The sequence below is a fragment of the Loxodonta africana genome, chromosome 3, assembly GCF_030014295.1.
Source record: "Loxodonta africana isolate mLoxAfr1 chromosome 3, mLoxAfr1.hap2, whole genome shotgun sequence".
Taxonomy (NCBI): Eukaryota; Metazoa; Chordata; class Mammalia; order Proboscidea; family Elephantidae; genus Loxodonta; species Loxodonta africana.
The window spans coordinates 112,357,835-112,424,904 of record NC_087344.1 but is presented as its reverse complement, the minus strand read 5'-3'; the positions used below and the strand labels follow the sequence as shown (position 1 = coordinate 112,424,904).

The 67,070-nt window shown below is 38.4% G+C and overlaps 1 protein-coding gene across 1 annotated transcript; it reads left to right on the top strand.

Moving 5' to 3' along the window:
• Positions 1-8,784: 8,784 nt before the first annotated feature.
• On the top strand, positions 8,785-43,166 carry PTGER3 (prostaglandin E receptor 3). The gene is made up of 3 exons (XM_010591193.3): positions 8,785-9,045; positions 9,218-10,327; positions 42,897-43,166. Exons 1-3 carry the CDS (start codon positions 8,785-8,787, stop codon positions 43,164-43,166), a joined length of 1,641 nt encoding a protein of 546 aa, XP_010589495.2.
• Positions 43,167-67,070: the final 23,904 nt, after the last annotated feature.

Genomic DNA, 67,070 nt, shown 5'->3' with positions numbered 1-67,070 from the left:
GTGATTACCACACATATTCCATTACACAACTTGCAATTATGACAACACTTAACATAGAACAACAGATGATATATGACAGTAATATATTAAATCTGTTCCTGAATTGCTTCTCCCTCCCCCATTTTTATTGATGTGTTTCCATTAACTTCATTGTATATCCTATATCCAATAGGTTTACTTTGTACTTATTTCTTGCTAACTTGATGTTGTGTTGCCTGCAGGATTAAATTATTGAGTTTATTCCCTGACACATTTTGTGGGTTTTTTTAATGATATACTTTGTCCTTATGATTGCCTGTGTTGTTGCATTTTTTTTTTGTTTTTGTTTTGTCTTTTTTTTTTTTTTTTGAGATCTTTCTTCTTATTTTCACCCTGTGTGGATTGAGTATTTGTTAAATGTTCTTGTGTTTCCATTTGGAGAACTCCCTTGAGTAATACTTGCAGAGCTGGTCTGGTAGTGGCAAATTCCCAGAGCTTCTGTTTATTTGAGAATGTCTTGATTTCCCCCTTGTTTTCGAATGTCAGTGTTGTTGGGTAAAGGGTTCTTGGCTGGCAATTGTTTTCATTCAATATTTTATATATGTCACTCTGTTGTCTTCTGGCCTCTAGAGTTTCTGAGAAGAAATCTGCACTGGTTCTTATGAAGGACCCTTGGTATGTTATATTGTGTTTTTCTCGTGCTGCTTTCAAAATTCTCTCCTTGTCTTTGGTTTTGAGGAATTTTATTAGGATGTGACACAGGGTTCATTTTTTTTGTGTTTATTGTAATTGAGGTTCATGTAGCTTCCTGTATTTGCAAACTTGGTTTGCTAGCAGCTTACCTGTGGTCTTGTCTGTCGATCTTGGGATTCACCAATCTTCACACACTGTGAGCAAGAGCCCTGCTCTATGACCTGCTGATCTTGGGTTTGCCTGCCCCAGCAGCTACATGAATCAGGAGAAGCCTCTATTCTGACCCATGGACTTGGGATATTCAAGCCTCTACAACTGCATGAGCCATTTCCTTGATATAAATCTCTTTCTATGTATTCTATATATATTTATGCGCTTTACTGGTTTTGCTTCTGTAGAGAACCCAGACAGTGATTAAGTCTCTGTGTGTTCATTCTAACTGGTTCTCATTGAGGAGGCTGACTTTGCTAGTGTGATAGTTTTATGTCTTTTGAGGTTTTGGCTGTGGCCCTGAGCATACCCACGGATTTGGTTCCCTTTTCCAACCTGAGTCTGGATGTTTATGGCTCTACAGTTCAATGCACATGTGGGGGGGGGGGGTTTCTGCTGGCTTCGAATGCTGACATAAGCAGTAGAGCTCAACTTTCCCCAGACGAAGGTGGGGAGCATTTTATATCTTTCCCTCAAGCATCTCTGTACGAGTTCTCCCATGTTGTCTCAGAAGGAAGTTAGTTGTTTGCCTCTGTGTTGTCTGTCAGATGTATTTATCTCACCTTGGATGAAGGCTGAATTGTGCATACTTCCAGTATTCTAGGTTCTAGAACCTGTCTGCCTCATGACTTGGTGAGATTCAACAGCACTTACTCACAGTTTTTGTCTCCCTTTGTTCATATCAAAGTGGATGGGCTGTGAATTTCCACAGCTTATCTGCATTGCCTTAAAAGTTGGGTACAACTTACTTAGTTTAACTCCCATCCTATGTTCTTTGTTCAGGGAGTTGCTCATCCCCATCCTAAAATGGCTGAGACGAGCTGAGTCTTCTAAGTGCTGGTGGCAGGTATCTCATAGCTTCTGTGCTGCTCCGCCTCTCATCTCCCCTGTTTCTGGACTCATGTTGACTCTCCAACACCCCAGCTGCTGTCTGGAGTTCTGAGATCTCAATCTGTGCTTGTTTTTATTTGTTGTTCTGTGAGTTAGTTGCTGGGAGATAAATGGGAGTGGCCACTTACACTGTCATCTTGCAATGCCCTCTATTCACTTAAAATTGCTAAATTGTATTTTATGTGAATTATTCCTCGATAAGATTTAAGGAGTATATTTTGAATGAATGATAATGAAAATATGATTTATCAAAACTGGTGTGTAAGAATGACAGCAGACTTTTTGTCAAAAACAATGTAAGCCAGATGACTGGTGTAACATAATGGAAAAAAAAAAAACCATAAGCCTATAATTCTACACTCAGTTAAAATATATTTCTAAAAATAGGTGAAATACAGACCTTTTCATCTATGCCAAATCTGAAAGAATCCATTACCTGGCAGAATAAAAGTAATACCAGATGGAAATCTGGATCTATACAAGTAATGAAGCGCATAAGAAATGCTAATAACCACATAGATAAATATACTTTATTACTATTTAAATCTCTTTAAAATTAACTGTTTAAAGCAAATATAATACTGTGCAACATCTGTAGAAGTAAAACAGACAGGAACAATAGAATACAGGCCAGCAGGGGAGAAATGGAAGTATACTGTTGTACAATTCTTATATATAGTTTCGCTGATATCTTCTGAATATAGACAGATAATTTAAGACATATACTATAAATCCTACAGCAACAACTAAACATAACCAATCATGTATAAAGGGTTATACATGATAAGCCTACAAACCAAAAAGAAAGAAACCAAACCCATTGCCGTAGAGTCCATCCCAACTCATAGTGACCCTATAGGACAGACTAGAACTGCCCTATAGAGTTTCCAAGGAGCGCCTACAAGGGAGGGGAAAAATGAAATCATAAATATTCAATCCCAAAGAAGGTGGACTATATAGATTGGTGAATAACTGAGTGACTGAGTTAGAGAAAGTTCAAATAGAACCAAGACTGGGGAGGAAAATTTGAAGCTCCATTTTGAACATACAGATGTATACATGAGCTATTCAAATCGGATGACATATAGTTGGATATATGAAGCTGGATTTCAAGTCATCAGTGTATAGTAGTCCACTTTTAATTATTTATAATGTAAAATTAGTTCCATAAATATACTCACCAATAGGTACCTGGGTGTTATTGCACAACAGTTTCTTATAGAAAAAAAATTAGAAATAACCCAAACATTCAGAAAGGATTGGTTGGATTTTTCATATTTTTAAGAAGTGAAGAATTTCTGTGCTTACTAAGAAAGATAATCACATGTTATTAAATATTAAAAAAAGTAAGCTGCAAGTGTACTTCCAGTAATGGTGAAGGGGTGGAGAGATTGAATAGATTTGTCTGCTGTTTTTATCTAGAAGATTTGTAGTTTTAACATTTATATTTAAGTTTATGATCCATTGAGTTGATTTTTGTGTATTGTGTGAGGTAAGGTATATGTTCATTTTTATACAGATATCCAGTTGTTCCAGCACCATTTGTTGAAAAGATTTTTCTTTCTATTGAATAACTATTATCTTTGTTGAAAATCAATAAAACAAATGTATATATATGTGTGCTGTGTGTGTGTATATATTCTGTTCCATTGATTTATATGTCTGTGTCAACACCACATCTCCTCTTCCTCACAGATAAACCAAAAAAAAAAAAAAAAAAAACTGAAACCCATTGCCATTGAGTTCATTTTGGCTTATAGGTACCCTATAGGACAGAGTAGAATTGCCTGGTGGATTTGAACTGCTGATCTTTTTGTTAGCAGCTGTAGCTTTTAACCACTATGCCACCAGGGTTTGCAACCTGTGGATTCCAACTCACAGTGACCCTATAAGACAGAGTAGAATGGACCCATAGGGTTTTCAAGGAGTGGTTGCTGGATTTGATCTGCTGAACCTTTGGTTAGCAGCCATAGCTCACTGTATTTCTTAACCACTGTGCCACCAGGGCTCCTTATACTTAATTAAAAATTTTAAAACAGTGATTATTCACTGGAAAGCATCTAAAAACACAGATATTGGAGAAGAGATTAATCTAAAAAAAAAAAACTGCATCTGAAAGGGGTAAGAATTAAGAATTAGTGGTCTGTGAATTGAAAGTGCTGCCCAATGCTTCATGACTGTGGCTGTTGTGAACAGTGGTGGAAAAATTGCAATCTTACTGGCTAAAAGTGCTAGAGATTGAAGTTCAAGAGTGGAAAAGCCAGTACAGATTTAAAAAGGAAACCCTGGCAGTGAGAGAAGGACAGATGTAAAGAGATAGAACATCTGACCAAATCCACAAGTGACAGACAAACTATGTATGAGTGAGGGAAATCCTGCAAAGCCTGGCAAAAAAGTAGGTAGAGACCAGAGAGGAATCTAGTCTTGAAAGGTAGAATTATGTAATAGTATATTCATGGCTTTAACGCTTTTTTTCACTGAGTGCATTCTCCAACCTTGTGCACCTAGGGTGGTGAAAGCTGAAACTTTACAAACTTGAAATGTCAGTGCATGGCCCAGAGCTGACAGAGCAGTTGGAAATTAAAGGATAATTCCTAGAATCAAGGAAACCACAGAAAGGATGAGGCCCATGCCTGACTGACCACCAAACTACACAGGGGGATATATCCACAGAGAAGCAGGCTAACAAAGCAGCAGTGGAAAACTGAAACGAGAACTAAGTACTAGAAGCTGCGTATCACAGGAAAGGCAATGTTGGCAGTTTGAATTCAGGCAAGTTAACTGCCTAACAACAGAAAATTAATAATGCGCAGAAGAATACAACGGAATTCAGAGTCACTACGATGTATTAACTACAATATGCATTTCTGAATTAAAAATTCTAGACATGTAAAGAAACATGTAGAAACGGGAGAAGAAAATGCAGTAAATAGAAAGAAACTTTAAATGTACCCAGATGTTTCATTTAACAAAGATTTAGAAACAACTCTTATTTGATTGGTAATTACATTGTTTGAATGTTAAATGTATCTTGCATTCCTGAGATAAACCCCATTTGATCCTGAAAAAACTATAATTTTTTCCAGTTTTTCATGAAAACTGCACATAATTTTTTTTAAATGTGTGTCTATGTAAGATTCTACCTACATTGCAAATCATTCGAAGACAAGAATGGGTACAAACTGTTCTTTGTTTCTTACGCCATTGAGATCAGTGTTATTTCTTCTATTACTTGAGGTAAAACATCAAGGGCTTTGCACTGAAATATAAACTCTATTAATGCAGAGGCTTGTGTGTGTTGGTTTTATATCTCTAATGACTGGAAAAGTGTCCGATATAGAGTAGGTGCTCAATAAATATTGAGTGAATGAAAAAATATACAGAAAGTAGCAGTTGGCTTCATGGAGAAAGAACTGCTGACATATTCCATCCAGAATGAAGTAATCAAGAACCTGATTATATGAAACTAGTTATTAATCTTATTTTTATATCCATGTCTATTTTAAGATCTCTTAATAGAAATTCAAAGTCCTCGGGCAGCACAATGACTAAGCACTCAACTACTAGTTGAAAGGTTGGCTGTTCAAACCCCACCCAGAGGTGCTTCAGGAGACAGGCCTGACATTCTGCCTCTGAAAGGTCATGGCCTTGAAAACCCTATGGAGCAGTTCTACTCTGCACACATGTAGTCACCATGAGTCAGAATTGAGTCCATGGGAACTAACAACAACAACAACAAATTCAACAGAAGTAAATAACAAAGTACATTCATCAGCACTAACTATTGATACATGTTGTGAGTTTTAAAATATGATACAGGAGGAGTGCAGTTAAATAATTTGTGGAGTGAAGTCATTTCTAAGTCAAAATTTCAGTTAAAATATAGAATGGGTGAATATGTACTTTTATATTTTGGAGAGTATTTGAACATGTTTACGTGTAATCTTTCAATGATCTGACTCTAAAACTACATTAAAGAGCATTTCTAAATGCATTGATTAGGAAACCTCTGATTTCTTTCTTAGATATCTGCTCATCAATACATAACATGGTCATTTTGTTTTCCATTGAGTGCATAAACTGTCATCTCTGCTTTAACTCGCAGTGGAGAGTTAAAGTTTTAGAGTCAGATCATTGAAAGATTACACATGAACCTGTTCAAATATACTCTCTAAAATATAGAAGTACATATTAACCATGGTGGTGTGGTGGTTAAGAGTTATGGCTGCTAACCAAAAGGTTGGCAGTTCCAATTCACCAGTCCGCTCTTTGGAAACTCTATGAGGCAGTTCTACTCTGTCCTATAGGGTCGCTGTGAGTCAGAATTGACTGACTCGAAGGCAGTGGGTTCGGGTTTTTTGTTTTCTTTAATGAAGAATACAGCCTGCTATTAGCCTTTAGGCCACTGGAGGGTGCTGTTGTTTCAGATTAACACAGTTCAGACACTTGTAGGAATTCCCTCACTAAAAAGTGCCTACCAGAATTCAGCTGCCAGCTTCCTTCACAGTGTGTGACTCCTTAGATCTCCAAAGTCACTTGTTCGCAAGGCGAGTAGCCATGAAACAGGATAGAATGAAGCAAAATGCTGAAAGGAGAGAAGTGTTTCACAAAAGATCTGAAATAGAGGTGAAAAAAAGAGGCTAACATTAATTCTTTGCTAATACATGTCCTGATGCTCGTCGCCCTTATGAAGTCACATTGACTATGGCATGAACTGCAATCAGAGAAGTAAAAGTTTCAAAAAAGTCAAATATTTGTAAATAAAAATAACTTTTGATGTAACTGGAGGGAGATCAGCTTTGCTTTTTTTGCTATATGAGTCATGAAACTGTCTTAAATTTTTAAACTAAAAGATACCATTGCACTAATAAAACAAAACACAACCAGTTGCTACTGAGCTGATTGTGACTCATGGCAACCCCATATGTTGCCGATTAGAACGGCTCTTCATAGGGTTTTCATGACTGGGGACTTTTGGGAACAGATTGCCAGGCCTTTCTTTCAAGATGCCTCTGATTTCAAACCACCAACCGTTAGTAGTCATGGACTTAACCCTTTACACCACCCAGGGACTCCTATTATTGCACTAGAATTCAGTTGCTGAGTAATTAAATTGGTATGTACTTTAATCCAAATGCTTTGGATAAAGCTATATCTGAGAATAACACTAAATATTATTTTACTTGTCAAATCACTCTATTACAGAAAAGAAATTTCCCAAATATGGAATTGAAATTAATTCCAACTAATAAGACATTAAGTTTAGGAGTAAATTTAAAAAGCAGTCCACTTCATTATTCCTTCCTAGCTGCTGTTCTTATTATAAACATAACATTTTAATAAAGACATAAAATTCAAAAGTGCAAAGATTTTATCTAATGACAACAAAAACAAAATGAAATTAGTGTTGCGATTTATGCATGTTGTTAAAATTGAGTTTATATTTTTTGCTTTTTCTCCTTAAAAACTATATAACCACTCCTTGCTGTAGGGTCAATGCTGACTCATGACAATCTCGTGGGTCAGAGCAGAACTGACCATAGGATTTTTAATGGTTGATTTTTCAGAAGTATATCACCAGGCCTTTCTTCCTAGGTGCCTCTGGGTGGACTCCAACTGCCAACCTTTTACTTAGCAGCTGAATGCCTTAATCATTTGCACCACCCAGAGACATCAAAAACTATATAGCCCTATAATATCATGATATTTTTGAAGCTCAGATAACATAAAACAATGGCATAGAAACAAAGAATGCAGGGAGACATATTCTGTTATGCCCCACCACTCATTTACACACAAGTAGGGTATCAACTAAGCTAGGAAAGGAAAACAAACTGACTGGGCTTGCTCTGACAGTCAATCTGAGGTCTGGATAATGTAATAGAGCTATGTGATTAGGTCTAATTTCTTAAATATGAGGAAAAATGAAGTTTGTATTTTAAAAGTATTTTCATTTCCTGGGCAAAACAAAGAGACTATGAATAAGCCTTCCCTAGACGGCACTGGGTTTAGTGGGTAGATTTGGGAACAACTGACCTCATCATTAGTTTTCACCTGCTGAGAGTAGTTATGGTATTCACGGAATGAACACTGCACTTCAGGTAAGAGGATGGGGACTGGAGAATTGCTGGGCACATCCCTTAACTTCATGGAACCTCAGTTTAAAGGAATAATAACAATTATAGTATAGTGAAACTTGTAAGAGAATGAATTTGAAGGGACTGCCTTATTTTCCAGGTCTCAAAAGCTTTCTGCCTTTGACAGGGTGCATCTTACCACTTTTCTGTCACTATTAGTGGAAAATACTTGAGTTTTCCTTCTCTGACAGGTTTCTGGCTGACACAGGTTCTGGCTTTTGCAGCTTTTAATGTAGTAACAGTACCTTGCAATAACAGCAGTACCTTGCAGAGTCTCTGTGATAAAAGAAAATGTTTGTGAAAACACTTATAAAATATTGACTTAATAAAGATGTCATAGGCAGTTATGCTCATTTTTACTGTTGTTGTGTGCCATCCAATTTCAAGGACAAAGTTTCCACATGGTTTAAGGCATTCAGAACACCTAAAATGCAAATAGTTGCTAGTCCTAACTTATGAGAATGAGCCAAGGGGGAGAAGGACAGTTGGAGGCTTTGTAAGAGAATACCTCCCTCTTCCTCTAGTTCCGGTGGGCTGGCAGGAGTCGACTTCACTACCTCAGATTTGCAAGTGGCTGCCACCTGCCTTGAGCCAATTTTGCTCTAGGTGACTTTTTTCCCCCCCCCTTGGGACGTGGTAGATTAGGTGGGGGGTGGTAGTTAGGATTTCCTTGTCTTTGAATTTGACGATCCTGGTTTTATTGCTTTGTGCCTGTTTTCCTCTGCCTATTTTCTTACGTTGTGAGGCATTGTCTTACAGGTATAGAAACTATATGGAAAGGAATATCTTATAGTTTCTGTGCGCCTTCGGGGGCAGGGCACCTTGCTGGTGGTTCTTCCAGAGTTCCTCCCAAAGTGGTAAGGAAGAAAAGTTCATGCAGTCTGCGCAAGGACAGGTGATTTACACTTTCCAGAGTAACAAAGACTTTAGGAGGATAATTCGATCCCTGCATAAGCGTCTGTGGATGGAGGAGGAAGGCGAGCAATCAAGTCCTCCTTGGCAGCTCGCCTGGGGTGAGAAGACCAGTGAGACATCTCAGCCTCCCGCTGCCCACGGACGCTCCTCTGCGGGAGAAGAGGAGCGAATCCCAGGGCCTGGGAGGCGCCAAGCAGGGCATGGAGAGAGCTCGCGTCCCGTCGGCCAGGAACAGGGGCGATAGGAGAGAAGTCTTCCTGGGGGTTTCTCCAGCCAAGGTGGCCGGGGTAGAGGGCACGCAGCAGCCAAGTGGCGCATTCCGTTGCTTCTCCGCCCTCCTCCCACGGCACTTTCCACACTCACGGGCGCCCCGCCCCCCCTCGGCCATATAGAGGGCGGGGGCACCTCGGCGCGGCTCCGCGCGACAGGCTCCCAGGAGTGAACTGGCGCTGCTTGCGCTGCCTGACAGCCCTGGCTCCGCCGCGGCCAAAGTAGCGGAGCGAAGCGGCGGCTGCGCCCCGCACCATGGAGGGCAGGCCAGCCCGAGCCCGAGCCCGAACCCGAGCCCGAGGCCGAGTCGTCGCCGACCTCTGCCAACTCCCGCTGCTGCTCTCTGGGAGTCGTCTTCCCCTCACCTCGAAGCCAACATGAAGGAGACAAGGGTCTGCACCGGTCTCAATCCTTCCTATCCCAGCATGTGGGCGCCGGGCAACCTCACGAGTTCCACGGAGCTCCGAGAAGGGTGCGGCTCCGTGTCGGTGGCCTTCCCGATCACCATGTTGATCACTGGCTTCGTGGGCAACGCACTGGCCATGCTGCTCGTGTCTCGGAGCTACCCGCGCCGCGAGAGCAAGCGCAAAAAGTCCTTCCTGCTGTGCATCGGCTGGTTGGCGCTCACCGACCTGGTCGGACAGCTGCTCACCACCCCAGTGGTGATCGTCGTGTACCTGTCCAAGCAGCGCTGGGAGCAGCTCGACCCGTCGGGGCGGCTGTGCACTTTCTTCGGTCTGACCATGACTGTCTTCGGGCTCTCTTCGCTTTTCATCGCCAGCGCCATGGCCGTCGAAAGGGCGCTGGCCATCCGGGCGCCGCACTGGTACGCGAGCCACATGAAGACGCGCGCCACCCGCGCGGTGCTGCTCGGTGTGTGGCTGGCGGTGCTCACCTTCGCCCTGCTGCCTGTGCTGGGCGTGGGCCAGTACACCGTCCAGTGGCCCGGGACGTGGTGCTTCATCAGCACCGGGGGAGGGGGCAACGGGACTAGCTCCCGGGACAACTGGGGCAACCTTTTCTTTGCCTCTACCTTTGCCTTCCTGGGGCTCGCAGCGCTGGCCATCACCTTCGCCTGCAACCTGGCCACTATTAAGGCCCTGGTGTCTCGCTGCCGCGCCAAGGCCATGGCGTCGCAATCCAGCGCCCAGTGGGGCCGGATCACGACCGAAACGGCCATCCAGCTCATGGGGATCATGTGCGTGTTGTCAGTCTGCTGGTCACCGCTGCTGGTAGGTACTTCAAGGGGACTGGGAGGTTGGCGTAGGCGAGCGCGCAGATAGGAAATGGAGACTTTTCCAAGTGGCGGCACCTGCAGGGGTGTATTTACAACCGTGGAGCGTTGGAGAGTTATGTTGGGACCTAACAGCCCAGTTGCTTCAAAGGTGAACTCCTCACTTTCCGAGTACTTTCTATGTGCTAGATATCGCATTAGGCACGTGTTATGCAAACACGGAAACCACAGGGCTGTTGTCCACCGGGCGCTCACATTCTGAGGATACCCAGGTGTTATTTAAGGGCAAGTGCAGAGATAAAGATGTGCCTTGGGTGGTCTGGGAACAGAATAGCGATGACAACTGATGCTTGATACTATGGGTTTTCTCCTTATTTCGAACCCCTCTGGCACATCGGAGTGATTTTCCAACTGTAGAAGTAAAAGCACCCTACCTGCGACCTCAGACAGACACAGCCCTCGCGCAGCTTCTGAGCGATTGCGCGCTCCCCCTGCGCCGGCAGCGCTAACCTGCTTTCTGTACTCATTCTTGACGGGAAGCAGAAGGGAGGACGCCCCTGCAGCCATCCTCAGCCTCCCGTCCCCCCATCGCCGTCCGTGCTTTACCCTCTGTGAAGTGCTTGAACCTGAGTGTCAATGGGATCGGATAACTAACTCCTTGTGGTCAGCGCTTGCTTCCTCTTATTGTAGTCAAGGATCTGGGCTGGGTCACAGGTAGTCCTGGGATAGGAGGTAGGGGTCTATGCATTCCTCAGCTCCCCACTCCAGCTCACCTCTGGGGAGCAAGTGGTGTTTCCACGAGCATCTTGTCCTTGCCCAAACACCTGCTTTTATACGTGTTTTCAAAGTTTTTCCTCTGTGGTGCTTTTAGGCAGAGATTTCTGTGGTAAGTTGTTAGGCGCCGTTGAGTCGCTTTCAACTCATAGCGACCCTATAGAACGGAGTAGAACTACCCATAGGGTTTCCATGGAGTGGCTGGTGGATTCGAACTGCTGACCTTTTGGTTAGCAGCTGTAACTCTTAGCCACTTCGCTACTTTACTAATTCCTGAAGAATGAATGCCTGTTTATGTCCCAGCCTGCCTTAATAGGAGGCATTGCAGAAGGAGTGACTAGTCACTGTCGCATAGTTATAACTGATTATAATTGGACCTGGAAATACATTAGACACTTGTGGAAAACCTCTGAAACCCATGATACAGTTCTCAGAACCAACCCACGTATAGTTTTTAAATCCCTTGTATTTTGAAATAGAAATGTAGTTTCTCCCTCCCCCCACGCCCCATTTGACAAAACAGTGGAGAATACCTCTGTTTAACCAGTGTGGTACATTTGTAGCATAAGCTTTGGCTCCAAGTCAGTGACGTGTGGTGACAAGAAGAGTTACATTGGGACCAGACAGCCCAGCAAGTGGCTCTGTAGTCATAGTCCTGTGTTCCAGGAGCTAGAACTCAGGCTGATGTCATCACATGGCTTATCAAAAACAGCACCAAGTTTAGACGTTTACTTCAGTTATTGAGGAATGGGGTGTGTAGGTGGCTAAACAGTAGGAAAAAGAGTTCTAAACAGTAAACATTTTACTAAAGGGTGGTAGCACTGGTGGTGGTTCGGTGGTAGAATTCTCATCTGCCATGCAGGAGACGCTAGTTTGATCCCCAACCAATGCACCTCACACGCAGCCACCACCAGTCTGTCAGTGGAGGCCTGCGTGTTGCCAGGATGCCGAACAGGCTTCGGCGGAGTTTCCAAACAAGAGACTGAAGTAGGAAGAAGATCTGCTTCCAAAAACCAGCCAATGAAAATCCTGTGGATCGCAATGGTCGGATCTGCGACCAGTCTTGGGGGTGGCACAGCGCCAGGCAGTGTTTCCTTCAGTTGTGCATGGAGCCCTCATGAGTGGGGGTGGCTGACGACAAATAATTACAACAACAGAAGTGTAGTCATCCATGTAACCTGCAGAGACAAACTGGATTTTTCACAGCTGTCTTTTGAGTCCCATGCTTTGAGTTTCTCTACCACAGCATCTATGCCCTAGGGGTAAAAAATACACTTAAATCATATGAATAAAATGCATACCCACACAGTCAATCAGACTTACAACTTAAAAAAAAAAGAAAAAGCTAGAAAAGAAACTAGTGTGTATTTTGTTCAGAAAATTTTGATTCTGACACCATGGCATGGTAGCCTTAGGAAGAATTTCGATCCTGAGAATTGTAACTTAGAATGGCCACACTCGCTTATTTGGAACTAGTCTTACTTAATTTCAATTAATATCAACGTTCAAATAATATTTATTGTTTTGCAGCATCTCCTCAGCCACTTTATTAGTTCAATTCTCATAAAAAATTAAAATAGAAATAAATTCAACACGTAATATTGAAGAAATTCACAGTTTCCAAAACATGTACTTTTTAAACTAAAGGAAATGTTTCTATTGTTTGTTTTGTGCACCACTGAAATTAAATCTCCAGATATCTTCAGAAACATCAACAGCACAAAGTTGGAATTATTTCAGAGGAAAGAAACTGGAAAAACTCCTTTCTTACTAGATTAGGGAATTGTAAGATCAAAACTTAATCAATTGAACTTAGTGAATTGAATTTTCAATATTATTAATGTTAAAGTGAAAAATCATTTTTACACTTTTTTTTTACTGACTATAGATAAAGTATATGTTTTCTATTAGCTTTCGTTGAATTGGGCATGGGATACAAATCTAATTATCCAAATCTTTTATTTAAAAGGACATTTAGTATATCTTACCTTTGAAGACACTCATTACTGTAATAACTTTTAATTGTTACTGCCAGAAAATTTAGTAGAGCTGAAATACCATAATAAGAAAGAGTCCTGAATGTTACGAGTTGCCACCAAATAAATACTTAGAACAGAGATGTGTGGTGCAGCAAAAGCTTTTTTCCCAAAAACTTTGCAAAATACAATATGAAATAAGAAATTAAGGGAGAATACTATGGGAAACCATGTCACCATGAGAGATGCTCCGCAGTTCTCAGTCACTGTTTCTGTGAGGCACCAAATAGCCATTCTGTTGGAATCAGCCAACTGACTCGGCAATACAATCTGTTTAAATTAGTATATTATTATTGTTTTATTTTTTTATGAAACATGCTCACCAAATATCCCAGTTATGCGTGTTTCTAGAAACAGGATTACCCCTAGGGTGTTGTTCAGATGAAGCCATGAGCACATTTTGTACCTGGCACTCCCAAAACAGGTAGAATGTGGTTAGTACTATAACCATCTTAAAATCAGTAAATCCAACCCTAGCTATCAACATTGTGAATAGGGAGGTATAAGGAGCAAGGAGTGTTTCTCATCTAAAATCTTGAAGCAAGATGAAAGCAACCTTAGAAAATATTGCCTGTAATCTTGAGCCAGAAAATTCCTGGCTCACTATCCACAAATGCAATCAGGGATACTTCAGTTTAAGAAGATCTTGCACATTATAGTTGTGATGTTTTTATTTTAACTTAAGGACTTGCATATATTTTGACCATTAAAATTGACCTTCAAAATGCTGTATGTGATAGATATCTGTGATAGATTGCTTTATAAAAGTAATGCTCTTGTACAGTATATGAAATAAGTCTTATTCATTTGCTAATCTTCTCTGCTAATAAATCCCTGCCATATTCAGGATATTGCTTTAGTGAAAATTATTACACATGTGAATCAGCACTATAGGGAAAGTCTTCTATAATTTATCTTTTATAAGAATTGAGATTATTCAGAATTCTTTACATTTTTGAGTTTACTATAATATTTTTTTTAATAATATTTTAGGTGATGTGGAAGGAATATTAAATAAGCTTGTTAAAAACTGGTCAAGGAGTTATAATCTCTTCAGGGAAGAAGAGAAGCAGCATTTTCACATTTATGTGAAATTAGAGAACAAAACAAGATAGGATAATGCCTTGGCTCTCAGAAAAGAGTTTATCTTAATTTGCCAGAGTAGACTTCCAGGAGGAGTCCCTGGATGGTATAAATGGTTAATACACTTGACTGCTAACCAAAAGGTCGGAGGTTTGAGTCCACCCAGAGGTGCCTCCAGAGAAAGGCCTGGAGATCTACTTCTGAAGAATCAGCCGTTGATGACCCTATGGAGCACAGTTCTACTCTGAAACACATAGGGTCACTGTGAGTCAGAATCGACACCAAACAAACAAACAAACAAAAAGGCTCCCAAGTACAGGTGGGATGGTAGAGCTAGTCCTCACTTATGGCTGAGAAGGATTGTGTGCCCAAGAACCCACTCCAATGAGAGCAAATTGTGCACACTGGAATGATGGGAAGAATGGTTTGAAAAAATTAATGAGGCCAGACTGAGGTAGCCCTGAATGACAGTATGAGGACTGTACACTTTTGACAGTGGGTGGCAGATCCTCTGTTGAGATTTTTGAATGGGGAAAAAGTTTTAAAAAGATTAGCATGGATATAGTGTGTGAATAGATTTGGGCTGGAAGACAAGAAAGTGAGATCAGTTATGACTTGCTTTTGCAGGATGGTTAGGGCTTTAGGGTAGAGACATGGGGAAGAGATGAGTCAGAGGAGAAAAGGTAGGAAACTAATGTTATTAGAAATGGGAGATTTAAGGATTGATTCAACAAGCATTTATTGAGCATCTACAATGTCCTATACACTGTGGAAAATATTTTCTCATACATTAAAATGCATCCTGTAAGATTGCCACTATTATCTACATCATTCAGATGAAGAACTCGAGTATAAAATATCTTTGAGTTTAAAGGTTTGCTTGTTTGTTTAGCTTAGCTAGAGGCCAGGAATTCAAGTCCTAACATATATATCCTCTTATCTGTAAAGTGCAGACGTTAACATTAGTAGATATTTAAGGCCTTTGCCCATTTATATTTTTCTCAGATTCTCTTATTTGGAAGAATTGGGGTTCAATTAACCAAAACGTGCAATTTGAAAGGAGGACTGTTTGAGTGGCTTTTAGACACGGTACATTTGGGATGATGGTGAATTGTTGCTGTTGTATGCAGTCGAGTTGATTCTAACTCATAGTGATCCTAAATGAGAGAGTAGAGCTGCCCCAGAGGATTTACTAGAGTATAATCGTTATGGGCGCAGATCATCAGGTCTTTTCTTTGCAGGAACTGTGGTGAGTTCAACCCCCCTATCTTTCTGTTAGCAGCTGAATGCTTAATCATTGTGCCATCAGAGTTCCATGGGGGATTAGCTAAATTATATACCCAGAAACCTATATAACTTGAAGATGAATGAGTTAAATCAGGACTAAAAAATGCAGATTGGAGAATATTTCTATTTTTAGTTTATCAGAGAGAGCCAAGAATTAAACACTTCTTAAGCCATCATACTTGAAGAAATTCAGATGGTCTAGAGTTGTAGCATAGTTGTAATTCACTGGCCTTTCTCTTTTGAAAAAGCTGTAAAGGTCAATAACTCAATTATAAAAGTTTCCATAGGTTCAGTTTTATGGGAATGACACTCAAGAATATGTACTACAATCATCTGTAACAGATTTTTATTAGTCTTGGGGTGTTGAGGGGTGGTAGGTGAGGAATGACGGGTGCCATATTTTAGTTCTCAGTTCTAGTCTAGCACTGCAGGGAAGCAGTGGTGGGAAGTCTTCTCTAAAACTCCCTACCTTGGTGTGGCATTTTGATAATCTACAGTGCTCCACATTTATCTCATTCATGCCTCACTCAGATTAAGATCTACAACTGTGACAAGTCAAGTTCTAGCTCTCTCATTTCTCTCTATTTCTTATCGTAGAGGTAAGTAGGACATCTGTATTTCAGCTCATGCCATACTTTATGAGGGGTTCTAGAAGGCCTCTCATGCCTGTCTTTTCCCTAGAAAATTCCAACTTTCATAGGTTAAAGAAGGTAATCAAAGGAGCCTTATTTTTCTTGGGCTCCCCCTTGTAGCTTGTCCTCCAAGTAGTTATGTCAGCATTTTTTAGTAAACACAGTAATTCTTGCCTATACAGAAATGAAAATTGGACCTCTATGACTTCCTTAATAAGAGTGATACACACACTCACTCACACACAGGGAAGTAACACTATGGAGTGGAAGTTTTCTGTGACTTTATGCAGACTGTTCTCTCTCAATTTTTCCACTTGCCAATCCACTCCTCAGTCATTGAACATGTGCTGAGCAATCACCTCTTTTGGATTGTCTAAGGTCTCCAGTTAGAAGTCATTCTTTGAGAATCCTTCCTTGATCCTCCCTAGGTTTGGTTGGGTGTCCCTGCCCTTTTCTTCTACAGAGCCAGCACTTCTCTGTCATAGCCTGAGTCACACTTCATTGGACATATGGGTTAATTGTCTTTCTATTCTCTTAGACCTCCTGAGGGTAGGTACAGTATCTGTCTTGTGCATTACTTTTTTTGCTAGGAACTATCGTAGTTGCCTACCACACATGGTATGCTCAATACATGCTTATTGTACCAGAATCAGAAGACAAGGCCTCGTCCCAGTTACCTAGGCTATTAGTTGTGTGACCTTAGACAATTGACTTGCTCTGTGAACTATTTTGTTGTAGCAAAAATGACATTTATGTAGCCCATTTCACAGAATCATAATAAAAACCAATAGGATACATTTATGTGAAAGTAATTGTGAGATATACAGCGCTATGAAATGTTTTATTACTGAGTCCGTTAGTGATTTGAAAGTATTTCTTCTGTGTTAGGAATACTACTCTAATGTTTTAAAATTTTACTGGGTAATAATGTTGACTGCCTAGACCATTCCACCCAGAAAACTGGAGAAAAGAGGCAAGCAATTAGTTGTAGTTCACTGGTAATGTGGTGGAAAACACAACTTTTCAAAAATAAGAAAATGATAACCATATGTGTATAAATTTTTGCAAGGTTTTGTAATTCATCCCTTGCCTGTCTCTCTAATGCATTCTCTCAGCCCTTGAACTCATTGTCCCTCACAGTTCGCAGTTAGCTTTCTAAATCTGAAACATGTTGGATCCAATCTCTTCTTCTCTTAAATCTGGAGAAGTAACCCACTGTCTCTGGAATAAGCTCTCAACCTTCTAGCAAGGAGTGTAAATTCTTTTATAATCTACTCCCAGACTGCTTTCTCACTACATTCTTTTCTCCAACTTATATCCATACTGCTCTGGTTATAAGATTGTATAGTACTCACTGGTCTTATAGCCAGTGTTCTCTGAATGTATTATGTGTTCTGAAGACCTCTGTCAGTGGTCTAGAATGGTCTTCTCCTCCATGGCTGTGGAAAAGGGAGGACTCATCTTCTGTAGCGAGCTATACATCTCCCTACCTGAACAGTCATTCCTGTGTTAGAGCTGTACATGGACCGGCCTGCCCTCACATCCTCTTGTACAAGGTCTTTCCAGTCACTATTTTCTTCCTGTTATTCTTTGTGTGCACAGAAGTATCCTCTAGTAAACATGTGAATTGAAGTAATTGTGCATTTTGTTATTGCCCTAGGTCAGGTCATTCTGCAAGCTCTTTAAAGGTAGATCCTGTACCTCAGTAGTACTCATCTCTTTACAGGTGATCAGAAATATTGGGGCTTAACTGAATCTCTGCCACTGACTCACAGGCAAAAATTGAATTTACACGAACCTAAATCAGACTGGAACATGAGAATCGTAGTTTGATATCACATAGTGCGACCAGGTTCTGTTTTTGTTATTGGGTGCTTTCAAGTTGATTTTCAACTCATAGTGACACCATGTGACAGAGTAGAAGTGTCTCATAGTATTTTCTAAGCTGTAATCTTTATGGGAGCAGATCACTAGGTCCCTCTCCTGCAGAGCCACTGAGTGGGTTTGAACAGCCAAACTTTCCATTAGCAGCTGAGTGATTAACCTTTGTGCTACCAGTGGTCTGACCAGGTCCTGACAAGGCGTTAATATTATCGCAGCTTAAGAATAGTGCAAGTTGTTATTTTTCTAATTGGTGGCCCTCCCAGACAGTATCTCAGCCATTATTCATAAGAAGGATATGTCAGTGGCTGATTCTGGTGCTTGTTCAAAATCCATATATTATTTCACCAGTACTGGTTTTATGATAGGTATTCAAAGAACCATAGATCTAAAAATGAAAAATGATGGCTGAGATGGAAGAGAATAATTGATTATTCACACTTTAATTCTATTAGAAAGGAGGAAATTAGCTACTAATTTAGGTAAAAGTCGTGAAATACGAGCACAGGAGTCCTTGGGTGGTGCAAATGGTTAATAGGCTTGGCTGCTAGCCACCCATTGGTACCTTGGAAGAAAATCTTGGTAATCTACTTTCTAAAATTTGGCCATTGAAAAACCTTGTGGAGCATATGAGGTCACCATGAGTCCAAACTGACTTGATAGCAACTGATAAGTCCTGTATAATTAGCATTACTATTAAAAAAAATCTTGGTAGTAAAAAAAAAAAGGATCAATTTGGAGCTAGACACCTGTTTATTTTAAGCAATCATTGATCCAAAAAAAAAAAAAAATCAAGCACAGTTCTAAAAATACAATTTTTACTGATCCTTTGATGTTTACTGAAGGTAGATTTGATCTCTATATCTTTTTGTCTTTCTTTCAATTACTTAATAAACTCATTTGTTATGGTTGAAAATATGATTCTTGATAGTGTGATTCATGAAGATTTGAAAAAGATAAGTATGTTTTTAATGTTGAAAGTGATGGAAGAGAGGTTATAAAAGATAAAATGCATTTTGGGAAATCCACAAGGCAGTAAGGTGAATATTTAAATACTGCCCTGATATTTGACATTCTTCTGGTAACTTACTGCTACCAACTAACTTGTTTGTTTGGGCCTTCTGGAGATCATGCATATTCAGCATTTCCCCAGAGAGATGTGTGCCTCAACCAGCAAGCTCCTAAACCAGCAAGGGGCAATTAGTGATTAAGTGACCCCTGGTTTGTGGATGCTACTCTGTTTCATGAGAACAACAATAACAACAACAAAAAAGTTAATGAAGAAGGCAGGTGAGGGCCATAGAGAGGATAAGGCATAGATGACAAGAGGCCTGGGTTCTGGTCTTGGCTTGCCACCAAACATGGAAGTTCCTTTATCTTGCTGGTCTTCCTTTTCCTCATCAATTAGATAAAAAGACTGTCAGCTCTAACCTCCCTTTCAGTTCTGACTTCCTGTGGTTCTAAATAGATAAAACAGTCCCTGTTGAACATATTGGAATAAATGTGTAGGGAAAACACCCAAAGACTTCTTAGATGCGTAAGAACGTATGTAAATGGACAAAGCAGGTGACTCATTTTTTTAATTTATCATTCTATAAATGCTGAGTGCTTGTTTTGTGCTTGCCCCTTGGCTCACCTTGGTGTTATAGTGGTGGCCAGGACTGACTTACGTGGCCATGCCAGTTGTGTAGTAACATAACTCTAGGAGGCATTAATCACTTTATGTTTTATATGACTAGTACTCCTGGGAGTCGAGCAATGTGCAACTTATGCAGCTATACTTGTTAGCCATGATGGTAAGCAAAAGAGACATGTCGTATTTCTTCATGAAGCTTTTGATCTACTAAGGTAGATGGACAATAAACAAATAATCATTCCAATAAATGAATATAACAAGCCTGATGGGTTATTACTGTGGTTGCCCTGACTGTCACACAGTGCTGGTGCTGCAGACTGGCTCTGTCTGGGCTGTAGGGCACTGCTTGCTGGTCCACTGCTGCTGTCTGTGATGCTTCTGTTGGAACATGCCCCTCCTCAGGCTGTAGGGTGTCTGCGCTTGGGCTCCGACTTTGGTGAGCATATTAGTTTACACCCATAAGTCTAGCCATAATTGCACGGGCCACAACCACTGGGCTAGGGTGCAAAGGGCCAGAAGGGATGCCAGCCTCAGACCTCATACTGTTCTGAAACCAGGCTTCACTCTTCTGTCCTTAGGCTCTGGGCTATATACTTAGATCACCTCCTGACAAGTTTGCCTTTCCGTTTCAATGAATTTTCCCTTAAGACTTTCCAGGTCTTTTCGCTCCCGTGATTGTGGCCAAAGCTACTCTTGTCTTCAAGTTTCTTGTCTTCAAGTTTCTTGCCTTCACATCTTAGGGAGAAGAGTTTAGGTTTCTTGGCCTCTTATTTTCCAGAAGGCACTAGGCCCCATAAGTGTGATGTCTACCTCTTCCCAAGTGACCAGCAGTATATATACAAGGAGTTTCTTGTGTGTTTTCCTTTGCTGTATCACACACCTTTCTACTATGCGAATACCTACTTACTCTACATTTACCAAAATAAGTGATTCTTACTTCTGTGATGTCTGCTCTGGTGTAACTTATTTGTTCACTTGAGCAGAAAAATGGAAGCAGCTTCTGGCCTCCCCTTATGTATATCACTAAAACAATGAGCATGTTATGAAGGCAAGAAAAAAAGGTGTTTTGTGAGAATGTCAAAGAGACTCACTCTTGATGCATTAGTGGGAAGCAGGGGTAGTTAGGGAGGGCCTATGGGAAAATTCCCTTTATAATGAGCCTTGGAAGATGAGATCTTGAGGAAGAAAGGGCAGTGTGTGAATACATCAATATAGGAAAGCTGGGAGCATTGGAGAGACTGAGAGAAGGCCAGATAGATGGATTAGAGTAAAAGGGAGAGCACCTTCAAGGTGAGGCTGGAGAGGTAGGCAGGGGCCAGATAATGCAGAACCTTGTGGTTTTGGTTTGGGAGTTTAGATTTGGACCTCAAATACAATGGAAAGAAACCAAAAGCTTTAGGTGAGGGAGTTATTTGATCAGCTTTATGTATTAAGAAGATCGCTGGGTTGATTTATGGGTTGTAGAGGGCAGGTCATCAGAGCCCTTTAGTCCTGAGGATAGGTGGAGATGTAGAGAAGTTGATGAGGAAAAACTTCCTGGAATCCTGTTTTAAGTGTTGTCTTAAAAGAGGGAAGGAACATAGCTTGTCATAGAATTGGGGTGGGCAATGGAGTGGGGATTCTGTGCAGAGACATAATTGTAGGGAGCTTGTGTTCTAGTGGAAGGATAAACCCAATAAACAAATTAAAGAACTAGAAGTTAGATTGTGATAAATGCTGTTAAGAAAATAAAGCAGTGTGGTGTGATTGAGAGAGCCTGGGGAGCTTTTGTAGATTGGGTTGTCAGAGAAGATGTCTCTAAGAGGTAAGATTTAAGCTAGAGCTGAATGAAAGGAAAGAACCATTCATGAACAATCTTGGGAAGAGAATTCCAGGCAGAAGGAACAGCAAAGGTCCTCACTTGGCACTGGGTTTTTTTTTTTTTTTTTTTGGTGTGTTCAAAGGTTAGAAAGAAGACTGAGTGAAATAAAAATTCTGGGCTCGGGGGAGGGTAGTGCTGTAAAATGAGGTCAGAGAGAACGTTGGGAACAGATTATGTAAGACCACACTAAAGATTTCAGTATTACAGGCAGTCCCCTAGATACGAACAAGATCTGTTCCTAAGTCTGTCTTTAAATCAAGTTTGTAGTTAAGTCTGACCATGTACATAAAGTTCTTATTTAGCAGCAGTTAGGCAAACGTTTGTCTTAGTATATAGTATATATTTTACCTTTCTATGTGTATAAAACACTTAAGAAACACTTCTAAACTGTGCAATGTTTTCATGAGCATCACAAACTAGTACATGTGCTCGTTATAATGAACCATTGTATTTAACTCAGATTTTCAATATAGTAGGCTTTATGGCAGTCCATATGTAAGTACAAGTTGTACGTAAATCGGACTTTCATTACCTGTGGACTGCCTGTATTTTAAGAGAACTACTGGAAATTTTGAAGCAGGGACATGATGTTCCTGGATTATGCATTTAAAAGATTATTCTGGCAGCTCTGTGGAGACTGGATTGCAGAAAGGCAAGTGTGGAAGCAGGAAGACCAGTTAGGAGGCTTTTGCAGTAAATTAGGTGCAAGATGACAGCTGGGATTGAGGTGAAGTGGACACGTTTTCGAAGTGTTTTGGAGACAGTTTACAAGATGTTCCGAAATGTCTCTAATCCCTGTCCGGTGTCTCTGACGAGAAGTAGAACCCTCCCTCCCCTTCGTGGGATTCTGGTAGTAAGGTAGTTCAGCTGTTAGAGAGGAGCTTCAGGGGTTGATTGAACTGTGCACACGTCTTTCCATTTGGCTCCCCAAGAAGGAAATGACTGCTCCAAGTTACGTGGTTGGTAATGGAGAGTCAGGATGTAAATTCTATCTAATAGATGCTATTTTTTTTTCCTTTTTTCTGAGACATGAATCAGAACACTCAGGCAGACACAAAAGTATACTGCTGAAATAAGAAATGTTATAAGAATCATGACCCCCAAGGGAAGATCCAAAAAGAAAAAAACACACCAAACCCATTGCCGTCAAGTCTATTCCAACTCATAGCGACCCTACAGGACAGAGTAGAACTACCCCATAGAGTTTCCAAGGAGCACCTGATGGATTCAAACTGCTGACCTTTTGGTTAGCAGCCTTAGCACTTAACCACTATGCCACTAGGGTTTCCAAGGAAGATCCAGACCAACGTAATTTTCATGCCAAGTTTCAGAAGGGATTTTAGTTTATTGTGGTTGTTCTTATTAAGCTAGGTCCTATTTTTGTTTGCCTCTTCCTCTACTAAACTGTGGGAGCAATTCTGAAATTAATATTGCCTGCTTTTAAAATGGGAATTTTTTTGGTTGCAAGTGACAGAAACCTAAGATTAACATAAATTGTAGGAGTGTCAAGAGTGAAAGTGGCCTTATGGATTACTGAAGCCGGGACTTTCTTTCTGTGTCTCTCACTTTGGTTTCTCACCATGTATCAGAATGTCCAATTCAGGCTCTGCTCCTTAGGAACCAACCTAAGACACAGCTTTGCAGCTCCTTGGCCAGGCCCTGTGATCTTTTCCAAAGCTCCAAGTTAACAGGTTTATATTTACAACCCACATGTGGGGTTTTAACAGTGCTTTTATAGCAATGAAATATTTCAGTGAATATGCCATCTTGAAGCACTGTTTCAACATCATATATCATAGATCTTTCTTTCTTCTTTAAATTTTTGCTTTGTTTTGTGAATACAAGAAACAGCCACATATGATGTAGAATGTCAGGACCCTACTTCATCTTCGAAGACTAATGTAAGTTTTGCTAAAGCCATGATTAAAGATTTAGACTCAGGGAGTTGTCCAAAATGTCTAAAGAGTATAACGTGAGGCTTACAATGGAACATAGGTGGCTTTGTAAGGCTCTGAGAGCTCACAAATATTGCATAGCACCATGGTGAGGGGACTGGAGAAGGAAAAATAAGTTTGTTCTTAGTTCTTCCATAAAGAGTGAGTTGTCTTTTGGTTTGAAGTTAATCTGGCAACTAACTTTCTTTTTATAAATCAGTAGCTGTGCCAATGGGGAACATACTGGGCGGTAAAATTTTGGGTTTATTTTATGGAAGTAATTTCCTCCAAGTATAGACTTTTTTTTGTATTTATAGACTTAGGATTTGCCTGGCTCCAGAAGTAAATTTCTTAATATTAGCCTTTGTTCTATACAAGACACTAGGGAACATCTCGAACATTTGTTCCTTAGCATCTATTTCTAATTAAATTATGCTGAAGATGAATTTTAGGAAGCACGGACGTCAGAACTCTAGTCTCCTCCCTAAGTTGGATCTTGGTCACAAACAACAGAGTCTGATGCCAAGCACAAAAGGCTTCTGTTAGAAGGGTAGTGGGGTCTCACAGAGTCAATAGGAAGCTGGTAGACCAGGTTTCACAATCAGGCAGGATCCAGGATGTTTTGGGTGCTGAGGCTGAGGCCACACTGCCAAGGTCCTGGTGCAGAATAGTTGCTGCATGCTGCTGAGATGAATCTGGCATCTTGACACTCCCTCCTTTCACGTCACTCTCTCAAGATTCAAAGTCTTGGGAGCAAATGTCTGGCTGCTCTAGCCTGGGTTATTTACCCTCTGGCTGTATCTAACAGTCACTAGAGGAAGAATCAGGGACCCCTGGCTTCTGGTTTCTAGAATGGGAGGTGATAGTGGAAAGTAAGTGCTGGGATTTCTCTCCCACAATTGTACAAAGAGAAAAGAGTTCTTCCAAACTGGAGTATTGCTTATAAGAAGTAGGAGATTATTTGTTACTGCCTAGTTCATTCTTAGAAATATTATGACAGATAGTATCTTTCAAGTGTGTGTGTGTGTGTGTGTGTGTGTGCCAATCTGTCTGTGTGTTCATGCATGTTATCTATCAGGGAGATGAAATGGTAGGAAGACTGATCAGGAACTTGAAGAGACAGATGCACAAAAAAAAAAAAAAGAGAAAGATCAAAAGGACTTATATTTATTGAATGCCTACTGTGTACAGGCACTTGAGGATTACTATGTTAAGCCCTGTATAGATATTTTCTAATTTAATCTTCACCACAATTTATGAACTCAGTAATCTTCAACTCCAATTTTCAGTGGCTCCTAACATTCAAAAGATTATGACATTTTCCCCAGTCATACACCTAGTAAATGGTGGACCTTGGGCATCTTAACGCTGTAATTCTGTAATTCCTTATTAGTTTCTCATAATTCAAACTACACCACTGAAACTGTTTTTGCAGAAAAGAACAGATTGATTAAAATAATCAAGAATCTAAGAATCTGGCCAGGTCAAATAATTATTGTGATTCAAGATTTCCTGCAGAGTCTCATTAATTGATTGGCCTTCTCAAAGAGCTTGGGTTTCTAGGGAGCATCTTTCGGAAATCCCTATGGCAGGTGAAGAGAATTTGCATTTGTTAGTGGATTTAGTCACCAGGATGTCTGCAGTTTAGGAGGTATATTTTCTGTAAAGGTGCAGCATCAATTTCACGCCGTTCTGTGCGTCTGCTCAGGCTTAGAACACTCACGTAGTGATGAAGTTTTAGTAGGCAAACATATTTCAGCTAGTAAAACTCACAAATATTATTCTTTTCACTCAACTATTTATATAACAAATAAATGTGTTTACTGAGTTCTCTTTTCTTAGTGGGAAAGTGTTTGACAACAGTCAAAATTAGAAAATTTGTTTTGACAGTTTTAAAACTTCCAGCATGATACAATGCAATTGGCATTCTTGCAAACCTGCTTTCCATCTTTCTTTCTTATAATTGTGGAGAAGAGAAAGAGCCTTAGAGAACCTTTGTGGGACTGCAGTGACTTTCTAACATGGAATTCAGACATGTTACTATCTAGTACCCTTTCCTTTCCCCCAGCTTAAATGCATTTGGATTCCCTAGTTTAACTTTCAAGATCTTTTTGGATCTGGCCACACTTACCATCCTTCCCTCGGTACTCCTTCCTTCAGTCATAGAAATCGACTTGCAGTTTCCCTGAGTGGCTCGCACAGTTTCACTCTTAAAAGTGTGAGCTCTCTATCAAAACTCTCCATAAGCATCAGCTGTCTTGGTGGCTCATTATTGAGCTTGGAGACTCATTTATATGCTCCTCCTCTCTACTCTGTGGTGCAAACAGTTAATCACTCAGTTACCAATGGAAGGTTGGTGGTTTGAATCCACCAAGAGGTGCCTCAGAAGAAAGGCCTTGCAATCTACTTCCAAAGGATCACAAATTCTACTCTGAAACAGGTGGGGTTTGCCACGGCAACTGGTTTGTTTTGTTTTGTTTTGCTTTTCTATTCCGTAGACCCCATGCATACCTTCACCATAAACCAAAAACCAAACCCATTGCACAGCTGTATTTATAATAATGACAATAAGGATCATTGCCCATAGTAGGTGAATGCTTACTTTGCAAAGCGCTGCACTAAGTATTTCAGACATAGTCTCATTTCTTTGTTCCAACAACACTCTGAGAGGGTGCCATTATCTCTATTTTCAGATGAGGAGACTGTTTTCGAGACAGTCGATAACTTTCCCATGGTGACAAAGCTAATAAAAAGCAGAGCTGCCATTTAAATCCAGATTTGACTGATCCCACAGCTTATGCTATTAACCACTAAGCTATATGGCCTCCCTCTTGTTAATACCCAGTCATTTGCCTGATTCACCAATAAACTCTAAACTGCTTAATATCAGAACCCTTGTTTTATTTGTCTATAAATCTTCCTGGCCCATAGCAGCCACTCAATAAGTGATTATAGAATGAATTGAGAAAGGAAATGGTAATTAAGTGAAAAAGATACTAGATTTGGAATCAGAAGGTAGAAGTATGTGTATTCATAAGTGTGTGTATATATGTGTGTGTATATGTGTGTGTATATATGTGTATGTATATATGTATATATATGCGTGTGTGTATATATGTGTATGTGTGTGTATATATGTATATATGTGTGTATGTATATATCTATATGTGTGTGTATATATATATGTATATATGTGTGTGTGTATATATATGTATGTATAAACCTAGTGCCGTCGAGTCAATTCTGACTCATAGCGACCCTATAGGACAGAGTAGAACTGCTCCATAGAGTTTCCAAGGAGCACCTGGTGGATTTGAACTGCTGACCCTTTGGTTAGCAGCTGTAGCACTTAACCACTATGCCACCAGGGCTTCCATGTATATATGTATATATATATATATATATATGTGTGTGTATATATATGTGTATATATAAAAACCCAAACCAAACCTGTTGCCGTCGAGTCAATTCCGACTCATAGGTGATATTTATCCCAGTTTTTTTTTTTTTCTTTCTTTCTTTTGAAAGAAATGAGTCTTAGCTGGATAAGCAACTTGCTTTAGGGCCCACAACTGGTAAATGTTACTTTGAAAATTGAACTAATAGTCTTTTTGATTCCAAAGTTACTAATCTATATCATATCTAATGATTAATTGGAACTATTTATACAGTAAAACTTGGAAGCATTTTAAAAAGTATTATACTCTTCCCCTTTTGTTATTTTTACCCAGTTTCCACATTGCTGTTAGTAATGAAAATTCTCAGAAAAATTAAAAACAGCTTTAGGATAGACAATAACCACCCATCCGTCAGTTTGTTGTGCTGTGGTGGCATGCATATTGCTAGGATACTGTAAGCTATACCACTTGTATTTCAAATACCAGCAGATCACCTATGGTGACAGATTTCAGTGGAGTGTCAGACTAAGTCAGACTAGGAAGAAAGGCCTGGAGAGCTACTTCTGAAAATTAGCCAATGATAACCCTGTGGATCACAATAAAATATTGTCTGGAATAGTGCTGGAAGATGAGCCGCCTATGTTAAGAAGCATTCTTGAGAAGACCTACAGAAACATATGTTTTAAAATCAAATCACCTAAAGTGATTTTCTAAGATCCTCCCTAGGAACCTAAGTAGCGCAGCAAAAATTGTCTTCATTGAACTTATGCGTTAAAGAGAGTGAGAGCTAATGGATTCAAGTGCTGTGGTATGTTCATCTCTTCATGTTCTTCTTGTTGTGTGCCATTGAGTCGATTCCGATTTAAAGCAACCCAACAGGACAGAGTAAAACTGCCCCATAGGATTTCCTAGGCTGTGGTTAAGTGCTACGGCTGCTAACTAAAAAGGTCGGCACTTCGAATCCACCAGGCGCTCCTTGGAAACTCTGTTTGGGGCAGTTCTACTCTGTCCTATAGGGTCGCTATGAGTTGGAATCGACTCGACAGCAACGGGTTTGTTTTATTTTTTTATTTTTAATCTTTTTGGGCAGAACTCCAGGTCTTTTCTTCCACAGGGCAGCTGGTGGGTTCTAACTACCGACCTTTCAATTAGCAGCTGAGTGCTTAACCATTGTGCCACCAGGACCCCTTTCATCTCTTCATACAAGGCTGTAATTTTCATAGCATTTGAGTGGAAAAAATATGTTTCTTTTTCATGTATGCTTCCTCTGGTTCCTGTTATTTGTTTTGCTTTCTCAAATCAAAAAGTAGTAATCCAAATAAATCGATAGTTGAGATGAAAGCAGTCTAAGGGACCAAAATGTTGAAGATGAACTGGTTACAGTTTTCAGTTTTCCTGTATCACATATAATGTGAATTTAAACTTCCCTCAAACCTGGTAAAAATTGTAAGTGCTAACCATAATTTAAGTGATGTCTTAAAGTCTGATTTTTTGAAAAAGCAAGATCTTTTCTTCAGAAGAATGTTTTCAAAAATAAAGTTTACAGTTTGTTATATAAATATCACATGGCATTTGATGGTCTTCACAGGCCACCTGTGTAATGAGTGACAGGAAAGAGTGTTTGTCAAGAGGTATTACAATGCTGTTACATAAACCTTAATGGATGATAGAGTTAAAACAGGACCTGTGCTCCTCCTGGACCAGAGAACTTACCATTCTGTGGTATGTCATAGCCACACTCTTCCTAGCTGGAATTCATATATCCAGGAAACAGTGGAGGGATCTTTTATGCTTGTTTTTTTTATTATACTTAACATCTGAAATAATAGAACAAAAACAAAGACTTAATACTTGCCTAGTACTTATTATGAGTCAGAGACTATGAGTACAGTTTGCCGTGTATCTTCATACCTGTTAACCCAGTAAACCAGTGGGATGAGTAAGTTGAAGGAATCATTGTCTTCAATGTTATTTGGTATACCCAAAAGGAGAGTCACTAGAAATGTTTGGTTACAACTTTCCCCCTTCACAAAACCCAAGTGGTAAAGGGTCAGGTTAAACCCAGTGAACACAGCTCTCTTTAGAAATATTGAGGCATTGAAGATTGTGTTTCCTACCATGACCAGGAAATCACAAATTGTCTGTCTTGATGCCAAAGAAAAGTGATGCCATTGTGTGACACTTCTAGCTCCCTTCAGTTGTGGATCTAGCATTGCACCATTACTTAGCCTCTATTTACAGTTAACAGAACATGAGTTACCTATAAAGAAAGCTGGCAATTTCATGAAGGGTGTGTTTTGTTTTGGGAAAGAGAAAATGAATTAATTTGATATTAGGAAGTTCCTGATGTCAATAATGACTAGAAGCCTAACATTAAAAGGTGATTTTTCAAGTTTTTTTTTTTTTTATTTTTTATTATTGATGTGCTATCCGTTAGACTCTGAGGGATATTTTAAATATTTATTATAAGACATGGTCTCATATTTGTGGGCAAGAATACTACATGCAAGGAATGCTAGAATTATATGTAACACTTTTATAGCAATAAAAGGACTATTGACTTACTATATATTATAAATTTGGAAGTAAATAACTGTCGATATGCTTAATATCTTGTCTTTGTCTTGAGGCATAACTTTGAAAAAAGTCATTAAATAAATGTTATTGTTGTTGTTAGACACCATCAAGTTGTTTCCAACTCAGAGCGACTCTATACAACAGAATGAAACACTGCCTGGTTCTGCGCCATCCTCACAATTGTTGTTACTCTGGAGCGTTATATTGCAGCTACTGTGTCAACCCGTCTCGCTGATGGTCTTCCTCTTTTTCACTGACTTTCTACTTTACCAAGCATGATGTCCTTCTGCAGGGACTGATTCCTCCTTATAACATGGCCAAAGTATGTGAAACGAAGTCTCACTGTCCTTCTTGCTAATGAGCATTCTGGCTGTACTTCTTCCAAGATAGGTTTGTTCATTCTTCTGGCAGTCCATAGTATAGTGAGTATTCTTTGCCAACATGGTAATTCAAAGGCATCAATTCTTCTTCAGTCTTCCTTATTCATTGTCCAGCTTTCACATGCATGAGGTGACGGAAAACACCATGGCTTGGGTCAGGTGCACCTTAGGCTTTAAGGTGACATCTTTGCTTTCTAACAATTTAAAGAGGTCTTTTGTAGCAGATTTGCCCAATGCAACGCATCTTTTGATTTTTTGGCTGCTGCTTCCATGGGTGTTCATTGTGGAACCAAGTAAAATGAAATCCTTGACAACCTCAATTTTTTTCCCCATTTATCATGATGTTGCTTATTGGTCCAGTTGTGAGAATTTTTGGGTTTTTTATGTTGAGATGTAATCCATACTGAAGGCTGTGGTCTTTGATCTTTATCAGTAAGTGCTTCAAAACCTCTTCGCTTTCAGTAAGCAATGTTGTGTCATCTACGTATCCCAGGTTGTTAGTGAGTCTTCCTCCAACCCTGATGCCTGGTTCTTCTTGGATTGTTTGTTCAGCATACAGATTGAATAAGTATGATGAAAGGATACAACACTGACACACACCTTTCTTGACTTTTGACCATGCACTATACCCTCGTTCTGTTCAAACGACTGCCTCTTGATCTATGTACATGTCCTTATGAACACAAGTAAGTGTTATGGAATTCCCATTCTTTGCAATGTTAACCATAGTTTGTTATGATCCACATAGTTGAATGCCTTAGCATAGTCAATAAAACACAGGTAAATATCTTTCTGGTAGTCTCTGCTTTCAGCCATGATCCATCTGACATCAGCAATGATATACTTGTAGTATTCCCCAGTCCTCTTCTGAATTCGGGTGGAATTTCTGGCAATTCCCTGTCAGTGTACTGCTGCAACTGCTTTTGAATGATCTTCAGCAAAATTTTACTTGTGTATCATAACAAGAAAAAAAAAAAAAACTTTTTTCTTGTTATGATGTTGTTCGATAATTTCTGCATTCTGTTGAATTACCTTTCTTTGGAATGAATACAAATACGGATCTTTTCCATTTGGTTGGCCAGGTAGCTGTCTTCCAATTTTCTTGGCGTAGATAAGTGAGCATCTCTAGTGCTGCATCTGTTTGTTGAAACATCTCAGTTGGTAGTCCGTCAATTCCTGGAACCTTGTTTTTCACCAGTGTCTTCAGTGCAGCTTGGACATCTTTCTTCAGGACCATCAGTTCTGCATCATATGCTTACTCCTGAAATGGTTGAACATAAACCAATTCTATTAAATAAAGAGGCAATAGGAATTCTCCCTTTGTCATAGAGTCAGGATGCTTTAAGTATTTGCTTCTCCTATTGGTTTATAGTCTCGACTTATTGGTTTTAGAGTTACTGCTACAGCTTTGATCTGAACACCAGAACATTTTACTTTAAATCATATGTGATAAAGAGATGAGGTTTATTAACATCTGGACTTAAGCTGTCATTTTGGCTAATTATAAATAATAGAATAAAATAAAGGTCAAAGTCAGGAATAAGGATGAATATTGGTGGATTTATCCATTAGGTGAAAACTTTAGAATCTGTTTACCCCAGAATTGTGGGGTACACTCTACTTTTATTATTTTTCATTTGTTAATTCAAAAAAAATATTTATTAAACTACTATGTGTCATGTTCTATGTTAGGCCCTAATAGTGATATACCTAAAAAGATAGAAGTGATCCCTGCCATTATAAAAATTTCTAAGTGTTGAAAGAGACTGACATTATAAACAAGCAGAAAAAAATAAAGTGTTGTAGTCTTGATAAAGGCAGTAGAGAAATATGGGAGTCTATATTGTTGTTGTTAGTTGCCGTCAACTCGGCTCTAACTCACATGTACCTTATTGTAACAGAATGAAATATTTTCCCATCCTGTGCAATTTTCATGACTGTTGGTATGTTTGAATCCATTGTTTCTGCTATTGTGTCAGTCCACCTCGCTGACTCTCTACTTTGCCAAACATGACGCTCTTTCTAATAGTTGATCTTTCCTGATGATGTGTCCAGAGTAAGTGAGCGAAGTCTTGCCATCCTTGCTTCTAAGGGGCATTCTGGCTGTATGTCTTCTAAGACTGATTTGTTTATTCTTCTGGCAGTCCATGGTATATTCAATATTCTTCACCAACAGCACAGTTCAAATGCATCAGTTCTTCCGTTTTCCTTTTTTATTGTCCATCTTTCACATGCATATGAAGTGACTGAAAAGACCTTGGCTTCAGCCAGGTGTACCTTAGTCATCGAAGTAACATCAAGGTCTTTTGCAGTAGATTTGCCCAATGCAATACATTGTTGGATTTCTTGACTGCTACTTCCATGGATGTTGATTGTTGATCCAAGTGGAATGGAATCGTTGACAACTTTAATTTCTTCTTCATTAATCATGATGTTGTTTATTGGTATAATTGTGAGAATTTTCATTTTCTTCACTTGTGGGTATAACCCACACTGAAGGCTGTAGTCTTTTACCTTCATCAGTAAGTGCTTCGAGTCATTTTCATTTTTAGCAAGCAAGGTTGTATCATGTTCATATGACAGGCTAGTAATGAATCTTCCTCCAATCCTGGTGCCATGTCCTTCTTCATATTGTCTGGTTTCTTGGATTATTTATTTATTGTATGCATTTTGAATAAGTAAAGTGAAAGGATACAACCCTGACACACACCTTTACCAATTTTGAAGCATGCAGTATCCCCTTGTTATGTTTGAATGACATACTGCCTCTTGATTCGTGTTCAGGTTCCATAAGAGTGCAATTAAGTGTTATGGAATTCCCATTCTTTGTAATGCTATCTATAATTGGTTATTATCCACACAGTCAAATGTCTCTGCATAGTCTTATAAAACACAGGTAAAAATCTTTTTAGTATTCTCTGCTTTCAGCCAAAATCCACCTGACATCAGCAGTCATGTCCCACGTTCCATGTCCTCTTCTGAACCTGGCTTGACCTCCTGGCAGTTCCCTGTTGATGTATGGCTGAAGTCATTTTTGAATTATCTTCAGCAAAATTTTACTAGCATGTTGATATTAATGATATTGTTCAATAATTTCCATAACCCATATGATCACCTTTCTTTGGAATGAGCATAAATATGGATCTCTTGCAGTCAGTTGGCCAAGTAGCTGTCTTCCATATTTCTTGACAGAAATGAGTAAGCACTTCCAGAATTGTATCTATTTATTGAAGCATCTCAATTGGTATTCCATCAAGTCCTAGAGCCTTGTTTTTCACCAATGCCTTCAGTGCAGCTTGAATTTCTCCCTTCGGTACCAGTACTTCTTAATTATATGATAGCTCCTTAAAGGGTTGAACATCAACCAATTCTTTTTGGTACAGTGACTCTGTGTGTTCCTTTCATCTTCTTTAGATGCTTCCTGCATCATTCAATATTTTTCCCCGTAATGCAACTGAAGACTTGAATTTTCTCTTCAGTTCTTCTACCTTGAGAAATGTGGATCATGTTCTTCTCTTTTGGTTTTCTAATTCCAGGTCTTTTCACATTTCTTCATAATACTTCCCCCTGTCTTCATGAACCACCCTTTGAAATATTCTATTCAGCTCTTTTATTTCATCATTTTTTCCATGTTTTGGCTATGTAGTGCTTAAGAGCAAGTTGCAGAATTTCTTCTGACATCTATTTTGGTCTTTTCCTTTTTTCCTGCATTTTTAATGATCTTTCATTTTAAGTATGATGTCCTTGATACCTTCTCACAATCTTCTAGTCTTAATCATCAGTGTTCAGTGTTTCCCTTGTTAAAAGCCTAAAAGATTTCACTCAGTGAACACTAATGATGCTTCAAGTCTGCACAAAAACCAAGTAGGAATTAATCAAGTAAAAAAGGTCCGCATTTGTGAAGGTCCAGAAACAAGAAAGGACTTTTACTTTCAAAGACCAGAAAGAAGTTCAATATGATTCGAATGTAATATGAGTATAAGGAATGGTGACAGATTAGTCTAGAGAGCTCAACAGCGCCAAGTGGTGATGAGCTTTGGGTGTCCATTTAAAGGGTTTAGACTTTATACTCAGAGCAATGAGAAGCTATTGAAGTAATGGAGACTCACAAATCATGTAACAGATTATTGTTGTAGTTCACAGAACAGATGATGGTGGCCTGGGTTCAGGATCAGTAGGAGTGGAAGTGAGGGAAGTGGTGAATTAAAAAGATATTACGAGAACCCCTGAGGGAGCAGGAGAGCAGTGGGATGCAGACCTCAAATTCCCATAAAAAGACCAGGCTTAACGGTCTGACTGAGACTAGAAGGACCCAGGAGGTCATGGGCCCCATACCTTCTATTAGCCCAAGACAGGAACCATTCCCAAAGCCAATTCTTCAGACAGGGATTGAACTGGACTATGGGATGGAAAATGATACTTGTAAGGAGTGAACTTCTTGGATCAAGTAGACACATGAGACTATGTGGGCAGCTCCTGTCTAGAGGGGAGATGAGAGGGCAGAGGGGGTCAGAAGCTGGCCGAATGAACATGAAAATAGAGAGTGGAGAGAAGGAGTGTGCTGCCTTATTAGGGGGAGAGCAACTAGGAGAGTATAGCAAGGTGTATATAAATTTTGTGTGAGAGACTGACTTGATTTGTAAACTTTCACTTAAAGCACAATAGAAACAACAAAAAAAGATATTACAAGGTTAAGTAGAGAGTTCATGATTGAGTATAAGGAATACAATTGATGTGGTGGAATGGATAGAGAGAAAGAGAGAGACATAGATACATCCACACACAAACACAGAAATGAATCAAGACGAATTAAGGATGACTCTTAGGTTTCTGTTTTGGAAGAATGGGCAACCATTCACCGAGATAGGGAAGATTAGTGGAGAAGCAGCTTTAAGGAAGGGAGATAATAATTTCATTTTTCACCAGGTAGGGTTTGTTGTAAGACATCTAAACAGAGAAATGTTATAGGAAGATAAACTGATCAGTTTGGAGCTGTGAGAAGAGGTTTAACCTATAGCACACAGATAGTTTTTTAGGCCATTGGAGTAGAAGAAGTCATAGCAAAAGAGGAGAGCCCGTAGGGTGGAACTCTGAGAAATGCTAACATTTTTGGAATGGATAGAAGAACAGGAGCCTACAAAGGAGGCTACAAAGAAACATCCCAAGATGCTGGAGGAAAATTAGTAAGAAGATCAGAACAATTGATAACACAAATATTAGGGAAGAAAGTGTTCCCAGGAAAGATCTGCAGTCAACTTGAACTGATGTTACAGAGAAGTCAAGTTATATAAGGACTGATAAGTGGCCAATGTATTTAGCAAATTTGGTGGTCTTTGAGAATTTATGAATAGTGAGGTCAGGCTTTAGAGGATTGAGGAATAAATGTGAAAAGAAGGAAGGTAGACAACTCTCTGGAAAATATTTGGTTGTAAATTGGTAGAAATATTTGTCTTTATCTGGAAGTAGGAATGAGAATTCTATAGGAGATTTGACTTTTTCAAGATGGGAGAAATTTGGACATCTTCACATGATATTGGGAAACAGGCAAAAGAGAGAGATGTTAAAGATAAAAGAGGGAGAAGATAATTAAGAAATTAAGGTCTCTGAAATTCATGAAGGATAGGAATCTGGGGCACAGATAGAGGGTTGGCTTTAAATAGGAGACAGCAGACGTCTTCCATTTAAATAAGAGGAAGGAAAGATGGATGACTGCAGATGCTTAGCTTGGTGGTAAGAAAATGAGAGATGCCCTAATCAGCTCCTATTTCCCCTATGAAGTGAATTAGGACAATAGAGAATGTATGAACTAACCACTGTGGAGAATGAGAGAGGGAAAGAGAGCAGACCGGGGAACAAGATAAGGTTGGAGACCATGAATTCAAACAGACCCCAATCTACCCATATTTACCCATTGTTCATCAGCATAAGATGGGTCTATTTCATTTTTTTTTTATTATCTCATATCTCTTAAAGAGGTAAAGTTCTCACACAGCAAAACAGTTTCATTTTGACATGCTACAAAGTGACCATATTTTTACCCAAATAATGTACATCATACAGTTTTTGAACCTCACAACCCCCTCACAGGTGATTTTCCTATGCACTCTGGGCATGTTATTTACATGGGAACGTTATTTGAGAAAAGTAGGGTAATTAAGAATTGATTATATCAGGTTATAACCATAATCAGTGGGTTGTATTCTGTGTTATCTGTGGCACAGCAAGGGATTCTTTTGTGTCACAGTTGTACTGTCTGTGCAGTCAGTCACAGAAGCCAGCAATTTACCACCAAATACCACATTCCCTTTAGGAAGCCATTATGAACTTGTTCCTCAAGTTGATTTTTTGGATTGATTTTTACAATGCTGGACTATTTACCTATCAGCTGTTAATCACATGCATATCAACTACCTAAGAATTCAAGATAAAATGACCTCGTCCTGGTTCTAGGATGATCCTGACATTAACGTTTTACCCAATAAATTATTTAATAGGTTGTTGTTTATGGCTAAGCTTCCAACTACTCTAAATTTAATGCTTTTTTCCTCTAAGTGTGAAAATAAAATGCTTACTGTGGAGAATTCGTAAATAAAGAAAAATACAGAGAAGAAAATTAAAATGGCCTTAAATCCTACCTAGAGATAACAGCTTCTAGTAATTTTTTTATACATCCATGCAGAATTTTTTAAAAATTGGGTTATACTATGTAATCAGCACTTGTTTTCACATCCTGAGTATGTTATTAAATCTCTCTCAGAAATATAATTTTAAACGGTAGCATTGGAAAGCAGATATAAATATTAATGGATGTTCTCTAACCTAAATAGTATCCTCTTATTGGCCATTTAGGTTGTTTCTAATTTTCTCCTCTGATATTGAGGTGAACATCCCTGCACACAAAAGAGACCACATCTCTTGATTCTTCCCTTAACCATTTAGCTGCTCTGAGCTGTCAATAATACTCTAGTTCCTGGGGTGGATGATAAATGGGATTGAGCATTTGGGGCTTAAATTAAATGATTTTTTTGGGAGGAAAGAAGCTATCTTAAATCTAAACATTTCAGGGATTAATGTTCATTACACCTTGACAAAGATATATTTTCTAGATTTTCTGTTGACATCTGTGAAATAAAGAAACAATGAAGATACCTCTTCTGATACATGTCAAACAAAGCTAATCCATCATCTATTATCCAAGGAATGAATACTTTATATAGTAGATTGTGTCTTCTCTCTTTTCATTAAGAATTTGAATATTGACATTGTATGGTGTTTCTAATAAAAATATAAACATTTATCTCGACATCATAGATGTACTGAGCTATGCAGTGCCAAATCACAGAGACTTCAAGGGGAGATTCTTATGCAGCAAATAATGTGGTAGAAGGCTGCAGTGCGGCTTCCTTAAGTTTTGAGCTACCCTGTGTGGTGGTTAAATAATGATTCTGTATTTACAATAACTGAACATTTTTATAGTGCTAGTTTAAGAATTTTTGTTAAACCACTCTTATTATTAGGTAAAAATTTAAGGAAAGAAAAATACACATAATAATCTCATTTCCTTGTAGTATTCCCCTAAGCACCCACATTCTTCTGCTTCTGAACATCAAAACATTATGTTTTGGGATACTGCGATAATGCCTGTGGCTTGGGAGGAGTTATGCTCTGTAAATTGAAGGTTTTAATTACTCTTATTTTAATTCATATCTCATTATTATTATTTGCAACTCCTCTACTAGATGAGAAGATACGGATCTTGCATGCATTAATCATGCTTTAGAGAAGGGAGAAATTAAGATCCAAAGTTAGCTCACTGGTTTCCAAACTTGAAGCAGAGCTGAGTCAGATTTGTGGAAGGTCTTTAACTCTTGTTCAGTGTGTTTCCCTAAAACTGCTGCTCCTGCCCACAAAAACTCTCACTTCGAAGCCTCATGAATCTACTCCTTGTCCTCTTACACTGCCCACTTCCTGCCTTTGTAATTTCTTTCTCTCCTCTGTTCACCCCTACCCAAAAGACACATTTAGTGTTTTCCTCAAGAGGGATTTTGCATTTTGGTCCATACTTTTTACCTTTAAAAAAAAAAAAAAACCTATTGCCGTTGAGTCAATTCTGACCCCTAGCACCTCTCTGGGACAGAGTAGAACTGACCCATAAGGTTTCCAAGGAGCGGCTGGTGGATTCCAACTGCTGACCTTTTGGTTGGTGGCCAGCTCTTAACCACTGGGCAACCAGGGCTCCTTTATGATTCTTTTAATTTCTTAATTAAATCCTTATTTATGTTCTAGCTGTGTCCCAGAATTCATCAGAAAAATCTTAACTATAGAATTATATTTGCAGGCCATTCAGTCTAACCGCATGGCTTGCTTTGAATTTAATAAAGCCCAGAGAGCAAATGACTTGCTCAAGGTCGTAAATGCTGGCACAGCCAGCAGTTGAATTTAGATCTTCTGATTCTTAATCCCTCGTTATTGTTGTTTTAAATTCAAATTAATAATAAAACCAAAACCAAACCCATTGCCATCGAGTGAATTCCGACTCATAGTGACCCTGTAAGACAGAGCAGAGCTGCCCTGTAGGGTTTCCAAGAAGTGAGTGGCGGGTGGATTCAAACTGCCGGCCTTTTGGTTAGCAGCTATAGCTCTTAACCACTATGCCACCAGGATTTCCAAATTAATAATAGTAAAGGTCAAATGACACAACTTCCAGTATTTAAAAAAAAATTTTTATTGTGTTTTAGGTGAAAGTTTACAGTGCAAATTAGTTTTTCATTCAAAACTTTTATACACAGATTGTTTTATGACATTAGTTACAGGCTAGTAATTAAAAAAAAAATGTTTGTGGGCTATTTATTTGCAGACTCCTCAGATTTGTTGAGGCAGGATCCTGAAGCTTCTGAAGTGGTAGGCTAGGGTGCTGAGACGATGTATCCACCTGAGAATAGAGTTGTAACCGGACTAGAAAGACTACTTTGCTTTAGAAATCTGCAGTGACGCCTCTCCCCATAATTATGCTTTAAATTATGTAATTAAGCAGCTTAAGGGGCCCAAACTGGTTTCAGTTGTTATAATGTAATACATTTATCAAACTAAAGGGGTAATTTCCAGTAGGACAGGTTATTCTACCATATCTTAACTACAGAGAGTTATGAAAAACAAAGCATCATAGATAAAAATTGGCTTGTGAGGAAAATCCTTTTAAATACTTATTAGAGGAATATCCTGGAAAGTTATAAAAGCCACATACCCAGTCCAATAAAAGCCACATAGTGAAATCTAATGGCAGCTGGCTAACTTTATCCCCTCCCCCACAAATTAATTTTCCTGAATTTACTCATTTATCATCCTCGGTAGACATTTGTAGCCTATAAGCCAAGGCTTTTTTGAACTAAGACGTGACATACTGAAGATTTTTAAATGCGTAGTAGTAAACCCTGCTGCAATAAAACAAAATAAAATTCAAATGGAGAACATTAAAAAGTCTCTCTGATTCTTTGTGCATTTAGAAGTACTTTATCTCTAGGTAAGGGACAAAGCATCTTTTTCCATTTAGGATAGAACAAGGTAATTGAACTTGACACTAGCAAAGGATGGAGTATTTTGGGGGTCACTGATGAAGCTTCGTTCCTGGCTATCAGCGGGTACAAAAAGAGCTCTTATTTCTCTTGAAAACCAGGCGAGAGATAAGAAGGACTGGGAGAGTCACATGGAGCCTGGGGAAGGTGCTGGCACAAGAGCTGCAGCTCTGATCAGCCAGAATTGGACTCATCACTCTCTTGCTTGACCAGATCATTATATGAGGCTGTTCAGAAGAGGCAGTAGTGCAAGGTATACATGCATTTGCTAAAAAACAGGCTCACTCCTGGCAAGCTGTGCTGGCTCCGCACCCTGTTTTTATTTGTCCATTCTCCTCTGTATAAGAAGTTGTCATTGTTGAGTCAATTCCAACTCATGATGACTCCGTATGTGCAGAGCAGAACTGCTTTATAGGGTTTTCACGGCTGTGAACTTTAGGAAGCAGATTGCCAGGACTGTCTTCTGAGGTGCCTCTAGGTGAGTTCAAACCGCCAACCTTTTGGCTAGTAGTCAAGCATCTCACCACTTGTGCCACCCAGGGTCTCCTGTATAAGCAGTAGGATTGGACTAATAAAAATAATTAATTCTATAAGAAGTCTACATATCTACATATGCATACCAACGACTTTCTTCCAAATCTGAGCTATCTGAAAAATATTGGCAAAATATTGAAAAATTGTAATTACTGTTTTGCTCCTTAAATATAGGGAAATCAACCAATGGATGCTAACTTGCATTTATGTTCAAAATTAGACTAGGAATTTGGATCTCTACTTCCATCCTGATGCCATTTGGAAATGGCAAAATGATGCTCACAGTTTCTAATTCCAATTATCTTGCACATCTCGTGATTTCTGGGAAAAGCTAGAGTGTATCTCGTCTTGTGCCAACTATTGCTTACACGCTTGGTTTCATAATTTCATAATCATTGCATTGTCAGTAGTAAATTATGGGAAATTACAGTGTACAAAACAATGTAAGGCATATGAAATTTATCTTAGTCTCATAAAAACAATTAATTTTAGAATAATTAAGAAAAAAAATTAAGGAAGGCTGTATAAAATAATTGCAATTCTATTTTAATAAGTTACTTAGTAAATTTTCCTAATCATAAAAAGTTTTATAAAAAGAAAGAAAAATGTGATTTAAGTAAGTTTTTAGATCCCTCTAGACCAGGCCCAGAACACTTTCTGGAACCTGCTAAGCGGCCAAGTATATTGAACTATCGGATGAGGCTAGACAAAACTTTTCAAATAGTTTACTAAGAGAGGAAAAAAGAATTAACAGACATAGTTTTCCTTACAAGGCAACTTAATTGGAAATATTAATTTTATACCTTTCAGTCAAACACATTGAAATCTAACTAATGCCACTAGAGTAACATGTATTTGCTTTTATATGTTATAAATTCAGAAAATGAGATAATTTAGACAGGAGTTAGGGTGACATTTACTGTTGCTTTATTTATATTACAAAAAATATGTTCTAAAGAAGTGAACAAATATAAGCGAGTTAGCTAGGATGTTTATCTGTGAGAGAATGAATTGTTTTCAAGTGCATTTCTCCTCTATCCACTCTCAACATTTGTTGGTAGCTCACCTTGTGGGTGTATTAGTTTTCCACAGTTGCTGTAACAAACTACTACAAACTTGATGGCTTAAAGCAATGTAAATGTATTCTATTACAGTTCTGTATGTTAGAAATCTTACATGGGTCTCAGATGAGCTAAAACCAAGGTGTCAACTGGGCTGTGTTCCTTTCTGGAGGCTCTAGGGAAGAATCTGTTTCCTTGCCTTTTTCAGCTTCAAGAGGCCACCTACACTCCTTGGTTGTGGCTCCATTCCTTTGTCTTCAAAGGCATCAATGTTGCATCTCTTTGATCATTCTTCTGTCGTCACTCTGCCCTTTGACCTTAGCCAGGAAAGACATTACACTGTAAGATCTCATGTGTTTAGATTGGGCCAACCCAGATGGAATAATCTCTCCATCTCAAGGTCCTTAATTTATTCACATCTGCAAAGTCCTTTATGCCATGTAAAATAACATATTGATACCAATGATTGGAATGTGGGATCTTTGAGGAGTTATTATTCGGCCTACCACAGTAGGACAAAAATATTCAGTTCTCAGGGCTGTGAGTGGGAATCAGAAGATATTTATGTAGGTTTATTTATCTTAGGTTAATTTGCTGTATAATAATTCGTATTTATTAATGAAGGAAATAATTATCTACTACCTTTAAATAAAAGACTTTCTTAGATCATTTGAAATGTGTGTTTATGTACATAAACTTTAAAAATTAAATTTATGATTCTTGTTTAATAATAATTCCACTGTTTCACAAGTCTATGTATTTTATAATATAATTATAATAAAATATAACTTTATATGCATAGCACCATTTCATATTTTAACTTGACTCAGATATACTGTTGTGTGAATAGGTCACGTTTTATTAAGCTTCACTCCTAATGTTAGAAATTTATGCACTTACAGTTTCTTACTATCATAGGTAATACTTCTCTGAACATTCATTTACTCGTAGAACATTTTTAAAAATAATTCTGGAATAAATTCCTATGAAAGAAATTACAGGGTCAGAATATACGGCTCTCTACTTGTTTCCTAACCATTACCCTCTTTTTTCTTTTTATATGGAACCGTAATTTTGTCCAGACATTAGGTGGTAATGTAGCCAAGGACCAAGGTCAAACCCCAGGAGATGAACTAGTCTAATAAGTCAAGCTTGGAAATTCCTGTCTGCTTTGCCAGTGATTGGTGTAAGAATAACCTGACCCAACTCTGTTCAGTAAGACAAAAGGGAGATATCTGGAGGCTATTGTCTACATATAGCCTTATAAGCTTTTTCATGTAATTTTTTCCTCTCTCTCTTGTCTGTCTGTCTACTTACTTTCCTGCCTTTTTATCTATTATATATCTGTATTCTAAAAATAAAATTGGGATTGCATGAGCAGCATTGGCAATACCAGAAATCCTATCACCTGTTCTCTCTTTTCCTGTTGGCTTACCAACACTGAGACCAGTCACAATCAAAAGGAAGCTCAGTAGAAAAAGACACAGAACAAGGGGAATTAAAAGAATAAATATTTTCTAATATCAAACTAACATAGCCAATTACTTTTTTTTTTTTTTGGAAATGCTGGCTCTCATTGGGTCTGTCAACCCACTGGTGCTTTTCTTGAAAGAAGACAGATGACTTTGGCTAATTTTGAGATGTGTTATTTTCAAGCTACTTAAATTCCACAGAGCAAGAGCCTGAGAACATAGGCTTTTTAGCTACATCATGCCAAATAGCCAAAAATGTGGGAAAATCTGTAGGAATGTCTTGTATAAGACAAGGCTGTGTTCTATGAGTCTAAATGTTGCTTGAATTAATCATTTCAATCTAACAACCAATTTGATGAAAGCCAAGTGTGTGTAAAATACTACATAGATGAGATGCATATGACCTTGTAATTACATTTTTAGAGTAATTATTTGTCCCTCTTTCTTAGATAATGATGTTGAAAATGATCTTCAATCAGACGTCAGTTGAGCACTGCAAGAGTCAGATGGAAAAGCAGAAAGAATGCAACTTCTTCTTAATAGCTGTTCGCCTGGCTTCGTTGAACCAGATCTTGGACCCCTGGGTTTATCTGCTGCTAAGAAAGATCCTCCTTCGAAAGTTTTGCCAGGTAGCAAATGCTGTCTCCAGCTGCTCTAATGATGGACAGAAAGGGCAACCTATCTCATTATCCAATGAAATAATACATACAGAAGCATGAAAGAGAATATTTAACCTACTTGCATGTTCACAGTTTTTAGTAACAAATAGCCCTAAACTTCACTGTGAATTTAGGCATCTCTGGCATGCCACTGTTTATGCATCAAAGTGAAATTTTTGATATAAGGCTAAATGGTCTCAGAAGCATAGATAATCCCCTATGTGCCAAAAATATTGAAACACAAAGGAGAGTTTATTAATAACAGTCTAGTGTTTTGGGTATCTGCCATTTGTAGTTGAATGTGTGATTATTTATGTGATTTAATAAACGTCCTTGGTCTGTCTGGGAGTGAGGTAGAGATAATGAATATTCCAGGATACTGAGTAAATGGGGATTTAGCTGCACATATCATCAAAGACAAGGGGATAGTGGTTCGTTTTTGTTTAAGGACCTTGGTCTTGTGTGTTCTCTTTCACTCTCTCTGTGTCACTTTTTTCCTTATATTTTAAGAAGGTTAAATTGGATGAAAACAAATTTATAACGTATTCATAATATTCACTGGTACAGATTTTAAACATTGCTTAATATATCCAATTAGCCCCTAAACTTACAAAGTTTAAGTTTTGGTTGTGTTGGTGATTTCGTTTACTTGTTATCTGAATATGAGCCAATTCCACTTTGTTTCAAGTATGGTGGGATTTGTGACTATCCACATTGCTAAATGCTCTTCCTTTTGAATATGTTTTATATTCCTACAAGCCCGAAGCAGATTTGTGAAGCTGACCTATAAGAGGCAGTGAGGTGATTTTTCCCAGTGTTCTTTAAGGGCTGATTTGAACACTAAATAGGCACTTCGGCTAATTATGTCCCATGACTTTTCCACCTAAAATATTCCCCAGTCTTCTGGATCTTTAAAGACCAACTCTGACGCTAACGCCAATAAATATCTTGGAAGGTTTAATAAAGACTTTCCACAGTTAGCCTGTTTATAGGACAAGAAAATGAATAATATTAACTCTCTCACAATCCTTCCTCTATGTAACCCTACCTAAATATTTATTATTAATGTTTTTTCTATAGTCCACTGTTTTACAAACCTTGATAGCTAAGCGTGACATCTTTGTAGCACAAGTAGATAACCACGTTAAGTTTTGGAAATTGTGCTTAAAAAAAAAGTCTCCCTAACAAACACAAAGTTCCTTCAAGTTAGACCTATACAAAATGCTCTTCATATTCTTTGGTACATTCATTTTGCAAAATCCACTAATATTTTCTTGTGAAGATTTTAATTTGCAATTTATTTTATTGCTTTTCTTTTTGTAAGTTGTAATTTATACTTCATTATAGCAACTGCAATTTTTCCTTATGTTCAGTGGGTATTTAGGGAAGAACTAATTTTAACAGCTACAATGTATCTATTATATTATACACCAGCCTAGGCTAATTGGAAATAATCAATTTAAATGACATATCAAATTGAATGAGAAGACAAAGCCTGCTGAGAGTGCTTATGTAAGTCATTGTGATTCCACTTGTCTGGGTTTTGGAAAGATGATAAATAACCTGTACTGAAACCTCATTATAGAGCCTCTCTATCTGATAGAATTGGGATATCCCTTAGATCACACTTATGGGATATGAGACAAAAATACCTGAGAATTTCACCATGTCACTATTTACCAGATAACAGAGTTTGGCATGCAAGTTATGTCCATTTCGGAAAAAAAAAAAAAAGGCACCTAAATGACTTTATAATTTGTGACTTTACCTCTTGGGTGGTCCTCTGACCCTGGGTTATAATCAGATGAACACACTCATTAAGTTTGGTGTGGTGTGTGTTTGAGTAACATGAGTGTGATTGGGTTATTTCTTCTAGTGTTTGATACAGTAACTGGAATATAGGAAGTATTCAATAGATATTTGTTTAGTGTATGAATAAATAAAACTTTGCCAAAACCGAGTGTGCCTCGGCGATGCACGTGCCATACCTTTGAAGTGCTTCATGCCGTTTAGTCCATAAAGCTGAAAAAGTGAATGATCTATGCTTATTTAATTACAGTTTCTCTTCAAATGGGTAGTGTCAAGACAACAAAGTGCTTTATGTGTGTTAATTATTTAGGAGACTGACATTTCCAAATGATAATGGAAATTGCTGTCATAGGAATATCACTTTTCATCAAACCACAGAAATACAGAAAGACAAAAGAGCCTGAGACTTATCCTTAGCTACAAAAGAAATTCCTGCCCAGGGGATACACGGTAGGAGTAGATTCGTGGCAGTTTTTGAACAAACCAAAAAGGAGGTGGAAAAGGAAGAAATTATGCAAATGGGGTGTGAGTTTTAGAATCTAGGCAGCTATTTGCTAGTCCAGGGAAAACATGATAAATAAAAATCCCAAATGATTTCAGCCTTTGGATAATAGTTGAGGTTTAACTTCAGAGAGGTCGTGTAAAGGCCTTAGCCGTGGTCAGAAAGTGGGTACCTACAGTCATTACAGAAGGGTATGTCTGCTTCCAAGTTTAAGTTTATTGGCCTTTAAGTTCACTCTCACATAGTTTATCCGTGCATATATCTGCACAGGGGAAAAGTGCATGCATAAAGTATGACAATTCCTATAATTTATAGTATTGGTTAAAAAAAAAATTAGTGGTCTAGGAAACCTGGTGAAAGAAGTAAGTGAGTGAGTACAATGTAAAAATACATGAAAAATGTCTTTAAAATAAGCCAGCATTGATTTTACCAAGCCATCCTGATTTCCCAAACAATGAATTTATATGGCTATGCTGTGTCACAGGAGAGAAGGATGACATGCTATCCCGCAAGAGCAGTTTACTTTTCCAGTAAAACGAGTATGGTGGAGGGCTGAAATACATAGTTTAAGTTGAAACAAAATATGTTATCTCAAAATTTACCAAATTTACCTGGTGCTGTATACCAAGATATGCTAAGCAAATGCGTTTAGCCACCCCATGTTTAAACAAATATGAAGTAAAAACGCGTGCATATATTTCTACTTAACATTTCTTTATTATATAAAATATTTTTCAACCACATTACAGAAGAAGAATTGTGAAAGCCCGTGCAAAGTCAACTCTAAAAGACCTGTGACTACACTGAGGTCAAATAATAGACAAATTAAAACCTCCGACAAGACGATATTTCAATAAGTTGATCAATCAGGGGCAGTATTCTAGTACTGGATTTTCAAGCCTTTTGTTTATTCAATGCTTTTTATTTATTTATTTTTTATCCTAAACTAGAGATCAGCTTTCAGTCTTTCTCCACGGCGAGTCATTTGCTGGTTTTTTTGGATTGAGACTAAATCAGAGACAAAAAATAGGAAAATTTTTTATTTGAAAATGTTAGGCACATATATTGCCTCCTTATTTTTCATATTATCTCAAAAATTTCTCTTGAAATACACAGAGTACTAGAAGGTCAGTGACACAGAGAGACTGCAGAGTGTTTAAACTGATAACACACTAAAGGTTTGATTTTTTTCTGTATAAAAAATTTAGGCTATCGGCCATGCCAGATTGTCACAGCTGCTTTTTTATCGCTTATTTTGTGATTGCTAAAATTGAGGTCAAAACAAATGTGTAGAACTGCACAATGAATACTTTTTAAATGAGTATTTAATGCTGTGGCTGAGTCCATAGGACTTTTTTTTTTAAGTTGCAATAAAATGCAAATAAGAGGTGACATGCCTGGGATGTTTCATAACATAGGTTATAATAGAGCCAATTTACGACATTTGAAAATCAACGAACTCACATGAACATTTGTTAAGAAGCTGACATCAGTAAGTATTCTAAAGAAACTGGCAGTTTAAGATTACATATAAAGCATGAAACAAAGAATTAGGGAAAATATTTGAATTAAAATTTCATCGTTTATGCAGATACTTCGTGTGAAAGTTTATATTTGCCTGAATTAGCCTCACCAAGCAGCATTAATTTTGTGATGAATTAATTTCTGTAGTTATCAAATAAAATCTTTTAGGTGTCTTTCCTGAATGCTGTTTTTGACTGAGTTCATCTTGAGTAGAACTGAAAAAAGTAAAATATATATATATATATATAGCCCAGGGTGATTTCATTCCCAAAATGAGGAAGGGAAAGACTGCGACTATACACATCTATGACAGACTTTGACAAGTCTAGAACTAAACCATATTTTCAAAAAAAGATTAGTGGTCAGTTTTCAGGGAAAATCTACCAGACCTCAAACTTGAACTCAGGTCTGATGGGAAGATATCTTCAAAACATGCTATTCAGCATTTCATTTCTCACTTGACCCCATTCTCTACTCTTTTGAGTAATGAAAGAACTGGCATTTTGTGTATTATCTGCTTTATAATTTCTAATGTGAAGAATATTCTATATAAAGGCAAATTATTTATACAAGTTTAGAGACCCTGTAGGACAGAGTAGAACTGCTAAATAGGGTTTCCAAGGAGCAGTTTAGTGGATTTGAACTGCCAACCTTTTGGTTAGTAGCTTTCAACCACTGTACCACCAGGGCTCCTATGCAAGTTTAGTCTATTTATTAATTTTGATATCATAAGAAGAGTACATTAAGGAAGTATAAATACAACATAATCAGATATATCATTCTCATTTATGTCATTCACTTTATTGGGAATGAACAAGTTTTCTTTATTTAGATGAAAATTGTTTTATTTTCAGAAAATTTTCACCAATTCATCTCATATAATGAACAATCCAAATGTCTACTAGGTTACATATTTATTCCTTAGGAATGAGACTGTTCCACCAAAATCCCCTTACCCCAACCTGGCTTTCCAGTTTCTTATAGGGAGACAGTACCAGAAATATTTGTTTTTGGTGAAGCTGATATTGTTTTTAAGAGGAGAGAGAAAAACAACATTTCCAATATGTCGGTGCCCTAAAATATGTAAAACAGATCTAAGCTTGTTTTTTAATAAGTGCATTTTTGATGAAGTAATTTTATGACAGGAGTAAGGTTAGGAAAGACAGAGATCACCATCAGCAACACATAAACCTTTTCATGCTTCTTAAGCGTGTTGGAGCTAATCCCACCTCCAACGTTATATTCAAATGCACAGCTTCTAAAGTCCATTGTTTATTGCTTTGGATTTAGAATACTTTGCTACTTTTATTTAAAGTGAATCAGATATTTAGCCAAAGCTAGCCAATTGTCAAACTTTAGTAGTGGTTCGAAAATAGTTTCTTTATGTAGTTTTCTGTTTCTGTGGAAATCAAATCTGTAATATTAAGCAGGAAAAAATATGCATATGACTTACTGGTACACTTCAATTTTCTTTCTACTTTTGGAAGAGTACTTACGCGGGATAGGCATGGGGTGGAGTGGAGAACACAAAGATGTGGAGGAAAACCTGTGCATTTCCAACCTGTTAAAATTCATCTTTTTTAGGCCGTAACATAATAACAAAGACAGGAAGGGAGTACATTTATATTTGCACACTTGAGCCTCGATGGGACAAAACAAGGAGTAGCCAGGCTCATTACTGGCTGCTAAACTCTCTTCCCCATCCCAAAATTGATTCTGACTCATGGCGACCCCATGGAGCAGAGTAGAACTGCTCCTTAGTGTTTCCAAATCTGTGACTTTTGGAAGCAGATCGCCAGGCCTGTCCCCTGAGGCACCTGTGGGTAGGTTGAAATCACTAACTTTTTGGCTAGTAAGTCCACTGCTTAACAGTTTGTACCGCTCTCTCTCTTCCTCTCTCTCTCATATATACGCTTATGAAGAAATAAATATTTTACCTTCTCCTTTTACCAAATGTTTTGTAACAAATAGCACAGGGTTGAACATTTCCTTAAGAAAACGAATTAAAAATAGGCATTGATTACCTTGAACTATTTACAACAAATGAATGCATGTACTACTATCTGCATGGTTTGTCCAAGTAAGAACTGAAATCATTGGCATCTTTCTCGATAATGTAAAAACCTAGTGTAGAAAGTATAAATTTCTCCACCTCCCCTCCTCAGCCTCCCATCCCTACAACACTTGCTTAAATGGCAAAGTATCCTTTTGTCACCACTATATAAAGTTTTTTGGGGAGTTATCTGAACTATATTTAAATGTATCTTCCAATGCACTTAAAGGCTGGTGTTCAATATTGTGGAGACAGAGTACAAAAGAGACTATGAAAAGTACATTAGAATTTTGATGGCATACAAATCATAACTAGTCTGTGTATTTAATAAATGTATGTTATTTATGTTGTGTTTGTCAATGGAAAATAAAGTTGAATGTTCTGAAAAGTCCCTGTCTTTTTTTCCTGATGCCAGTTCATGGCAGGAATATTTTACTTCTAATTGTATTAAGTATTTAATTGAGATCTTATTTGACGTGCTTTGTCAAATAACCACACAGTGTAATGCAACAGCATCGTGCTATCTGAAACAATTGTTTATACTCCATAATCACAATAGTACAAATTATCGTTGATTTGTTGTAAATCTGAGGGATGTTCCTTTTCCATATTCAACATGATATTTTATGATGTTACTGTGTAATCACAGGTTCTTTGTTTTTAATATAAAAACACATAAATTATTCTAAATTGCTTCTCTAGACTTTTTTCTAAACTCTTTCTTCTGGATTCTAGTGTAATCTTCCGGCAGCCAAAATAAGAATTTTCCTTGTTTCATAGTCAGAACCTTTAGTAAACTTGTACTTGGGTATTGGTGTGAACTGATTCCTGGGAAAGACAAATGCTGGGCTGCGCCACTACTCTGTCCAAACCCAGTGCCGTCAAGTCGATTCCGACTCATAGTGACCCTATAGGACAGAGTAGAACCACCCCATAGGGTTTCCAAGGAGTGCCTCGCGGATTTGAACCGCCGACCCTTTGTTACCAGGTATTTATTCAGGTCACACTACCTTTTTCTTCCTCAATGAAAGGAGAAATTCTGAAGAATGTAGACTTCAAAGCCAAGTTCATTAAGAGTAGTACATCAAGCTCGCCCTCTTTCCTCCTAAGAAAAGACATCTAGGATAAGCTCTGTCTCTGACTCTTTCTCCACCCCTGGGGAGTTCTGGGTCCCTGGATCAGATCTTATGGTTCCTACAGTCTTTGTTCTGTAGCATTTCAGATGAAATTCATTATGGTGACCTTCTGGTAGACCATAAGTTTCCACCACAATGCTGGTGAATGTACAGGCCATAGAGTGAGACACTCCTCAGCTTCATGTCCTTGGAGGGCATGGGGTCAGATATTCTTGGGACCGTGTGGTTGCCTATAACAGTCTTGAATAAAGCCAGTCCGGACTGTAGGCACTGAGGATCCAAGCCAGTCCCCAGGCTTCTTTCCTTCAACAAATATTTATTGTGTCTGTTATGTGCCAAGCACTCTGCTAGCTACTAAGACACAAGGGTGAATAAAAACTCCCAACTTTCAAGGAGTTTATAATTTAATGGCAGAATAAGCAATTTTTTTTTTTTTTTAAATCAGTACTAAATTAATCATATGGTACTATGAAAGCACATGGGGGGAGTGTGAGGCTAAAATGGTACTGTGAATTGAATTGCTTCCCCCCAAAATATGTGTTGTAAATCCTAACCTCTATGCCTGTGGCTATAATCCCTTTTGAGAATGAGTTTTCTGTTATGTTAACGAGGTAGGATTAGTGTAGGGTACCTTTGAAGTGAATCTCTTACAAGAGATAAAAGGAGAGAGAAGCAAGCAGTGATGAGGGGAAGAGAGATGCCAAGCCACATGAAGATGGCCCCAGAGCAGAAGCTCAATGAGACTAGAACCTTCCTCCAGAGCCAACAGAGAGAGAAAGCCTTCCCTTAGAGCTGGCACCCTGAATTCAGACTTCTAGCCTCCTAAACTGTGAAAAAATACATTTCTGTTTATTAAGGCCACCCACTTGTGGTAATTCTGTTATAGCAGCACTAGATAAATAAGACAGATGGGAAATAGCTCCCTGTAGGAGGTAACATTCAGTCTGCATTTTGGAGAAAAAGAAGGCATTTTAGAATATCTTTTTCACTTCACTCTGCCCAAAGCATTACAATTTCCAAGGTAGATTGAAAACTAATTTCTAGCAGCCCTGTGAGGAGTGTGGGCCTGGATGGAGCATATCTCTAAAACATTCCAGGGTGGATAAAAGTGGCATGGCTTAGGACAGGGCTTCTAAGCCTTGGCACTATTGACATATTGGGCAGGACAGGGGAGCTGTTCTGTATCTTATAGGATGTTTAGCAGCATTCCTGGCCTCTACTCACTAGTGCCAGTAGCACCTTCCTAATTGTGACAACCAAAAAGGTCACCAGATATTGACAAATATACCACGGGGGAGGGTAATTGCCCCCAATTGGGAATTGCTGCCTTAGAGCAGGAAACATGGACACTAAGAGAGTGCTACATGCCAGAGAGTTTGCAGGGCAATACCATCTGCGGGACCTTGGTCTTAACAGGCTCGCCACTCTGGCATTCTACAAGGCAGTTGGCACCAGAATTCCAGTTTGTGTCTGACTGCACAAAAATGTGGTGCTACCACTACAACAATGCCTAAAACACCACTGGCCCTGATCGACTTCCATAATCACATAAACCTATTCTCAGATGAGGAGGTACAATTTCTTAGAAAGTATCATCTTTCTATTGATGCCTCCAATCCCTATTTTGTTTTTGATAAGAGGCCCTAGGGTTGTATGTCTCTCAAAGGGACATCTAAAGAGAGTGAGTCTTTTTCTCCCAGGACCTTTAAGAAATGTGTTGTAATTCCTCTTAAGTTCTCATTTCCAGACAGGTGCCTTAGTGGGAGACAAGTAACTTACTGAAGTTTCTTTAACGGACCCTTTGCATATTTGGTCTGTTTATCAGTGCTGTAGCAGATATATTTATTCTGAAGATGATTTTTATCAAAGGGCAGTTAAATACTGGGCATATGTCTACTAGCCTGTGCCTTATTATGTTCATGTCAGCCTCCTACCATACATTTGGATAACAGAGTTCAAGTCATGATCTCTATAATTGACACTTAAGCCTCTTGTTTGCATGAAACGGGAAGTTGGATTTGCCTTTTTAAAAACTTAAAACCCAAATCTGACCAAAAAATAAAGTTAGAACAAGAGTATTCATTAGTCTACCATAAATTACTGAGACCAGGTAAGAAATGCCTGTAGATAATCAGCCTTTATGCCTAATATTCTTATGCGAAGTTTTGAAAGAAGGCTTTGAACATATATGGGCTTGCTTGAATCTTATTTTTGAAAATAACGTTGGGAAAAAACAATTCTGAAATCATCTGATTAAGGATTTTTTCAAGTTAAATTCAACTAGAAAGTACCCTGTAGAAGACTAGTTCTTAATCATTTTGGGGTCAGAGACCCCTCTGAGAAACTGATGAAAACAAAGGATCCCCTCCCCCAAAAATACACCAAGAATTTTTATACAGTGTCAGAGATTATACAGGCTTCCTGAAGTCTATCTCAAGACTCCTTTGAAATTTATGGACATAGGTTAAAAATTCCAGCTGTGAGAGATTCTTTATGATCTAAGGAACCTCATGATTTTCCATGTTTGGTTAGAAAGCTAAAACCTAAAATAGGAATTAAGTCAGTGTAATTACTTCCCTGTGAATGCCAAAATTCCTTGACATCTCACTACTTGCCCATAATAGTAAATCCGCATCATCGGGGATAGAATTATTAAAGGAAACTGCAATCATAAAAAAAAAAAAAAAATGCCATCACATGGGGGAAAGAACACAATCCAAACCAGAAGAGGAACAATGTAATTTACCTGCACAAAAAAAGGCTGACAAATGAAAGGACCTTTCTTTTTTTTTTTTTTTAAATGACAAGTTATCCAATGAGACATTTGCCTTACAACAACAACAAAACTGTTTTAGTTTGGCTTGTGCTGGCCCAGCAAATGAGATTTAAAATGTAGTTACTCAAAAGTCACCACCACCACCAACAACAACAAAAAGGCTCCACTTGAAAAAATGCAAATTATCGAAATAGTTAGAATGTAACTTCATGTTACTAACATATATCGACATATTTATGTATATACATGTATATACATATACATACATATATATGCGTATATATATATTTGTGGGTGTATGTGTTTGGAGACACATATATTTACCCAAATACATATACTTCACACTGCTATTTAGAGTGCAAGGAGCAGGAATAACCTTATTGATTGAACCTTCTGGTGGGAATGCAAGGCTTACCCTTACAGACAAGTGTAAATTTAATGCTGCTTTAAAGCTGTTAGTAGAATGCAGTATTGATGTTTATAGTTTGTATTTCTCCAGAGGGAGAACAATTAACCACATTTATCTTTGCATGTCTCTTGCCTTTTTGAGGAGGATGGAAATGAGATCTTAGAGCAGTGAAGTTATCTGTCAGTTTGAAGCAGCTCTTTGATAGCAAAGCATCCTACATTCTGGATGCGTGTGCATGAAATTGCAAGCTAATTTTCATGAGTCAGTGGTTTGGCATTTTCTCCTTAGAAGATCCACAAAACGCTGTTTTAAGAGAAAAAGCAATCACAATTGGTTATTTATTTCCAACATTCCTTGGCCATTTCCATCTTTTGCCTAGCATATTTATTCTACAAATTGTGATGACAAAATTAGTTTCTGCTTGAAAAGTTTTGGAGGAACAATATTGATATATTGCCAAGCGCTGAAAAGAAACCACTGCTTTAATTGCTCTGCAGCCCTGGTTAGATATGTATGCCTCTTCTCCTTATCCCAGGTTTTCTCCCACCGTGGCAGCTTTGGCTATTCTTGTTACTATCCACTTAGAAGATTCATGTAATTCAAAGCTGAAAGAACTCACATGTTTTGACCACTACTAAGGAAGTGTAAGGAGCCCTGGTGGCACAGTGGTTAAGCACTCAGCTGCTAACTGAAATGTTGGTGGTTCAAACCCGCCAGCTGCTGGTTGGGAGAAAAACCTGGTGATCTGCTCCTATAAAGATTACAACCTATGAAACCTTGTGGGGACAAGGCTACCCTGTCACTATGAGTCAGTATTGGCGCGACAGCACACAGCAACAACAAGGAACCGTAAATTTAATTTATTTTAAAGAATTAAAAAAAATCATTTCACAAAAATGCTCTCTAAGGTTTTGTGGGTCATAATGAATGGGAAAAAAATGTCAGCATTGAAGAAGAGTCAGAACACCTACTGCATCCAATTATTTGCTCTTGACAATTCAGTAAATCGCTATGAATCTGTATTTTCTCATCAGCCCAGGATATTTAGGATTAAATGAGATAATGAAGATTAAAAACACTTTGAAAACATGATAGTAGTAGTTAATATTATTTTATTATCCTCATTTCGCCAACGGAACATTAGAAAATTATCATTGTTCTCATCTCAAACAAGTTTAGCACAGCCTTCTTAATTTAGAATTGGGCAATTGCACACTCACCAGAACAGACAAGTGGTTTTAGAAGACTGGTTCTGGTCGCAGAGGGGATGTGCGAACTTGGGAAAGACACATAGCTTCTTTCAGGTTTAGTCGTTTCATCTGTAAAATATGGTGCTGATCTATCTACAGAGCCCTGGTGACGCAGTGGCTAAGAGGTTGACTGCTAAGCTCAAAAGGATGGCAGTTCAAATCCATCAGCTGCTCCTTGGAGACCCTGTGGGGCAGCTCTACTCTGTCCTATAGGGTCACTATGAGTCAGAATTGACTTGGCAGCAACAGGTTTGGTCTGTCTATGTGATATCTTCTAACTGAAAAAACATGACTGCCCTTTCTCTCTTGAATGTCATGCAGCTCCTCTTGTCAGCTAAACATAGATACTTTTTTTTTTTTTTTCTTCCTTCTGAGGCTTGGAAAATAGCTCATAGGAAACCTCTAGGAGACATAGATAGCAAGGCCCATAAAAAAGTTTCTATTCTTTTTTTCTCTGAAAAGAATTTTTGGTGCCCATCCTTCCTTATAAGATTATTCTCTTTTCTCAACAAACTACAAGGTCCTTGAATGCACCAGCCATGTCTTCCATTTATAGCATTTCTGCCTCCTTCTTTATTCGCATCCCAACTACCAATTCTATGCTTTTGTTGTCAGATGATGGGTCCTTTCTTTTTTCTCTCAGGAAATACTGTCACAAAGATATAACATAGGTCATATAGATTTTCATATACTTGAGCTTCTTGATGTGTATGTGTGTGATGTCCATTGCTTCTTAAATGTTTCTTTCTTAAGTTGTATGTTTTATCAGAATATAATATGAATGTCTTTTAAAAAGTTAAATGGTGCTAAACGGCTTACCCTGAAACCCACAGTCCTCATTCTAATCCTCCCCCAATATCCTGCTTTCCAGCTTCTTTTTTTTTTTTTTTGACATTTCCTTTAGCCCATACCACTATATTTGTAACATGGTTATACTATTAGCTCTTGCTTTGTCAGCTTTAGACATTGATTTCCTATTTTTGCTAAATTTAGTTCTCTCCTCACCCATTCTCTCATTATAGATACAGCAAAAATTGTATTAAATCAATATTCAGTGGTTGTACTTTTATGACTATGCTAATGTCTTTCATTGTTGAATCAGTCGTGTATTGTGATTATATTTCCTTTCTTGGATACCTTTCTCTTTTTTCTGGAGTTAAGAACTTACAAAGTTTTAAATTTTCTTAGCTCTCTTTGTAACAAGCTACATCTTCCCACATTTCTCCAGTAGTCTTCTCTTAACAGTTTACCATATGCCAAACCTGTCTGACAGTCTTTCCCCCATTTGGAATCCAACATGTTCCTGAGTTTCTCTTTGCTGTTCATCCCTAGGATTCCTTTGTCTCTTTCTTTTATTCCAAACCCTGTATTCTAGATCCCATGTCTTTCTTTTCTTGATTTATTCACTCACTTTGAACATAAACCCATTGCTGTCGAGTCAATCTGTCTAGAGAACAGAGTAAAACAGTCCCATAGGGTTTCCAAGGCTGCACTCTTTATGGGAACAGACAGCCACATCTTTCTCCCATGGAGCAGCTGATGGGTTTGAACTGCCGACATTGTAGTTATCAGCTGAGTGCTTACCCATCGTGCCGCCAGGGCTCCTTACTTTGAACATAACTGCTTTATAATAGGCTACTTAATAGAAAAGAATGTAAGGAACCAAACTCTTTAGAAATGGAAAGAGAATGATTTTAAACATGAACAATAACAATATTGGCAGAAATCACTTTATGAGCACCTGTACTTTACCTATGTTATTAATTTCCCACACCAACATCACCATTTTCCAGATGCGGAGACTAAGGCTCATGAAGGGTAAATTGCTTGGCCAAGTCCACAGAATTAGTGGAAGCGAAGCTAGGGTTCATCATGTAATCCCTGAGCAACGAGTTACTACTGTGATTATTTTCTGTAGCTTCAAGTTTATCTTTGAGGACTCCTCCAAAGTCACATGGAAGAAGGATACCTGGGCACTTTGAAGCCGCCTGAAACAATCTTGGGCAACAGTGTGGAGTCAGCTTTTCAAACAGTACTGATTAGGTTCAGCAAACAAGATTGTCAACAAAAAAAAGTCCACGTGTCCAAAGTGGGCACGTGCACATTACTGCAGACATTCAGGCCCTTTCAGGACCACTTTTGCGGTGGAGAGAATTATCTACTGCCTAGAAGCAAGCTGTTGTACAGAAAGGCTGCGCCTCCACTTCCTGCCCAGGCCTGTGGGTTTTGCTGAAAACTTGAGTTGATCATGATTTGGGTTACTAAGGATTACATCGCTTTTAGCCCTCTTTGGTTTTTGTTGTTGTTTTGTTTTTTCTTTTTTAGTTCTTCTCCTGCTTATAAAGTAACTGGGGAGCAGGCTCACCTGGAACCTGAAAGCAAAACATAACTCTTGCTTCCTAATTTATAAAAGTCAGGACAGCAGAGAGGGGAGCAGACCCTTTGTCAGCAGTGAAATCATTCTGTTGATTGTCTCTCTTGGTTACTTTTGAAATTTGCTTTAGCTTCTTCCTGCAGAATACAATGTGATTTTTGAATAAAGCATATTTAATCTTTGAGAAAGAGAAAATGTCAAATATACAAAAAACTCCTTGTTTTTGAGTCTTCCTCCCCTTGTTGATAGAAGGCAAAATCTATTTGGTATATCTGACATTTATTCATTTGCCACGTTTCTCTTCCACTAGGCTGCTCTCTGATTTACACAGAACTGGTCAAACTGATTAGAACATTTTGTGTAAGGGAAGAAAATCTCAGCATCTCTAAAGCTTGAATTCTATAGTTATCCCTAAATGTGTTCAAAAGACAACCCACTCACGTATAATTCCTTAGTTATATAAATTTTAAATATTTGTAAATCTTGGTCTAGTGTTTTTTGGGGCCCTGGTGCCACAGTGGTTAAGCATCTGGCTGCTAACCAAAAGCTTGGCAGTTTGAATCCACCAGCCGCTCCTTGAAAATCCTATGGGGGCAGTTCTACTCCCTCCTACAGAGTCAATGCGCTGTAATTAACTTGACAGCAACGGTTTTGGGGGATTTTTTTTTTTTTTTGGTCTAGTTTTGCACATTATCTTTTGACTATCTCAATGTATGTAAATGTAACAATCTAATTCTTAGGCATCTCAGGGCTTACTCTGCATTTATTCAGAGTGGGTTTAATTCAATTACATGTAGCTCTTTTTTATTTTATTTCATTATTAATCCAGTTAATCCAAATCAAATAAATTACTGCTTAGGACAAATAGTTGAAGGATAAATTTCCTTCTGCCTGCCAACATCTATTTAATTTGAGTTAGAAATGAAGCCTGGAGAGCTTCATAATTATTTGTTAATAATAATAACATAATTTGTAGAACTAATGTAATAATTTATAGGCCTTCTTTTATGAGAGCAGGTTTTAATAAGAAAATGGGTTCAGAAAAAAGTTAAAATAACAAAGAATGATTATATTGCTTGAAGTTTCTTAATGGGAAGCATGGCTCTCCATTTTATTAAATGAAGAATGGTCCCACTCAACCATTGGGGATCTTTCTCATTTGCCAAACACAACCATTTGGAAAGAAGGAAGGGATATCTTTGGAGAGAAGGAAGAGACAACTAGGAGGCTAACTAGATTAGTAGGATATTCTTTCCAGTGAGAAGTGTCATGGTCAGATCACCCATTTCCCCTTTGTGGGTATGAGAGTATGTGTTTTGGAATCAGATCTAGGATCATACATTGGACTAATAGCTGTGGAATGTGAAAGAGGCCCCTTAAACTCTCTAATATTTTTTACCCTTATATAAGGAATTGGGATTTTTGCATTTATAAGGTAGCTATGAGGATTAAATAAGATAACATATTGAAATCTTCTGGAACAGTGATGGGTACAAAGAATATGGACGGGGTCATTTTTACTGTTGTTGTATTAGTGGTGCAAATAGTAGCAGCAACAGCAGTAGAAATTGAGGAATCTGTAAGCCGTATTGGTAATGCAGGAAAGATACCTCAACCCCTGTATTTATTCCTTAATATTATTTTGGGAGACCCAATCATACAGCATTGTGTTTGAGAACATGGGATCCAAAATCAGACTATATTTTGTCAAATTCTAGACCTGTTAATTTATTAGTTGGACGATCTTAGTAAAGTTAACCTTTCTAAGCCTCACTACTTTTAGCTACACATGAAGATAATAATGTTGTTAGATGTCATCAAGTTGGTTCCGACTCATAGCAACCCACGTACAACAGAATGAAACACTGCTAGGTCCTGCACCATCCTCACAATTGTTGCTATGTTGAGCATATTGTTGTAGCCACTGTGTCAATCCATCTCATTGAGGTTCTTCCTCTTTTTCACTGACCCTCTACTTTACCAAGCATGATGTCCTTCTCCAGGGGGACTTGTCCCCCCGATAACATGTTCAAAGTGTATGAGACGAAGTCTTGCCATCCTCACTTCTAAGGAGCGTTCTGGCTGTACTTCGTCCAAAACAGATTTGTTTGTTCTTCTGGCAGTTCATGGCATATTCAATATTCTTTGCCAACACCCAAATTTAAGTGCATCAATTCTTCTGTCTTCCTTATTCGTTGTCCAGAATTCACATGCATAGGAGACTACAGAAAATACCATGGCTTGGGTCAGGCACACTTTAGTTCTCAAGGTGACATCTTTGCTTTCTAATACTTTAAAGAGTTTTTTTTGCAGCAGATTTGCCCAATGCAAAACATCATTTGATTTCTTGGCTGCTGCTTCCATGAACATCAATTGTGGATCCAAGTAAAATGAAATCCTGTACAACTTCAGTATTTTCTCCATTTGTCATGATGTTGAATTCACAAATTTATTGTGAGCAGTCAGTGAAATAATGCATGCAAAATGGTTACTTATTACCTGGCACATAATAAGCACTCAATAATAATAATTATGTTATTATAAATTATTATTACTAATATTAATATCATGCTCAGAAGACTTAAATTGGCCGTTTCCAACTGAGCTGAGTATCTTCATAAGCATACAAATTTTATCTAGACTTCTGAAGACTTAGAATAAGAAGCTAAGTATGTGGATCAAACCCACAGAAAGGAGAAAAATAGGAATCAGTAAAATGATGAAATTTAATGAAGTTTTCTTTCTGGATTAAGCCTATGTCTTTGTCTAAGACAAGGAAATGTTTCCCCTAACATAGAAGAGGAAGTCTGAAAAGTCCCTGTAACAACTTACACAAGCAGAACCTGGATTAATAAATTATAAGGCACATAGGCAGAGAGGTGAATCTCAAGATAGCAGATCTTGTCTGAAAAGCAACAAATAAAATCTCATCAAATTGGTTAATGTTTTCTCACCACTATCTAATATAGACCAGTGTAACATATGCCCAAGGGGCTGTGGTGGTGCAGTGGTTAAGCGCCTGGTTGCTAACTGATTCTAACCCAGTAGCCACTCTATGGGAGAAAGATGTGGCAGTCTGCTCCCATAAAGATTTTCAGCCTTGGAAACCCCTTAGAGCAGTTCTACTCTGCCCTAAAGAGTCAGTATGAGTAGGAATTGATTTGAGGTGATACGTTTTTGTCTTTGGGTTTAACATACGCCTACTTCTTCAATTTTCTAGTCTTTAAAGGACTATTGAGAAACTAATTTCTAGCTTACTAAAAAAATGGCTGCAAATATTAGAAGAAATAATGTATGCAAAGCACTTGGTATACATGCCGGGCTCTTAACATGGTTCTTCTCCATCATCATTGTTGTCATCATTACCATCCTCATCATCACTTCCTGTGCAAAATTCTCATAGATTTAAAAATCTCCATATGGGACAATAATTATTTCTGGGATCCTAAGGTCATTTTTTTTTTCTTTAGCTATAAAGTCATTGTTGTTGTTGTTGGGTGCTGTCGAGTTAGCTCCCACTCATAGCGACACTGTGCACAACAAAACAAAACACTGTGCAGTCCTGCGCCATCCTCACAACTATCGCTATGCTTGAGCCCATTGTTGCAGCCACTGTGTCAATCCATCTCATTGAGGGTCTTCCTCTTTTTCTCTGACCCTCTACGTTACCAAGCATGATGTACTTCTGCAAGGACTGATCCTTCCTGATAATGTGTCCAAAGTATGTGAGATATAGTCTTGCCATCCTTGCTTCTAAGGAACATTGTGGTTGTACTTCTTCCGAGACAGATTTGTTCGTTCTTCTGGCAGTCCGTGGTATATTCAATATTCTTCCCCAACACCACAATTCAAAGGCATCAACTCTTCTTTAGTTTTCCTTATTCATTGTCCAGCTTTTGCATGCATATGAGGTGATTGAAAACACAATGGCTTGGGTCAGGTGCACCTTGGTCCTTAAGGTGACATCTTTTTTTTTTTTGAACACTTTAAAGAGATCTCTTTCAGCTGATTTGCCCAATGCAATTCATCTTTTGATTTCTTCTTTTTTGTTACCAAAAGCGTAGCCACATTTTTTTTTTATTTTACTTTAGATGAAGGTTTACAGAATGAACTAGTTTCTTATTAAACAGTTAGTACACATATTGTTTTATGACATCAGTTAACAACCCCACAACATGTCAACACTCTCCCTTCTCAATTTTGGGTTCCCTATTACCAGCTTTCTTGTTCCCTACTGCCTTCTAGTCCTTGCTCCTGGGCTGGTGTGCCCCTTTAGTCTTGTTTTATGCACCTGTCCAATCTTTGGCTGAAGGGTGAACCTCAGGAGTGACTTCATTACTCAGCTGAAAGGCTGTCAGGGCCCATAATATCAGGGTTTCTCCAGTCTCTGTCAGGCAACAAGTCTGGTCTTTCTTGTTGAGTTAGACTTTTGTTCTACATTTTTCTCCAATTTGGTCCAGGACCATCTATTGTGATCCTTGTCAGAGCCAGTCATTGGTAGTAGCTGGGCACCATCTCATTGTACCAGACTCAGTCTGGTGGAGGCTGTGGTCTATTGGTCCTGTGGACTAATCTTTCCCTTGTATCTTTAGTTTTCTTCACTTTCCCTTGCTCCTGAAGGGTGAGACCAGTGGAGTATCATAAATGGCTGCTCACAGGCTTTTAAGACCCCAGACACTACTCTCCAAAGTAGAATGCAGAACATTTCCTTTATAAACTGTGTTATGTCAATTGATCTAGATGTTCCCCAAGACCATGGTCCCCACAGCCCTCAGCTTGAACTTGCATAGGGACAATTGATGGCCTATTCCACAGTTAGCCCCTGGCCTTGCTCTGACTGATGGTATTGAGCTTTTCCATTGTCTCTTTCCACAGATGTAGTTGATTTGATTCCTGTGTGTTCTATCTGGTGAGGCTCATGTGTATAGCTGCCATTTATGTTGGTGAAAAAATGTATTTGCAATGAAGAAGTTGTTAGTCTTGCAAAATTCTATCATTTGATCTCTGGCATTGCTTCTATCACTAAGGCCATATTTTCCAACTATTGATCCTTCTTCTTTGTTTCCAACTTTTGCATCCCAATAACCAGTAATTATCAATGCATCCTGATCACATGTTCGATCAATTTCAGACTGCACAAGCTGATAAAAATCTTCAGTTTCTTCATGTTTGGCCTTAGTGGTTGGTTTGAAGAATAATTGTATTAAACTGGTCTTCTTTGTAGGTGTATGGATATTATCACTGACAGTGTTGTACTTCAGGATAGATCTTGAAATGTTCTTTTTGGCAATGAATGCAACACCATTCCTCTTCAAGTTATCATTCCCGTCATAGTAGAATATATGATTGTCTGATTCAAAATGGCCAATACCAGTCCATTTGAGCTCACTAATGCCTGGAATATTGATGTTTATGCATTCCATTTCATTCTTGATGATTTCCAATTGTCCTAGATTCATACGTCATACATTCCAAGCTCTTATTATTAATGGATGTTTACAGCTGTTTCTTCCCATTTTAAGTCATGCCACATCAGCATATGAAGCTCCTTAAAGTTTGCCTCCATCCATGTCATTAAATTTGACTCTACTTTGAGGAAGCAGCTCTTCCGCAGTGGTATTTTGAGTGCCTTCCCACCTGAGGGGCTCATCTTCCGGCACTATATCAGACAATGTTCTGCTGCTCTTCATAAGGTTTTCACTGGCTAATTCTTTCTAGAAGTAGACTGCTGGGTCCTTCTTCCTAGTCTTAGTCTGGAAGCTTAGTTCAAAACCTGTCAGCCATGGGTGACCCTGCTGGTATTTGAATACCGGTGGCATAACTTCCAGAATCACAGCAACACACAAGCCCCCACAGTACGACAAGCTGACAGATGCATGGGGGATAAAGTCATTAGCAAACAACTATCAGAGAATATTTGCACTGTGATGCATTTGGGAAAAACAAATAAAGGCATTAAATCAGTTTCAATTAAGATAGAAATGATCTTTCTTATGTAGTTGGATTCACTGCAAAACAACTTGATCTTTCAGGGAAACGTTACTTCTCTGCTGATGAATATATAGCCAAGGAAGAAATGATAATCAGACTACCTGTGCTGGATTTTTTTTTTTTTAACTGTGTTTTAGGTGAAAGTTTACAGCTCACATTAATTTCTCATTCAAAAATTTATACACATTGTTTTGTGACATTGGTTGAAGTCCTCACAATGTGACAACACACTCTCCCTTTCCACTCTGGGTTCCCTGTGTCCATTCATTCAGTTCCTGTCCCTTCCTGCCTTCTCATCCTGCTTCTGGACAGGAGCTGCCTATTTGATCTTTTATATCTTATTGAACTAAGAAGCATGTTCCTTACGTGTATTTTTTTTTTGTTTTATAGGCCTATCTAATCTTTGTTTGAAGAGTGGGCTTTGGGAATGGTTTCAGTTCTGAGTTAACAGAGCATCCGGCGGCCATAGTTTCAGGGTTCCTCCAGTCCCTGTCAGACCATTAAGTCTGCTTTTTTTCTTTTACATGAATTTGAATTCTGTTCTACATTTTTCTCCTGCTCTGTCCAGGACTCTCTGTTTTGTTCCCTGTCAAGGTATTCATTGCTAGTACCTGGGCGCCATCTAGTTCTGGTCTCAGGCTGGTTGAGTCTCTGGTTTATTTGGTCCTTTAGTCTTTTGGGCAAGTATTTTCCTTGTGTCTTTGGTTTTCTTCATTCTCCTTTGCCCCAAGTCAGATGGGACCAACAGATGTATCTTAGATGGCCACTCGGAACTTTTAAGACTCCAGACGCTACTCACCAAAGTGGGATGTAGAACTGTTTTTTATGAACTATGTTATGCCAGTTGACCTAGATGTCCCCTGAAACTATGATCCCCTAGCTTCAGTTCCAGCTACTGTGTCCGCCAAAGTGATTGGATGTGTCTAGGAAACTTCTTTCCTTTTTCATTGGTCCAGTTGTACTGACTTCCCTGTGTTGCGTGTTGTCCTTCCCTTCACCGAAGTTGACCCTTGTATACTATCTAGTTAGTGATTTTCTCTCCCTGACCTGTAACCATCAAAGAAGGCTTTTTTCTGTGTTTAAACCTTTTCTTGAGTTCTTATAATAGTGGTCTCATACAATATTGAGCTGAACAGAAGCTTAAAAAGGGTGGCTCAAGAAGACAAAGTAAAATATTATAATGACATGTGCAAAGACCTGGAGATAGAAAACCAAAAGGGAAGAACATGCTCGGCATTTCTCAAGCTGAAAGAACTAAAGAAAAAATTCAAGCCTCGAGTTGCAATATTGAAGGTTTCTATGGGGAAAATATTAAACTATGCAGGAAGCATCCAAAGAAGATGGAAGGAATACACAGAGTCACTATACCAAAAAAAATTGATCAATATTCAACCATTTCAGGAGGTAACATATGATTAGGAACTGATGGTACTGAAGGAAGAAGTCCAAGCTGTACTGAAGGCATTGGTGAAAAACAAGGCTCCAGGAATTGGTAGAATACCAATTAAGATGTTTCAACAAAAGGATGCAGTGCTGGAAGTGCCCACTCATCTATGCCAAGAAATTTGGAAGACAGCTATCTGGCCAACCGAAGAGATCCATATTTATGCCTATTCCATAGAATGGTGATCCAACCGAATGCAGAAATTATTAAACAATACTATTAATACCACATGCAAGTAAAATTTTGCATGAAAACATGGCTGTAGCAGTATATCAGTAGGGAACTGCCAGAAATTCAAGCTGGATCCAGAAGAGGACTTGGAACAAGGGATATCATTGCTGCTGTCAGATCCTAGTTGAAAGCAGAGATCCTAGTTGAAAGTAAAGATGTTTACATGTGTTTTATTGACTGTGCAAAAGCATTCGACTGTGTGCGTGATAACAAATTATGGTTAACATTGCCAATAATGGGAGTTCCGGAATACTTAATTGTGCTCATGAGGAAACTGTACATAGATCAAGAAGCAGTCGTTCACATAGAACAAGGGAACACTGCATGGTTTAAAGTCAGGAAAGGTGTGTTGCAGGGTTGTCCTTTCACCGTAGTTATTCAATCTGTGTGCTGAGCAAATAATCTGAGAAGCTGGACTATATGAAAAAGAACAGGGCATCAAGATTAGAGGAAGACTCATTAACATCCTGTGATATGCAGATGACACAACGTTGCTTGCTGAAAGTGAAGAGGACTTAAAGCACTTACTGATGAAGATCAAAGACCACAGCCTTCAGTACGGATTACACCTCAACATAAAGAAAACATAAATCTTTGCAACTGGACCAATGAACAACATCATGATAAACAGAGAAAAGACTGAAGTTATTGAGGATTTCATTTTACTTGGATCCACAATGAACACCCATGGAAGCAATAGTCAAGAATTCAAAAGACACATTGCATTGGGCAAATCTGCTGCAGAAGACCTCTTTAAAGTGTTAAAAAGCAAAGATGTCACCTTGAAGACTAAGGTGTGCCTGACCCAAAACACGGTGTTTTCGATAGCCTCTTATGAATGCAAAAGCTGTACGATGAACAAGGAAGACTGAAAAAGAAATGATGCCGTTGAATTGTGGTGTTGACGAAGAATACTGAATACTCCATGGGCTGCTAGAAGAATGAATAAATCTGTCTTGGAAGAAGTACAACTAGAATGCTCCTTAGAAGCAAGGTTGGCAAGACTACATCTCACATATTTTGGACATAGTATCAGTAAAAAAAAAAATAATAATAATTTTTTTTTTTTATCAGGAGGCACCAGTCCCTTGAGGAAGGCATCATGCTTGGTAAAGCAGAAGGTCAGCAAAAAAGAAGAAGACCCTCAATGAGATGAATTGACACAGTGACTGCAACAATGGGCTTAAGCATAACACTATTTGCGAGGATGGCACAGGCCTGGACAGTGTTGCATTCTGTTGTATACAGGGTCACTATGAATAGGAACTGATTCGAGGGCACCTAGTAACAACAACTACATACAATATTTGTCCTTTTGTGACTGACTTATTTCACTCAACATAATGTCCTGCAGATTCATCCATGTTGTGAGATGTTTTGAGGGTTCATCATTGTTCTTTATTTTTGCATAGTAATCCATTGTGCATATGTACCATAATTTTTTTATCCATTCATTTGTTGCTGGGCATTAGCTTGTTTCCATCTTTTTGCTCTTGTGACTAGTTAGTGCTGAATTTTGATAGATTTGATTACTGATTATCGTATGATTGATTTGGTTTAGTTATGATGTGTCTTTATTGACCTGCTGTCATGTTGGTCTAGATCCTCGCGAGACAGGCTTATAAACACTCAGATTCCAGATTTAAAATTCTATGATTCCTCAATGTAAAATTTCAGTTATCCTTTATTAGATTTAAGACTTAAATTTTTTTTCCAAAGTGTAAAAAGCTTTACTTTCTTCTTTCTTTTCAATTAGTGCGTGTATTCATATGTAACATTCAAGCCATGCAAAAGAGTACAAAGACCAAGAAAAAATCCCTATTCTCTACCACCAAAAGTTAACCCCTGTTAATGTTTTGATTAATATCCTTTCAGATATCTATCTTTGCTAATCTTTCATCACCGCTGAGTGCATCTGAGAACCACAATGAGGTTTTCTAAAAGTAAAAATGCCTGGACCCAACTTCTGAATTTCTGATTTAGTACGCCTGGGTAGGATGTAGGAAATGCTACTTTTTGAAGTTGAGATACATGTTGAGAGCAATTATAATTTGTGTACAGTTGATTCTAGTGCTTTGCAAACGGAGCTGCAGTGAACATCCTTGTAAATATAACTGTGTAACTTCTGATTACTTCTTCGTGTAAATTACTCAAAAGTACAATTGCTGGTTACACATATTTCTTTTCATTTTAATACATATTACCAAACTACTCACTCAAAAGGTTGACTTAGTCCTAGATGACTCTTGAGGCTCAAGTTGATTGGCCAAGTAAGTGCTTTCAAATTTTCCATGGGAGGACATGTATAATCTGGAAGAGAAATAGAAAGCAAATACAACGTCTTTCAGAGCAGAGTGACTGGTGTGGTGGGAGCATTTGGAATCAGGTAATCTAAAGAGAAATTATAGAAGCTGAAGTATTTGCCTAAAGAGTAAAGACTTAAGTAAGGGGACTTTCAACACCTC

Excerpts from the sequence above, each read along its gene's own strand:
- PTGER3 (XM_010591193.3), top strand. The coding sequence starts at position 8,785 with ATGCAGTCTGCGCAAGGACAGGTGATTTACACTTTCCAGAGTAACAAA. Across the intron at positions 9,046-9,217 it reads ATGGAGAGAGCTCGCGTCCC|AGGGCGGGGGCACCTCGGCG; the intron begins GTCGGCCAGGAA and ends TCGGCCATATAG. Across the intron at positions 10,328-42,896 it reads TCTGCTGGTCACCGCTGCTG|ATAATGATGTTGAAAATGAT; the intron begins GTAGGTACTTCA and ends CCTCTTTCTTAG.